Raw genomic sequence first — 71,242 nt, 5'->3', positions numbered from 1 at the left:
AACTACATAATCCACAGAAGTTCTGGAAAATCATTACGTCTCTTTCAGTGAGTAAAAGCTCACATGCTCTACCCACCTACGTTTTTAAGGATTCTGTTCCTGTTTATGATAAGAAGGAGATTATGAATTGCTTTAACAATCACTTTATATCTCCCAGCTCTTTGTTTGACTCTAAATCCAGTCTCTGTAAAATCCTGCACAAACTTTCCAGTGTACACTGGTCAGCCATTTAACTTTGTTCCTTTTTCTGTGCAGGAAGTCTGTAAAGCTCTTAAAGTGTTAGATCATAGAAAATCTTCAGGACCCAATTTACTAGATCCTTACTTCTTGAAGCTGGCAGCTGATTTTGTGGCAGAGCCTCTCACAACACTTTTCAACCTCAAACTGGATATGAATGAAATTCCCTCAGTATGGAAATCAGTTTTTGTTGTTCTTCTATTGAAAGGGTTGACCCAGCACTTTTAACTAATTATAGACCAATATCTAATCTATCTGTGCTGGCAAAAGTTCTTGAAGCTCTTTTGTGTGAGCAGTTAAATGAGTTTTTACACACCAATGCCATTTTATCTGAATATCAATCAGGCTTTAGGAAAAATCACAGTACCATCACAGCTGCAATGGAAGTGGTAAATGATTGCTGTTGCACTTGATGAGAACCAACACTGTGCATCCATTTTTATTGATTTGTTGAAAGCATTTGACACTGTTGATCATTGTATTTTAAAACTTAGACTCAGTAATAGGTCTCAGTGCATTAAATCTGATGGTCTATGTTCGGAATTTGTGACAGTACACAACGGAGTGCCACAGGGCTCCGTATTAGGCCCCCTTCTATTTATCATTTATATATGTAATCTTGGCTTAAATGTGCCAGATGCAAACTTGCATTTCTATGCTGATGACACAGTTATTTACAGCTGTGGTTCAACTCTTGTCCAAGCCATCGATTCCTTGCAGAAAGCCTTTTTTGCTGTCCAGCACTCATTACTTCATCCTAAACTTGTTTTCAATGCAGACAAAACAAAGTTGTTTTCTAACTCAAGGAAATGGGCCCAAACGATTCCTTCAGTAAACACTCTTGAGGGTAATAAAATAGAGTTGGTTAACACATATAAATATCTGGGTATGTTGATTGACTCGCTCACCTTCAAACCACATGTAGAGAATCTCGTGAAAAATCTGAAGTTAAAACTGAGATTTTATTTTCAAAGTAAGTTGTGTTTTTCTTTTAATACAAAGAAATGGCTTGTTGCTGCAACATTTTTACCTGTGCTAGATTATCGAGATATTCTACATATGAATGCTCAATGTCTTCGAACGGCTGATACTGTGTATCATGCTTCTCTGAGGTTTATCACTAATGATAAATTTCAGACTCACCACTGTGAGTTATACTCCCAGGTAGGATGGCCTGCTTTGGCCAGTCGGTGGAACTCTCATTTATACAGTTTGTATGTTCCCTGCTTGCAATTAAACATGCTGGTTGGTATTTTCTCTTCTTCCGCAAGGTTACTTGCTGCTTTCTATTCCATTTGCCCTAACTGAATTTGGCAGAAGAGCTTTTGTCCATTTAGCACCCTTGGCTTGAAACAAACTGCAGAACGACTGGAAAATGACTGAAGTGCTTTTAAATCTAAACTAAGAATCCCTGAGCCGGGTCCACAACATGCAACTGTTTCAATTAGATTGTCATTTTACCTGAATTTTTAAATTTTCTGTTTGAATTTTACTGAATTTTATCGTATTTTATTTTTATTTTCTTATTCTTTTTTGTGTGTTGCTGCTGCCTGTGTTTAATTGTGTGTTTCTTGTAACTGTGAGATACTTGCTGCTGCCTATTTTGGCCAGGTCTCCCTTGAAAAAGAGGTTTTTAATCTCAATGGGATCTTCCTTGTTAAATAAAGGTTTTAAAAAACTGACATTTACAGGTAAAAGAAGCATATTACACCATTACCCTAAAAATATTTTTATATAATGTTATTAAGAGTATATATTTCAGAGATAACATTAAATAGTCTAAATCAGTGGTCCCCAACCTTTTTTGCGCCACGGACCGGTTTATGCCCGACAATATTTTCACGGACCGGCCTTTAAGGTGTCGCGGATAAATACAACAAAATAAAACTAGTACCGGTACCGAAAAAAAGAAGATTTATTCATAACAAAATAACGCTGAAAAACGATAAAAACCCTGAAAACCATACATTTCACACCTGAGCCTCAACATTCGCGGCCCGGTACCAAGCAACTCACTAAAGAACGAGTGATGTACAGATTTATATGGCCCACAACGTTTTGTACTTTTGAATAAGTTTAACTCTTAATGTTTTTTTTACTGTTCACGTTTTGAATTTAGATGTTTGATTTTTCTCCATTTTGTATTTTTCAAATGCAATATTTTGGTAAAATGTTTAATAATGAATAATTCATAATAAAAAATTTATAATAATGAGGTTTTCATCCAGGCTGTGGAACTGGACAAGCTCTTTATCCTCTCAAGGATATTTGAGAAAGTGGGCAAGTGTGGACAGAATATCTTGGTCTGTCCAGGCTGGTGGATGTTCTCCACTATCAGTGGCGGTCCTAGCCTATTTGGCGCCCTAGCTCCCCCCCCCCCCACACACAAGACATATTAAGGATTGCCCATTAACATAAAACTGTTGTCGGAACCATACTGGATTTCACCAGAGAAACATACACATATGATGAGAGACAGAGTATAGTATGCAAACGGCTACCAAACAGCCATCGTAATTCGTCATACAATTAGAACAGGGCAAATCAACAATTGACAATGACTATAATATTAAAATCTGTAACATAGTGTTTGGAGTTTACTCTGTTACTGTTGCTATTTTTACCATTTCTTCTTGGAGCAACTGTAACCCACATCATTTCATTAGGGATTAATAAAGTATTCTGATTCTGATTGTTTCAGGATGACCTGCCATTATCCAATGACACATCTGCTTACCTGTATCTTTTGCTCGTTTCTCCTCCTCTTCTTTTCTCTTTTTTCTAAACTGAGCACCTGATGACTTTGACCTTTTCTTGTCCATCTTGGTTTTAATTTTGCACTCCAGTATGAACACCCATTCCCCATCCCTAACATAACCTAACAGACCTACACCTTCGTCCATAGATTCGCTTTGTCTAGGGTTTATTTCTGGGATTTCGTACAACCCAGGATTCAAATCATGAATACATAATGGACTTGGATTTACATCATTATGAATGAAATATGCTCTATTTGGAAGCAGCCGGCCCCCCTCCCCTTTCGACGGGTTGTGTGTGAGACTTGAAATCATCAAACTATAAAATATAAGTTTTAAATTGTTATTGGTCCCTTTACCCCGAGTCCTAAAGTGTATATTTATCTTCTTACTCTTCTTATATTTATTGTTAGTTTACTTGCACTGCTGTAACTGGAGCCTCGTCGTCTCGTCTCTCTATATACCGTACTGTATGTTGCGGAGATGACAATAAAGTTTACTTTGACTTCAGCAGCAAGCAGGCGCACCAAGGGCTCTCGCACTTGCATGTAGAAATTCTAAAAAACATCGGTGCAAATTATAAGTCTGTATCATAATGTCTGGTGTTTTCGTGTTTGTTGGTTTGTTTTTATTTAGTTTTATTTTGCGAGTCGGTTATCGGAGGCAGCCGACAGGTATCGACAGGCCAAGCGGAATGCGGCTCGGGCAGTGGCTGAAGCAAAAACTCGGGTGTGGGAGGAGTTCGGAGAGGCCATGGAAAAAGACTTTCGGACTGCCTCGAAGAGATTCTGGTAAACCGTCAGGCGTCTCAGGAGGGGAAAGCGGTGCTCTACCTGCACTGTGTATAGTGCTGGCGGAGCGCTGCTGACGTCGACTGAGAAAATTGTCAGGCGGTGGAAGGAATACTGAGGACCTCCTTAATCCCACTGACACGTCTTCCGGGAGGAAGCAGAGTCTGGGGATGAGGGAGTGACCCGCCAATTTCGGGGCGAGGTCACTGAGGCAGTTAAACAGCTCCTTGGTGGCAGAGCCCCTGGTGTTGATGAGGTCCGCCCGAGTTCCTGAAGGCTCTGGATGTTGTAGGGCTGTCCTGGTTGACACGCCTCTACAATGTTGCGTGGAGATCAGGGCAGTACCCTGGACTGGCAGACTGGGGTGGTGGTCCCCATCTTTAAGAGGGGAGACCGGAGGGTGTGTTCCAACTACAGGGGATCACTCCTCAGCCTCCCTGGGAAAGTCTATGCCAGAGTGCTGGAAAGGAGAGTTCGTCCGTTAGTCGAACCTCGGATACAGGAGGAACAATGCGGTTTTCGTCCTGGTCGCGGAACACTGGACCAGCTCTTTATCCTCTCAAGGATACTTGAGGGTGCATGGGAGTTTGCCCAACCAGTCTACATGTGTTTTGTGGACTTGGAGAAGGCATTCGACCGTGTCCCTCTCGGGTGTCCTGTGGGAGGTGTTCTTGGGAGTATGGGGTGTCTGGCCCATTGCTACGGGCCATTCGATCCCTGTACAACCGTTGCAAGAGTTTGGTTCGCATTGCCGGCAATAAGTCGGACTTGTTCCCGGTGGGTGATGGGCTCCGCCAGGGCTGCCCTTTGTCACCGGTTCTGTTCATAATTTTATGGACAGGATTTCTAGGCGCAGCCAAGTGGCGGAGGGCTTTTCGCCGGTGGCCTCAGAATCTCATCTCTGCTTTTTGCGGATGATGTGGTTCTGTTGGCTTCATCAGGTGAAGGCCTCCAGCTCGCACTGGAGCGGTTCGCAGCCGAGTGTGAAGCAGCGGGAATGAGGATCAGCACCTCCAAATCTGAGGCCATGGTTCTCAGCCGGAAAAGGGTGGAGTGCCCACTCCGGGTCGGGGATGAGTTCCTGCCCCAAGTGGAGGAGTTCAAGTATCTCGGGGTCTTGTTCGCGAGTGATGGGAGAAGGGGCCGGAGATCGACAGACGGATTGGTGCTGCGACTGCAGTGATGCGGACGCTGCACAGGTCCGTCGTGGTGAAGAGGGAGCCGAGTGTAAAAGCGAAGCTCTCAATTTACCGGTCGATCTCGTCCCTACCCTCACCTATGGCCACGAGCTGTGGGTAGTGACCGAAAAAGAACGAGATCGCGGATACAAGCGGCAGAAATGAGCTTCCTCCGAAGGGTGGCTGGCCTCTCCCTTAGAGATGGGGTGAGAAGTTCGGCCATCCGGGAGGGGCTCAGAGTAGAGCCGCTGCTCCTCCACATCGAAAGGAGCCAGTTGAGGTGGTTCGGGCATCTGACAAGGATGCCTCCTGGGCGCCTCCTGGGTGAGGTGTTCCGGGCATGTCCCACCGGGAGGAGGCCCCGGGGCAGACCCAGGACACGCTGGAGAGATTATATCTCTCGGCTGGCCTGGGAACGCCTTGGTATTCCCCCGGATAAGCTGGAGGAGGTGGCTGGGGAGAGGGAGGTCTGGGCTTCTCTGCTTAGGCTGCTGCCCCCGCGACCCGGCCTCGGATAAAGCGGATGAAGATGGATGGATGGTTATCAGATGCTGCTCCAGCCAGCCAGAGGATCCCCCGCCGCCGCGCCCTCTCCTCCCTGTGGGGAGGGCGGGGCGCCCTTACTCCCAGCAAATGGGCGATAGAAACCCGATCGGTGCCTATGCCATTCCCAATATGCGCTGGCTGATGTCGGGGCAGCATGAGTACGAGCAATTTTTTTTTAAATTTTTGCCGATGCCCGTGATGCCGCCCCCCACCACGATACCATCCCGGGAAACCGCCCGTGTTGCCCGTTTCAAAAACCGCTACTGTCCACTATGATGGCCTCAGGATTTCATCTTTACTTTTTGCAGATGATATGATACTGTTTGCTTAATCAGGTGGTGACTTCCAACTTGCATTGGAGTGGTTTGCGGCCAAGTGTGAGAATCAGCACCCCCAAGTCAGAGACCATAGTTCTCAGCCAGAAAAGGTGGAATGCCAACTCCATCTGCAACAAATTACAACCCGAATTGGAGGAATTTAAATGTCTTAGGGTCTTGTTCACGAGTTTGGGGAAAGTGGAGCATGAGATTCACTGACGGATTTGGGAAACATGTGCAGTGATACAGTCACTGTACAGTCTGAGCTAAGTTTTTAATTGGCAGGTCAATTCAGATTACAACTTAGATTTAGATTACAGCTATTCAACTGTGGCCACGAACTCTGGGTAGTGATCAAATAAGTAAGTTGTTGTCCCTCTCTTTTAACTCAAATATGGACTGAAGCTCTTTAATATGATGCTGTTGAGACATTCCACATGAACTTTGCTGTACATGAATTATGATATGTTATTTTTGCTATTCTTCTTTTGTGTCACTTGATATGTACACAGAAACACCTGTTAGTCTGACAATTCTTCAGTGAGTTATTACTGATGACAAATTTACTCAGAGTGTTCCCTGAGTTTGCCTGGACACAAAGCAATCTCAAATGAAAAGTATACTCCGCCTTCTTCCCTGATGGGTGGTGTGCAAGATTAAACAACACAGTAAGTCAATAAAAGGGAATGGCAAACAATAAAACCTAATGACTCATCTCAACAATTCAGAAAGCTGTCATGTGCTCATCTTTGCGAAACAATTTAGTCGTGGTTGTTTTGCTGTGTTCCTGTGTTTCTTCAACTCTATCCACTCCTCAGGTTTCTTTGTCCTGTCAGCTGCAGGGACAGTTTCATCTAAATGAGATGCACAAAACTGGAGATGTGATTCTGGGTGGACTGTTTCAAGTCCATTTCTTTTCAAGTGTTCCTGATCTGTCTTTTACCTCGCAGCCACAACAGCCGACTTGCCATAGGTAACAAAGACAGGGAAACAGAATGAAAAACACAGAATAAGAAAACCGTCAAACTTGGTGCCAGTATAAATATGTATTTTGTATCTCAAATAACTACACCATGCATCTTCTTTTTCATTTTTTCCCCCTTAATATATGTCTTTAATTGTTATTCAGTTTCCTTAATTGTTTATAATATTTCTGCTTTTGCAACATTTTCAAAAGGCACTTGTTTCCTTGTAATTTAAAACCTGTGTTGTATTATATATATTAGTAATTCAAATTTTCTTGTCTTAGTATGTATGTCCTAGGTTTTAAGTCGGCACAGACCATGGCTTTTGCTATTGATGAGATCAACAGAAACTCAAACCTGCTACCAAATGTGACTCTGGGATACACTCTTTATGATAACTGCCTTGAACTTGGAATTGGATTCCGTGGAGCATTGTCATTAGCCAGTGGTCAAGAGGATCAAATTGTAGTAGATGATACATGTGTTGGAAATCCTCCAGTCGTAGGGATTGTGGGTGATCCGACCTCTACAAATTCTATTGCAATCTCCAACGTCTTAGGCTTGTACAGAGTACCGATGGTAAGTTTTCTGCTTGACCATGTAACAGTTTTCTTGGATTACGTTGATTTAATTAAAAAATATAAACCCATTTTATGAAAAAAATGAAAGTAATAATGCAGTCATGATGACAAAGTTAAGATAGCTCTACAATATACAGTCTGTATATTTCACAGGTGAGTTATTTTGCCACATGTTCCTGCCTGAGTGACCGTCAAAAGTATCCATCCTTCTTTAGAACGATCCCAAGTGATTCTTTCCAGGTGAAAATTTTCATCAAAATTAAAATTGAAACACAAAAATATGTTTCAATATCTGTGTAAAAGAAAAACAAAGAAAGAAATAATAATATACTTAGTTTTGAGAATTATCCTCTATTTCGTTTATGTATTGTGTCAAAGAATAAAGCTAAATTGCAATTAATCTGTATTCACTTAGGTACGTGCAATGATCCAGATTCTAAAGCATTTCGGCTGGACTTGGGCAGGTCTGCTTGTCACTGATGATGATTATGGACTTCATGCAGCCAGATTCTTTCAGTCTGAGCTGAGTGTGTCGGGTGAAGGTTGCCTGGCCTACACTGAGGTTTTACCCTGGGACAAAGACACAGAAGAACTCCGGAGGATTGTTGATGTGATGAAAACCTCTACAGCTCGAGTTGTCATTGTCTTTGAACATCCCAGTCGCATGATACACCTTATGGATGAGGTTTCGCTTTAAAACACTTTAATGATTACTAGTTACAGAGGTCTTCATAATTATATTGTGTAAAACACATATTAAGTATCATTGTGAGTACAGAAATCAGTACAAAAATGTAATGATTCAGAATTAATTTTATAGATCAAAAACTGTTTCAGTAAAGAAGTTGGAGGTTCAATATTACTTCATAGATTTGGTCTAATTTAATTCACAGGTAGTAAGGCAAAATGTGACAGGCCTACAGTGGATAGCCAGCGAGGCCTGGACAGAATCTGCTGTGCTCCAAACACCTCAATATATGCCATACCTGGGTGGTACACTGGGTATCACCATTCGTCAAGGAGAAATACCAGGGCTCAGGGAATTCCTGTTGCAAATACGTCCTGATCTACATCACAACACTAGCTACGGAAATAGCTTGGTGAGACTTGAACACTTTTACTGTGTGTGTGTGTCACAACAGTTATATATTTTCATAATGTGTAACAAACATTTTTCAAAATATTTCAGGTGAATCAGTTTTGGGAATTTACATTTCAGTGCAGGTTTGCTCCAGCTCCAGCAGGCTGGCTGGAAGGTGGAGGTGCACTATGCACTGGACAGGAAGATCTGGGAAATGTGGACAATGAGTACTTGGACATTTCAAACCTGAGGCCTGAGTATAATGTGTACAAAGCCGTTTATGCACTGGCATATTCCCTTGATGACATGCTGCGGTGCAAGCCAGGAAGAGGGCCTTTCAGTGGGAACAGCTGTGCGTCTTTGCAGTCACTGGAGCCTTGGCAGGTGTGGTATCATTGTACACTCCACCTTTGAATACATTGTTTTTGCTTGCTTTCAGAATTTCTGAAAGGGGATTTGCCATACTCGTGAGCAAAAGTAGTTAAGGTATTTTAGTCATGGAGGTCATTAACTTCTATACAGGATTATTAGTCATGTGCCTTGGTTGATTGAGACTTAGATAAAAATGACTTTATATATGTAAGAACCATAGATATAATATTATATTTGATTACTGAATTGAAAAATTGCCACTGTTTGCACTGTAAAGTTACTGGAGCCATGGCAGATGTGATATCATTTTACACTCCATCTATGAATAAATCATTTGTTCTATAATTAGTTTTGGAGCAAAAAGTAATTTACTTATTATACATTCCTTTTAAACAGCTTGTTTATTACATGGAAAGAGTGAACTTCACCACTCCATTTGGCGATCAAGTGTCATTTGACGAGAATGGTGATGTGATACCAATTTATGATGTTATTAACGCGTTGTGGCTCCCTGATGGAAGTACTAAAATTCAGAAAGTGGGTGAGGTTAAAAGGACAGCTTTAAAAGGTGAAGAACTCATACTTGATGAAGGCAAAATCTTCTGGAACTTTGAATCCAAAAAGGTTAGACATGTTTTTATTTGACAAGTACCTTTTTTGACATTTACAGTATATAGAATTGTAGCAGGCAATAAATATTTATTTTTTTTATGTCCAATAGCCACCTCGATCAGTATGCAGTGAGAGCTGTCCTCCTGGTACCCACATGGTGAGAAGGAAGAGAGAGCCCGAATGCTGCTTTGACTGCATCCCTTGTTCTGAGGGAAAGATCACTAACAAGAGCAGTAGGTCTTTGTCTTTCTGTATGACATATTTGATTTAATTTCTGTGAAATATAGGATGCATTTCACCATCAACCCCTCTTTGTCAGACTCGTTGGAGTGCACCAGTTGTCCAGAGGACTTTTGGTCAAACCCACAGCGTGACCACTGTGTTCTTAAGAAGACAGAGTTTCTCTCCTACCATGACCCTTTGGGTATTTGTTTGACAGCAATCTCCTTACTGGGAACATTTATATGTGCTGTTGTTCTGGGGATCTTTATCTACCATCGCACAACACCTATAGTACGTGCCAACAATTCAGAACTTAGTTTCCAGCTATTGTTGTCACTTAAGTTGTGTTTCCTGTGTTCACTTTTGTTCATTGGACGACCCAGGATGTGGACATGCCAACTCAGGCATGCAGCATTTGGGATCAGCTTTGTGCTGTGTGTCTCATGCATCCTGGTAAAAACCATGGTTGTGCTGGCTGTGTTCAAAGCCTCCAAGCCAGGAGGGGGAGCCAGTCTGAAGTGGTTTGGTGCTATGCAGCAGAGAGGAACAGTTCTGTTTCTTACAGCTATTCAGGCAGCCATCTGTACTACCTGGCTTGTCTCTTCCTCTCCAACTCCACATAAGAACACCCAATACCACAATGACAAGATAGTGTATGAGTGTGCCGTTGGGTCCACTGTTTGTTTTGCAGTGTTATTGGGCTATATTGGCATGCTGGCTTTCCTCAGTTTTCTAATTGCATTCCTGGTGAGGAATCTCCCTGATAGTTTTAATGAGGCCAAGCTCATCACATTCAGCATGCTGATCTTCTGTGCTGTGTGGGTGGCCTTTGTTCCTGCTTATATCAGCTCACCAGGAAATCTTGCAGATGCAGTAGAGGTATTTGCCATTCTTGCTTCAAGTTTTGGACTCTTGATCACACTGTTTGGACCCAAATGTTACATAATCCTGTTGAGACCAGAGATGAACACAAAGAAAGCTGTTATGGGTCGTGGAATTGTTCCATAAAATTTTCAGTTCAATTAAAAAAATGTTGGGTTTCTTTTATTTGCACTCTATTGACCAAAAATTAAATAAACAATTAAAATGAACAAATGTTAAATATTAAAGACAGTTATTTAGTCATTTTTGTTGTTGTTCTTTTAAAATGCAGTTTACATACAAAACAACCAGACTTTTCAAAGATAAACATTGACTTTTTTACACTCCACTCTAAAATTTAACTTATTATGAAAACTAAATGTAATCTAAATTATTTTAATAAACTACGGTTTCATCTTGAATTCATTTAGCAGTTCTAATCTATATTCTTGTATATTTGGTCTGTCTTGAACTGATCGTGATCAAAACCATGCTGATCATTTCAAGAAAACAACTCAGGCAGGACTCAAATACTGGTCTCAACTTTCAAACTTCAGTGCAGTTTGTTTCCATTTCAAAATGTGCTACAATTAGAACTTAGCTGTAGTGACAATTCCAGGCTCCCAGACACACAAGGCTCTCCAAGTAATGCAAGATGGCAACTCTATGCTCTCCACTTAGGTGCTTTTCTTTTTCGTTTTTACACTTTTTCTTTTTCTTTAGTTTTTCTTACTGTAAAGCCAAATTTACCTACAGCCATCTGGAATTATGCAACATTGGATACAACAGCCAGATCCCCATTGCCAGTGATTATCAGAGGATGCACAACATCCCCCTGGAGACAGTGAGAAAATTCGGTGCTCTGTGGATTCTTATTGGGTCTGCCAAGAAATGCAGGTGGCGGAAGGAACGCAAGCAAAAGCAGGAGTGCCGGTCGGGCCTGCTAGCTCCGCTAAAGAAGCAGCCTTTCAAACTACTGCTCCTGAGCGCCTTTCCTGACCAACGCACGGTCAATTGTCAAAAAAATAGACGACCTGAACCTACTTCTCACTGCACAGCCACTTGTACGCAACTGTTGTGTCCTGGTTGTCACAGAGACATGGCTACGAGAGGGAATTCCCGTAGTTTCGATGCTATCAGGTCACACAATGCACCGACACAAGGCAGCGACAGAAAGACTACAGCGGGGAAAAGCAGAGGAGGAGGTTTGTGCATTTACACACATAACAACTGGTGCACAAACACTAAGATCATCACCACAGTCTGCTCCCTGGACATTGAGGCAATGTCTGTCATGTGCAAACCCTTCTACTTGCCCAGAGAACTGCCTGCAGTGCTAATAACAGCCAGTGTTGCCAACTCCTCAGTGAGGAAAATCGCTATTGGCTGTTGACTAAATGACATCATCGCCTAATTTGCATAATTGGTCATGCTAATGTAATTGTAACCTAAGTTGTTGGAGAGAGAAATAAGATCGTGGAAGAGTCATAAAGTGAGTAAATAAACGTACTAAATGCATTTAGAATTTATTTACAACTACAAATTAAATTTCTTTTAGCAATTATTGTTTTTTAATGTCACAATTCCAACCTTGCTCCTTTATCCGGGCCTGGACCGGCAAAAGTGACCCGAAATTGGCACTCTGGTGGAGTTACTTTGTGTGTGAGATAGTGTGTTTCAGGGGCGATTCTAGGATCCTAGCTTTGGGGGTGCTGAGCACCCAGAGAGCTGCCCAGCCAGGCAAGATAAACTTTACTCGTCACGATGAGACTTCTTCCCTGTCTCTCTCATTCCCAGCATCTTTAAATGTCTCCAGTTGTCCCGAGTTCTCTATGACTGTCTCCTTGGTGCATTTAAACCCCTGTTCCTCCCTGTCCTCGTCGTCTGTTGTCCTCGTCTCCGTTATCAGTCATCATAATTTTACCATCTCTGTGCAAGTCTGCAAATTTCTTTCTTAAATCATATGATTCTTAAATTCATCAAGTCTCTCTGTGCCTGGGTCCTCGTCTCAAAACATGACATTATTGTTTTGTACATTTTAACACAATTTAATCCCCACATTTGTGAAAGAAAAGCAAAACACTGTTTTGAAAAGTCTGTAACAAAACCATCAAATCAAAGATAAAGGTTATTTAAATGCTGCAAAAGAAGATTGGATTGGAATAAAAAAAATACATATCCTAACCTTAATTACTGGGGGAGAATAATGAATGATGCTCATAGTGAGTAAAAAGTAAACTGAGTGCATTTTTTGGACAGAGATTCACTTTTAACGTGTATGTATAATATAATACAGATACATAAAAAAACACTCCCAAAACAGAATAAATTATTACAAATAAAAATCTTTACTGAAGATACTAATTTTACTAATTTAATAATACTAATTTTGTGTTGTAATATTTATGGGGTTCATGCTTTCATAGTGGTGCTTGGGAGACTTGACATTTTTATCAGGTGGTACACACTGTAAAAAGTTTGAGAAACACTGATAAGTTAAGTGTGCTTTTGGAAAATATTTAAAGCTGCAGTACAGAATCTTTGAAACAAGCTTAAAACATTTTTAGAATATAAACAGAGCACTCTGCTTCTCTTTACAGCTCCTCACTCCACCAGGGCACCGTTTGGCACGTTCTGATTCAGTGCGCAAATGTGGTGCATGTACTGCGGCAGGCATACAGACAACTGGACGGTCCAAAGGTTGCCCTACCTATTACTGGCTGAGGTTTTAGTAGAGTTGTGGCTGAACCACATAAAAATATATCATTAATTTTAATCTCCCCAATCAATTATAATGTTATGTTGGAATGTTGTTAAAGAGGGTCAAAAATGTTTCAACCCAGTTTGTTTAGCAGATTCTGTATAGCAGCTTTAATATAGGGAGAACACGACTCCCAGATTGTATGAGTAAAATCGGGGTTTTTCTCTTTGTCAGTTTAACAGTTTCAGTTTTGCCTGTCACTATTCCCTGTCTGTTCTCTTACCTGGTTCTTCCTGACCTTTCTCCTCATGTTCCCCTCTTTCCTCTCTCCCTCTTTGGACTGACAATCATACACAAATAGATTGTATTCAATTAGATGAAAAATTACATTAATATGAAAAAATACTATTAAGATCATTAACAAAAAGTCCTCTCTCAGTTTACTTTCAACCAAAAGGAAAATAACCAAACCACATGAACATCTAATAAAAGATATAAATTTTGATTGACGGATCATAAACAGGCTATATACATTTCAATTGGAGCAACAGGACGGTCAAATATCGCTGATTTAACTACAGAGCAGGACGGATTGTAGGTAGGGTAGCAAACATCGCCGGAAAACAAGTTTTCAACACTTCAGGTTACCTGGGTGTAATGTTTTTCAGCTAAAAAGAAACATGGTATGACTCCTACCTAACTATATAAAAAGTAACTGAAGGTTAAATGCAGCTAATATGTCCTGTTTTAAGCCAGGCACTTACACCTCCGCTCAGCTGCGTCTCAGCCACCATAGCTCTGGCAGCAACGGAGCTAGAGGGGAGAGGCGAGCTGGAACAAACCATTTTGGGAGGGAGGGGGGGTTTCTATACTTTTGTTGTTAAAATGTTATGTCTCAACCAAGCATTGTGTGGTTTTTATATTTTTAGCAGTGTGTCACACAAACAGCAAATATTGTCAAAAAAAGTAAGAAATCTTTGGGGGTGCTTTGATTCAGCACCCCCACAAATGGGCTAAAATCGCCCCTGGTGTGTTTATAAGTAGTTTCACACCTTGTGATCCACAAAACAGCATAACAGTAAAAGAAGAACTGACTGCGTTACAGTCAGTGCGGGAGCAGCGGCTTTGCTCTGTTCCCCTCCCCCACCTGAGTACCTCTCTCTGCTCATCGTCCTGGCATACACACCACTCAGGAAAAGAACAAAGCCCACCATAAGAAGCATTAGCACATTTTCTGAGGAAGCTCTTGCTCAATTGCAGGACTCTTTTGCCCTCACAGAGTGAAGTGTCTTTGAACATGATGGCCTAGAGACTCACACATCCACAGTGCTGGGTTACGTCACGCACTGCATGGACACTAGTGATGGGATTTCCGGCTCTTTTTAGAGAACCGGCTCTTTTGGCTCGGCTCACTAAAAAGAGCCGGTTCTTTCGGCTCCGAACCGAATCTTCAGGTTGTTTTGTTGCTTTAATTAATTTATTATTAACAACAATATGAAATTATGCACAAAAGGAATTACTAATGTAAAAAAAAGTGGTTTTATTTATATATGTTTATATATAAATATATGCGGTGGCCCCTAGAAACAAAGCACGTACAAACTCCAAAACACATTGCTAACGTTAACTGAACTTCCAAAACAGAACTACCTACATCACTTAAATTACACAGGTGAAAGCATATGTGTATTGTTTGTGTATTTATACACAAGCACTCAGATATATTCAAATAATTAAAAAAAATATTCATTTACCTGTTACTACCACACACCAAATCCAGTCGTTGGTACTTCCTGGCTTGTTTAGCCAATAGGTAACAAAAACTCAACACTGCGCCCAGCATTCTGGAGCACTTCTGTTGTGTTTTGTATGTCCTTCGGAGTTTTTACGTGTTTTGGAGTTTTTACGTGCTTCGGAGTTGGTACGTGCTACGGAGTTTTTACCTGTTTTGGAGTTTTTACGTGCTTCAGGGTTTGTACGTGCTTCGGAGTTCGTACGTGTTTTGGAGTTTGTACGTGCTTTGTCTCTAGGGGCCACCGTAATTATACTTTTATTTATTCACTCCACATAAAATGTTTTAAATAAATCATATAATACAAAAACCAACTATTCACATTTCAACTTTTAACTATTGAAATTTTAAGCTTTTTCCTTCTAAACAAATTTAAAGTGAAACAACACAAAACACTGCAAACCACAACACAATTAAATATAAATTAAAATATGAAAACAAAAAGAAGATGCATATTCTCTGTCATATGGGCCTGCATGAATAAACTTTCTGAATCCTTTATCATCCGCAACTGAATATAGTTGTGGATGATTACTATACCTTTCTAATGTAACGTTGTTTTCCCTGGTTCTCTTTCTCTCCTGCTCTGTTCCTGTGCTACTGCGAGTGTAACTACCGCCCCTCTGCCCAACGCAAAGCACAAGGCTCGCGTGCGGAGTGAAGCGGAAAAAAAGTGCGAGAGAGAGGGTGAGAGAAAGAAAAAAAACCCATGGCTCCCAATAAAGAGCCAGCTCGCGTCGTTCACTTCAAAGAACCGGCTCTAAGAGCCGTTTCGTTCGCGACCGACACATCACTAATGGACACTGTCACCATGGACAAGGTCTACCCCAACTGTAAACCCTGGATGACAAGTAAGGTTCAGGCATTGTTAAAGGCACGCAACTCGCCATACAGCAGAGCAAGAGCAGACCTTAAAAAAGGCATCAGATACATGTTGAGTGAGAAAAGTGACTGAAAAGGAATTACTCAATGCATCATGGGAACCCCCCAGCAGTCTACACCTATTGCAGCATAACTAAGGGAGGAGATTCAGGGTCACCTGATCCAGCCTTAACTATATGCTTCAGAAAAAAGGAAAGTTTTAAGCCTAATCTTAAAAGTAGAGATAGTGTCTGTCTCCCGAATCCAAAGTGGAAGCTGGTTCCACAGAAGAGGGGCCTGACAACTGAAGGCTCTGCCTCCCATTCTATTTTTAAATACTCTAGGAACAACAAGTAAGCCTGCAGAGAGTATTCTGAAAAAATTTGGATGCAAAAGCCTGACAAAAACAGGTGGATAGAGTGTTGATTTCTTCTTGATTATATTTTGATTAGATCCCTTATTTGGTTAAAGAAGGAATAACTATCACCAAAAGCACATGCATTAAACTCTGTCACAGGATTGTCTTACATTACCACAAATGACTGAAAGATTTATTAGGCTGTGTTTTGAGTTTTGTTAAAAAAAGAATGACTTCATACAGGAAAAAAAATATATCACATATGCAGGACACCTTAAACTAGGTTTTTTTTTTAATTAAGCAGTAAGGCAGAACAAAATCAGGGCTGTATCAAGACACGAGGACTAAACCCCAATTCAACCAGACCCAGAACTGATCCGGAATTAAAACAGGACTACAACAGTTCAAAATCAGGACTACTTAGGACTTAGCCAAGACAGATAGACGATAGTAGCACTAAAAATCATCATAGACCTCCACTACACTTATTTTTTAATTCTACCAAAGTACACTATTTAGATTCAGAAAAGTTATATAATTATTTAGCCTTGTTGTGCAAACAAGCCTGCATAACTTAATAAATATAGAATTTGAAAAGTAATAAATAGTATCTAAAAAGTAACACTAGGTACTAGATACATGTTCTGATGAGTTTTGGCAAACAACCATTTGACTAACATGTCTGTCGCACCTGGCTCTTGTTCCATCTCTGTTCTGTCCTCCAGTGTTGCCAACTCCTCAGTAAGGAAAATCGCTATTGGTTGTCCTAAAAGTCGCTAGAAGTCGCTAAATGACGTCATCACCTAATTTGCATAATTGGTCATGCTAATATAATTGTAACCAATGTTGCTGGAGAGAGAAATAACATCGTGGAAGAGACATAAAGTGAGTAAAAACGTCCTAAATGCATTTAGAGTTTATTTAGAACTATAAATTAAATTTCTTTAGTAATTATTGTTTTTTTAATGTCACAATTCCAGCCCTGCTCCTTTACCGGGCTTGGACCGCAAAAGTGACCGAAATAAGCACTCTGGTGGAGTTTGTGTGTGTGTGTTTATAAGTAGTTTTAAACCTTGTGATCCACAAAACAGCATAAGAGTAAAAGAAGAACTGACTGCGATAAAGCACCCGCTGCTTGTTGAGAGTAAAAGCGATACGCGCTTTCACGTCTTTTTTTAGCGACTTCTTTTAGAAAAAAAGTCGCTAGGGGGTCTGAAAACTCGCTAAATATAGCGACAAAGTCGCTAAGTTGGCAACACTGCTGTCCTCATTCTCCTCTCCATCTCCCTCTCTGTTCCTCTCTCTCCCTCTTTGTGCTGACAATCAAGCCAAACACCAACATCATCAAATATACAGTTGAAACCAGATATTTACATACTCTAAATGTTTTTTTGTTTTTTTTTTTAGAAATAAACATTTATTTGTTAAAAAATTGTTATATTTAAGAGTAAAAAGTGAAATTGTCTGTACTTCTTAATTGCAAACGGCACCAAATTGTATTCAAAATTGAGCCACAATTATGGAGGTCCAAAATTCTTTTCCTGGTGTTTTGGTTGACATCTCTTGATTTTCCCATGTCAAAGAAACAGGCTCTGTGTTTTGGGGGTGCCTTATATGCATCCACAGGTGTGCCACCAATTTACTCACATGGACTCTACTAACCTATCAGAAGCTTCTTAAGCTCAGAATGGAATCATCTGGGGTTTTCTTATTAATTAACAATAAACTTTGTGTGTATGTACTCCTAAATTTGATGAAAGTGATTACAATAGACAGCTCTCTCTCTCTTTCTTCTGACATTTAACTAATTCAAAATATATTTCAATATTTATTTATCTAAAACAAAACAAGTTTACTCTAAATTGATGTTTAACAGTAAAAAAAATGTTTTTATGTTTTCTCCCTAAAGTGTATGTAAATATCTGGTTTCAACTGTGAATATACTGCTGTGTATTGAAATTCCTCTTGTTTTCCATACAAATATACCGAACAACATACAAAGCATAATATATAAAATATCATTTACCTGAGTTTTTTCTTTGAAAGAAGCCCCTTATGTCCATTGTTGTATATCAGTACATAACTGAAACCGATTTAGAGTGCTTTATTTAGCCGTGGAGGGTAACAACTGAAAATATGAAATAAACACAAATGTAAGCTAAGACTTTCTAAAAAAAAAGCAGGATTGTTGTTTCCATTTTCATTAGGCTATTTGTTGATTCACTCGAAGAGCAAGTAACGTAATATGTGTCAAGTGATCAGTTTGATATCAATCTTTTATGATACACCGTTATATTTACATTATTTGTACAGTATGAATGATTTGCTTTGGTACCTGGTCAAACGTAAACTCTCCTCTGTCTGCCTGGCTGCACTTCTCCAACAGCAAACTCGTAGGCAGCAGCTTCTCCCCCCTCACTCACATGAGTAAGTGCTGTGCTCAGTCGCCTAGTGCCTGAGCTAGGATCATACCAAAATTAGGGGGAATTTAGGACTCTGCGCTATGTGCTTCGAATATTGTGTATAGTTTTTGTTTTATACAGTTGTCAGTCAGGCAAATAAATTACACTCCAAGAGACCCCGGGCTTCTGCAAAAATGACCCGGGCTTCTGCCCAGAAAAGTACCCCCCCGCCGCTCCACCGGTGGTTGACTCCAACTCTCCCGAACACTATGTCGACAGAGACAGCGAGACCAAGACGAGACCAAGACCACGGAAAAGTAGTCTCGAGACCGGTCTCAAGACATCCAACTCTATCTGTTAGTTGAACCTCTGATTCAGGAGGAATAATGAGGTTTTCATCCAGGCTGTGAAACTGGACAAGCTCTTTATCCTCTCAAGGATGTTTGAGAAAGTGGGCAAGTGTGGACAGAATATCTTGGTCTGTCCAGACTGGTGGATGTTCTCCACTATGATGGCCTCAGGATTTCATCTTTACTTTTTGCAGATGATGTGGTACTGTTTGCTTAATCAGGTGGTGACTTCCAACTTGCATTGGAGTGGTTTGCGGCCAAGTGTGAGGATCAGCACCCCCAAGTCAGAGACCATAGTTCTCAGCTGGAAAAGGTGGAATGCCAACTCCATCTGGGACAAATTACTACCCCAAGTGAAGGAATTTAAATGTCTTAGGGTCTTGTTCACGAGTTTGGGGAAAGTGCAGCATGAGATTCACTGACGGATTTGGGAAACAAGTGCAGTGATACAGTCACTGTAAAGTCTGAGCTAAGTTTTTAATTTACAGGTCAATTTAAATTACAACTTAGATTTAGATTACTACTATTCAACTGTGGCCACGAACTCTGGGTAGTGATCAAATAAGTAATTTGTTGTCCCTATCTTTTAACTCAAACATGGACTGGAGTTTTTAATATGATGCTGTTGAGACATTCCACATGAACTTTGCTGTACATGAATTATGATATGTTATTTTTGCTATTCTTCTTTTGTGTCACTTGATATGTACACAGAAACACCTGTTAGTCTGACAATTCTTCAGTGAGTTATTACTTGTTGAAAGATTTTATTATGTTTATGTTTAGAAGTACATTTTGTTTAAGCTTTTCTAGATGTGTTTGCTCTTTTTTATTAGAGAAGTTACGTTGTGCAAGCTTTGTGTGCATTCCAGAGCTCTCTGACTTTCACACACACATCCTGGGAGCATGAGAGAGGTTGTACCTTCTCTTACTGATTTATGGTATAGGAGGACACCTACTCTGTATCTGTTTTAGTCTAAGAGCCTTTTCTTTAGATGTACCGTTAGACTCCTGGCACCAGCTTTGGGGAGTCTTCCTGGGGTCCCAGGAAGACCCCCACACACAGATACACATATACACACACACTCACACGCATACCAAGGTATATGTCGTATGTTAAGGAACCTATGCATATTCATGTAACCACAATAAAAGAGCAGTGTTACGGGAGAGCGGACGAGAGCAACTGGGGTCAAGCGAAGGAACGGCGCCTGTCCAGTTCTCTCCCGTGCACGTTAATTTGTAAAACCTGTCTGAGTGTCATTTATTCCAATCTGAGTTGCATTACAGGAAAACTCCTGACATTTTTTGGTCCTCCGAGCCGGATTAACATAACACTTTTGTGTGATCCTACGGGAAAACCTCATCGAGTCCTGACGTCGTGAGAAGCCCGCGCTGAAGTCTGTCGACAGCTCCTGTCTAGGGTACAGGATAAAAGACCAGAAACGTGACATTCGGGTTCTGGCCAGCGTTTTTAGAAGTGGTCCACGACGGTGGGGGTCGATGAGGCGGACCTGAGAGACCGGCAGTGAATCAGCAACCAGGTGAATATTGACACTCTGAGACACGTTGCGTAAAACCGTGTAAGCTCGCCCAGAGAGGCTGGTAGCATTTTAAAATAAAGATAGAGCTCGTCTGGGACTGGTAGCTCCCCCGTAGTGGGTAAAAAATTAAAATAAAGATAGAGCTCGTCTGGGACTGGTAGCTCCCCCGTAGTGGGTAAAGTGAGCGCGCGCATAAAGGTATTTATTGTTTTGTTTTTGTGATGATGGAATAAGTTGATTTTACAGCACAATAAGGAGGCTGAACTATTCCATTAATTTGTTTACTGTTGGTCACCCAAGTACTGGTGAAAAGAGAGAAACAGGTCGTGTTTTATCACATAAAGATGACACCGCTTTCAAGAATAGCTTGAAAGTAGAAGGCCGTGTCAACTACCTCTCTCGATTCTCGTGCCAGAGAAGGTGCCGCAGTTGTGTAGTTCTAAAAGGATTAAAATGGGTAACGAAGCTTCAAAACTCACGGCTGACGAGCAGTGGTTAGAGGAAAAAATGTCCAGGCGCCGGACAAATTAGTGCATGTAGATGGAGAAATAAAAAAAAAAAAACTAAATGCCCCACATGGGAGGGAAAATGTAGCCCCTCCGCATTGACTAAATTAAAAGAAACCCTCCAAGCAGAAATAAATACTGAAAAGAATCCAAAAAAGAAAACAAAACGTAATTGTCTCCCATTGTGAGAGCGGTGATTCTGCAGGTCACCAGCTAGTGTCAAAAAAAAAAAAAAGAAAAAAAAGAGAGAGAGTAAGAAGGAGAAAAATCTACATTGTAGATGAGAAATATACATAGGGAAAAAGGTTTTGAGTTTATCAGCCAAGAACAACTACAATCTCATTTTCTACTTTTAAGAAAGGAGAGTTCACAAAAAAATAGAGAGAGAGTTCTGTGTGTCGGTTAAGCAATGAGAACAATGATCAAAAGGTCTCAGTGTGTCACTTGCAGGTGAGGAGCAGACCCGGATCAATTTCCCATATGCAGCAGTCGGAAGGAAATTATAGTTTAACATCATTGGGAACATTCGGGCCAAGTTTTTGGCTAACTTATTTACAGCTCCATGTGTCCCTCATCCTCACAAGTGAGCTCTCACTCCTCCCTGAAGACAAAGAATGCAGTTCCAAGAGCAATAAAATGGCAAGAAGAGACAGTAGCAAGTCCTGAGCAAAGAGTCCCAGCAAGCAGCAGCAGTAGACTTGTAGTCAAGACCGCCTAATCCGAGACCAAGACAAGACCAAGACCAGAGGGTATCGAGACCAAGACAAAGACCAAGACCAGAGGGTATCGAGACCGAGACGAGACCAAGACCAAAACCAAGACCGAGACAAAAAAAGTCTTTAAACTGCAGCCAAATGCTGCTTCGTTTACAGGTGTCAGGCATATTTATGTGTTTTTGCTTTCGCACAGCCCTCCTCACCACTGTCTACTGTCTCACTCACTTACTGAGAGGACAGACGCACGCTCCACTTGACTGTCGCGTCTCTCACCCTCTCTGTTTTTCACATAATGATATTATCCTATATCCTCGCATGTGATTGGCAACAATATGGAGGGATTGGAGCATAACTGAGCCACTGTGTGAGAGCTGAGCAGCGAAAGGAAATTAAGTGAGGGTAGAAATGACTGAAAGATTATTAGGCTCTGTTTTGAGTTTTGTTCAAAAAGAATGACTTCATATAGGAAAAAAATAAATATCACATATGCAGGACACCTTAAACTAGTTTTTAATTAAGCAGCAAGGCAGAACAAAGTCGGGCCTGTATCAAGACACAGGGACTAAATCCCAATTCAACCAGACCCAGAACTGATCCGGAATTAAAACAGGACTACAACAGTTCAAAATCAGGACTACTTAGGACTTAACCAAGACAGAACCAGAATCAGAACTAGATGATAGTAGCACTGAAAATCATCATAGACCTGCACTACACTTATTTTTTTAATTCTACCAAAGTACGCTATTTAGATTCTGAAAAGTTTATATAATTATTTAGCCTTGTTGTGCAAACAAGCCTGCATAACTTAATAAATATAGAATTTGAAAAGTAACAAATGGTATCTAAAAAGAAACAGGTACTAGATACATGTTCTGATGAGTTTTGGCAAACAACCATTTGACTAACATGTGTGTCTCACCTGCTCTTGTTCGATCTCTGTTCTGTCCTCATTCTCCATCTCCTCTCTGCTCCTCTCTCTCCCTCTCTGTTCTCTCTCTCCCTCTTTGTGCTGACAATCAAGCCAAACACCAACATCATCAAATATACAGTTGAAACCAGATATTTACACACTCTTCAGATAAAAACACAAACACTTTTTTAATTGTAACATCAAATCAGACTAAATGTTTATTTTTTTAGATTGATAAATATAAAAAACATATTTGTTAACTTTAAGAGTAAAGAGAAAAACTATATGTATTTCTTGTCTGTGAAGGTTCTCAGTCATCCAGGTCATCGTAGTCAAAGGAGTTTGCAAAGAAAAGCGTCTGGACTTCTTTAAGTTGCTTGAAGACGTTTCACCTCTCATCCGAGAAGCTTCTTCAGTTCTAAGGTCAAATGGCCGAGAGTCCGGGACTCACTACACTATATGTATTTCTTAATTGCAAATGGCACCAAATTGTATTCAAAACTGAGCCACACTTATGGAGCTCCACAATTCTGTTCCTGGTGTTTTGGTTGACATCTCTTGATTTTCACATGTCACAGAAACAGGCTCTGTGTTTTGCCTTATATGCATCCACAGCTGTGCCACCAATTTACTCACATGGACTCTACTAACCTATCAGAAGCTTCTTAAGCTCAGAATGGAATCGTCTGGAGTTTTTCTTATTAATTAACAATAAACTTAGTGTATATGTTCTCCTAAATTTGATGAAAGGGATAAAAATAGACAGCTCTGTCTCTCTTTATTCTGTCATTAAACTAATTCAAAAGATATTTCAACATTTATTTATCTAAAACAAAAGTTTACTCTAAATTAATGTTTAACAGTAAAAATGTTTTTATGTTTTCTACCTAAAGTGTATATAAATATCTGGTTTCATCTGTGAATATACTGCTGTGTATTGAAATTTCTCTTGTTTTGCATAGATATACTGAACAACATACAAAGCATAATATATAAAATAACATCTACCTGAGTTTTTTCTTTGAAAGAAGCTTCTTATGTCCATTGTTGTGTTCATCAGTACACAATTGAAACCGATTTAGAGAGTTTGTTTAGCCGTGGAGGGTAACAACTGAAAATATGAAATGTAGGCTAAGACTCTCTAAAAAATCAGCATTGTTGTTCGGCTTTTTATTTATCCATTTGTTGATTCACTCGAAGAAGAGCAAGTAACATAACCAACTGATCAGTTTGATATCAATCTTTTGTGATACACCGTCATATTTACATTATTAGTTCAGTACGAATGATTTGCTTTGGTACCTGGTCAAACTTAAGCTCTCCTCTGTCTGCAGCAAACTCGCAGGCAGCAGCTTCTCCCCCCTCGCTCACATGCGTGCTGTGCTCAGTCGCCTAGTACCTGAGCTCGGATCATACCAAAATTAGGGGGAATTTACGACGGTGCCCCATGCTTCTGAAAAAATGACCCGGGCTTAAGCCCAGTAAGACACCCCCCCGCTCCGCTAATGGTTGACTCCAAATCTCCGGAACACTATGTCGATTTGAGAACGGAAGATCGAAACAGCGAGACCAAGACCGAGACAAGACAAAAGTCCGTCGAGACCAAGACAAGACCAAGACAAAAGTCCATCGAGACCAAGACCGAGACCAAGACAAAAGTCCGTCGAGACCAAGACGAGACCAAGACCACGTAAAAGTGGTCTCGAGACCAAGACCGGTCTCGAGACATCCAACTCTAAGCAGCAGTGTGGACAAACAGCATCAGAGAAGAAGAGTAAACCATCATCCTGACTGACTGGATGAATGACACTGTTTCCAACAAGCTGCAACTTCACTGTGCTTGTGAAAAGGACTTTTGAGGAGAACCGAGGAGACTGTTTGACATTTGCTGCTTTTGGAGAAAATGGCAAGAAGAGACAGTGGAACACAGGACAAAGCTGAAGAAGAACTGCCGGCTATTGGACTGTTGAAGTGGGAGAGGACGACAGAGTGAGAGCAGGTGAGAACACAGAGGAAAGCTGGTGTTTAATGTGGGAAATCACAATTTGGGTTAGCAAATCTGGGGAAAAGAAAACTGACTGTTTAAGTGGAAAGTTGTGAAGGAGTCTGAAACACTGCGAAAAGAAACATATACAAAATCACACACACAAGCAGAACATGCATTAACCCTACTAACACAAACAAAAGAGAGCTCATGAAGATTAGACACCATCTTGAGCATGTGAGTCTGTTTATCATCTTGTCCAAGTCACCTGGTGTGATGCAAAGACCAGTGGACTCATAGCACATTAGTTAAGAAAGGATCAAATAATAGCAGAGGAGTGTGTAGGAAAGGCAGCTTTAAGAACATGCCCTGCTGGAGATGCAGCTCCACAGACATTGATTAAACCTGCCTAATAACACAAACACACATGCAATGAAGATCAGCTTGTTATCTTTCATCAGTGTTAAAATAGTGTAAATTTAACAGAGATTTGTTATCAAATGCTGAATTTATCCAATGCTGACAGTTAACTCTCTGGGTTGCAGGACAACAGTTTAATTTTGGAAAAAAAAAAAAAAAAAAAAACAGGATTCTGGTTTGACCAACCAGTGATCAGACAATAAATTTAGTTGTTAATATAGTAAATTGGGAGATGCTTTCTGCCTGATTGATGCAGCACAAGTAATTTACTGTATGAGGGAAATTCTAAACTATGTTTTTATGATTTTTGTGTGATTAACAGTTCATCTACGGGTATTAAACCTATGCAAAGTGGGGTATCCATGTTCAGCTGAGGCTTTGATGGTCCATAAATGAAGCTCACTGAACTAAAGAATGTGGTTTGATGATGATTGACATGCTCCCCAAATAGAAGTTTTTCCTCCTAGCAAGGAAATACAGGTGCAGCAGTCAGAGTATTGCTGAAAGGAATCTCCTGAGAAAACTTCAGAGGCCCAGTGAGAAGCGAGAACCATTCCAGGCAGAGCTGACAGCCCAGGCAGTGGTTGAGGTCAAAGGTCGAGCTGTTTGGGGCCCATCATGAGATCAGATTCCACAGCCACAGCAAGGACCATGAAGCTGCGTTGGAATGAGAGCTGTGCCAAGGGGGCTTTCCAGAGGCCAACAGAGGAGATTGTAGACAACAGATGGGCACCTGAAGGATGAGGGGAGCGTGCCAAGCTCCAACGACAGCGCAGAGGGAGTCCAAGGATGACATCATGATTCTGTGAAAAGCACAGGAACCAGAAGCTATGGTGGTGATGACAGCAGTTTCCTGTGAACATCACCCAATGCTGTGTCACTATACTGTGCCTACGTTGGCACACTGACGACTGCTGGGATCATAACAGCAGTAAGATAACTGGATCCAGCACCCTTTCCACAGAGGGTTTTCCTGCAGAGGATGGACAATGGAGGAGTCATATGTATCCCCCACAGGACAAGGAGGCCTGAAGTGAGGTGATGGGGGTTGGTAGAGGCCATAAAACTCAAGTGTTGACGAGGCCTGCAGCTCTGAAGATAGCTGAGACCCATGTTGACAAACAACAAAACTCAACTGGTATGTTTGAATGTCTATTCTACATACATTTGGACTCTGGTCCTATGGACAGTGATGGAAACAACTGGAAGAGACATTTATGACACCCTGCAGAACTTAAACCACTCTGCAGAGAGACGTGCGATTTACATGTCTTGCAGAGGAGCACCACCAAGCTGGAGTGATTTTGAAAATGTTAATTTCTTTTTTGACCATTAACAATTTATTTGTTTGCTTGCAGGATGCAGTTTACCATTGAATGAGATCAATGAGAAATTGGGTAACTGCTAATACATTTGTCAAACTGTATACGTTTACAGATGCTGAGTATAAAAATGGTTGCATTAACACTACCAGACATGAGGTATTCATAACTAGGGACTTTTCTAGCATAACTGCCGAAGGGGAGAATGTTAGATTTGTATTGTTGATTGTTATTTATGTTTACAGATATCTACTTATATGCTTAGGGTTTTATAATTAGTTGCAGATAGAAGTTTGATCCTTAGTAGTCTGTGGAGACTCTGGCATTCACACACATACTTACAGTCATCGAACATGACTGATGCTCTGAACACACTTAGACAACTCAGAGATGCACAACAACAAGACTATGTTCTACTATTGTTATTGTGTCTTTTTACTTCATGCGTCATACCTTGTTTGAAGAACATGGTGTCAAAAATGGTAACTGCTTCAATTAATGCTTACATCACCCTACCACAGAATGAAGAAGATGATAATGAGATAGACATTTGGATATAACATATTCACAAAACCCACTAATTAATGATGTCCTGGCTAAAAATGTTTTACAAGTGGCCATAGACTGATACAGTGTTAGTGAGTTGCTATATATATATATATATATATATAGGAGAAAAGATCAAACAACAGGAGGGAATGTTGAAAGATTTTATTATGTTTATGTTTAGAAGTACATTTTGTTTAAGCTTTTCTAGATGTGTTTGCTCTTTTTTATTAGAGAAGTTACGTTGTGCAAGCTTTGTGTGCATTCCAGAGCTCTCTGACTTTCACACACACATCCTGGGAGCATGAGAGAGGTTGTACCTTCTCTTACTGATTTATGGTATAGGAGGACACCTACTCTGTATCTGTTTTAGTCTAAGAGCCTTTTCTTTAGATGTACCGTTAGACTCCTGGCACCAGCTTTGGGGAGTCTTCCTGGGGTCCCAGGAAGACCCCCACACACAGATACACATATACACACACACTCACACGCATACCAAGGTATATGTCGTATGTTAAGGAACCTATGCATATTCATGTAACCACAATAAAAGAGCAGTGTTACGGGAGAGCGGACGAGAGCAACTGGGGTCAAGCGAAGGAACGGCGCCTGTCCAGTTCTCTCCCGTGCACGTTAATTTGTAAAACCTGTCTGAGTGTCATTTATTCCAATCTGAGTTGCATTACAGGAAAACTCCTGACATTACTGATGACTAATTTACTCACAGAGTGTTCCCTGAGTTTGCCTGGATACAAAGCAATCTCAAATGAAAAATATACTCCGCCTTCTTCCCTAATGGGTGGTGTGCAAGATTAAACAACACAGTAAGTCAATAAAAGGGAATGGCAAACAATAAAACCTAATGACTGATCTCAACAATTCAGAAAGCTGTCATGTGCTCATCTTTGCAAAACATTTTTGTCTTGGTTGTTTTGCTGTGTTCCTGTGTTTCTTCAACTCTATCCACTCCTCAGTTTTCTTTGTCCTGTCAGCTGCAGGGACAGTTTCATCTAAATGAGATGCACAAAACTGGAGATGTGATTCTGGGTGGACTGTTTCAAGTCCATTTCTTTTCAAGTGTTCCTGATCTGTCTTTTACCTCGCAGCCACAACAGCCGACTTGCCATAGGTAACAAAGACAGGGAAACAAAATGAAAAACACAGAATAAGAAAACCGTCAAACTTGGTGCCAGTATAAATATGTATTTTATATCTGAAATAACTACACAATGCATCTTCTTTTTCATTTTATTTCCTTTGACATATGTCTTTAATTGTTATTCAGCTTCTCTGATTGTTTATAATATTTCTGCTTTTGCAACATTTTCAAAAGGCACTCGTGTACATATATATATATATATATATATATATATATATATATATATATATATATATATATATATATATATATATATATATATATATATATATATTAGTAATTAAATTCTTCTTGTCTTAGTATGTATGTCCTAGGTTTTAAGTCCGCACAGACCATGGCGTTTACTATTGATGAGATCAACAGAAACTCAAACCTGCTACCAAATGTGACTCTGGGATATACTCTTTATGATAGCTGCCTTGAACTTGGAATTGGATTCCGTGGAGCATTGTCATTAGCCAGTGGTCAAGAGGATCAAATTGTAGTAGATGATACATGTGTTGGAAATCCTCCAGTCGTAGGGATTGTGGGTGATCCGTCCTCTACAAATTGTATTGCAATCTCCAACGTTTTAGGCTTGTACAGAGTACCTATGGTAAGTTTTCTGCTTGACCATGTAACAGTTTTCTTGGATTACGTTAATTTAATTAAAAAAACTATAAACCCATTTTTTGAAAAAAAGAAAAGAAAAAGAAAGTAATAATGCAGTCATGATAACAAAGTTAAGATATCTCTACATGGATAGCTCCCGAATATACAGTCTGTATCTTTCACAGGTGAGTTATTTTGCCACATGTTCCTGCCTGAGTGACCGTCAAAAGTATCCATCCTTCTTTAGAACGATCCCAAGTGATGCTTTCCAGGTGAAAATTTGTCATCAAAAAAAGTCTGTTTCAATATCTGTGCAAAAGAAGAAAACACAAGAATATGAAAATATTAGAAATAATAATATAATTCGTTTTGAGAATTATCCTCTATTTCATTTATGTATTGTGTCAAAGAATAAAGCTAAATTGCAATTATATTTAAAGTTTTTACTTCTTTTTAATACACTTACACTTTAATCTGTATTCACTTAGGTACGTGCAATGATCCAGATTCTAAAGCATTTCGGCTGGACTTGGGCAGGTCTGCTTGTCACTGATGATGATTATGGGCTTCATGCAGCCAGATTCTTTCAGTCTGAGCTGAGTGTGTCTGGTGAATGTTGCCTGGCCTACACTGAGGTTTTACCCTGGGACAAAGACACAGAAGAACTCCGGAGGATTGTTGATGTGATTAAAACCTCTACAGCTCGAGTTGTCATTGTCTTTGAACATCCTAGTCGCATGATACACCTTATGGATGAGGTTTCGCTTTAAAACACTTTAATGATTACTAGTTACAGAGGTCTTCATAATTAAATTGTGTAAAACACGTATTACGTATCATTGTGAATACAGAAATCAGTACAAAAATGTAATGATTCAGAATTCATTTTAAAGATCAAAAACTTTTTCAGTAAAGAAGTTGGAGGTTCAATATTACTACATAGATTTGGTCTAATTTAATTCACAGGTAGTAAGGCAAAATGTGACAGGCCTACAGTGGATAGCCAGCGAGGCCTGGACAGAATCTGCTGTGCTCCAAACACCTCACTATATGCCATACCTGGGTGGTACACTGGGTATCACCATTCGTCAAGGAGAAATACCAGGGCTCAGGGAATTCCTGTTGCAAATACGTCCTGATCGACATCACAACACTAGCTACGGAAATAGCTTGGTGAGAGTTGAACACTTTTACTGTGTGTGTGTGTCACAACAGTTATATATTTTATAATGTGTAACAAACATTTTTCAAAATATTTCAGGTGAATCAGTTTTGGGAATTTACATTTCAGTGCAGGTTTGCTCCAGCTCCAGCAGGCTGGCTGGAAGGTGGAGGTGCACTATGCACTGGACAGGAAGATCTAGAAAATGTGGGCACTGAGTACTTGGACATTTCCAACCTGCGGCCTGAGTATAATGTGTACAAAGCCGTTTATGCACTGGCATATTCCCTTGATGACATGCTGCGGTGCAAGCCAGGAAGAGGGCCTTTCAGTGGGAACAGCTGTGCCTCTTTGCAGTCACTGGAGCCTTGGCAGGTGTGGTATCATTGTACACTCCACCTTTGAATACATTGTTTTTGCTTGCTTTCAGAATTTCTGAAAAGGGATTTGCCATACTTCTGAGCAAAAGTAGTTAAGGTATTTAAGTCATGGAGGTCATTAACTTCTATACAGGATTATTAGTAATGTGCCTTTGTTGATTGAGACTTAGATAAAATTGACTTTATATATGTACGTACCATAGATATAATATTATATTTGATTACTGAACTGAAAAATTGCCACTGTTTGCACTGTAAAGTTACTGGAGCCATGGCAGATGTGATATCATTTTATACTCCACCTATGAATAAATCATTCGTTCTATAATTAGTTTCGGAGCAAAAAGTAATTTACTTATTATACATTCCTTTTAAACAGCTTGTTTATTACATGGAAAGAGTGAACTTCACCACTCCATTTGGCGATCAAGTGTCATTTGACGAGAATGGTGATGTGGTACCAATTTATGATGTTATTAACGCGTTGTGGCTCCCTGATGGAAGTACTAAAATTCAGAAAGTGGGTGAGGTTAAAAGGACAGCTTTAAAAGGTGAAGAACTCATACTTGATGAAGGCAAAATCTTCTGGAACTTTGAATCCAAAAAGGTTAGACATGTTTTTATTTGACAAGTACCTTTTTTGACATTTCCAGTATATAGAATTGTAGCAGGCAATAAATATTTATTTTTTTATGTCCAATAGCCACCTCGATCAGTATGCAGTGAGAGTTGTCCTCCTGGTACCCACATGGTGAGAAGGAAGAGAGAACCCGAATGCTGTTTTGACTGCATCCCTTGTTCTGAGGGAAAGATCACTAACAAGAGCAGTAGGTCTTTGTCTTTGTGTATGACATATTTGATTTAATTTCTGTGAAAAATAGGATGCATTTCAACATCAACCCCTTTTTGTCAGACTCCTTGGAGTGTACCAGTTGTCCAGAGGATTTTTGGTCAAACCCACAGCGTGACCACTGTGTTCCTAAGAAGACAGAGTTTCTTTCCTATCATGACCCTTTGGGTATTTGTTTGACAACAACCTCCTTACTGGGAACATTTATATGTGTTGTTGTCCTGGGGATCTTTGTCTACCATCGCACAACACCTATAGTACGTGCCAACAATTCAGAACTTAGTTTCCAGCTATTGTTGTCACTTAAGTTGTGTTTCCTGTGTTCACTTTTGTTCATTGGACGACCCAGGATGTGGACATGCCAACTCAGGCACGCAGCATTTGGCATCAGCTTTGTGCTTTGTGTCTCATGCATCCTGGTAAAAACCATGGTTGTTCTGGCTGTGTTCAAAGCCTCCAAGCCAGGAGGGGGAACCAGTCTGAAATGGTTTGGTGCTATGCAGCAGAGAGGAACAGTTCTGTTTCTTACATCTATTCAAGCAGCCATCTGCACTACCTGGCTTGTCTCTTCCTCTCCAACTCCACATAAAAACACCCAATACCACAATGACAAGATAGTGTATGAGTGTGCCGTTGGGTCCACTGTTGGTTTTGCAGTGTTATTGGGCTATATTGGTGTGCTGGCTGTCCTCAGTTTTTTAATTGCATTCCTGGTGAGGAATCTCCCTGATAGTTTTAATGAGGCCAAGCTCATCACATTCAGCATGCTGATCTTCTGTGCTGTGTGGGTGGCCTTTATTCCTGCTTATATTAGCTCACCAGGAAATCTTGCAGATGCAGTAGAGGTATTTGCCATTCTTGCTTCAAGTTTTGGACTCTTGATCACACTGTTTGGACCCAAATGTTACATAATCCTGTTGAGACCAGAGATGAACACGAAGAAAGCTGTTATGGGTCGTGGCATTGTGTCATAAAATTTTCAGTTTATGTCAAAATTATTATTATTATTTTGCACAGTTTAGGCCAAAAATTAAATAAACAAATACAATTAACAAATGCTACATATTAAAGACAGTTATTTAGTCGGTTTTTTTTGTTGCTGTTCTTTTAAAATGCATTTTAAATACAAAACAACCAGACTTTTCAAAGCGAAGCATTGACTTTGTTTGAGGTCCTTAGGGACTAGTAAAGCGCTATACAAATACAGGCCACTTACCATTTAATTGTGTGTTTTTTATAACTGTGAGATACTTGCTGCTGCCTATCTTGGCCAGGTCTCCCTTGAAAAAGAGGTTTTTAATCTCAGTGGGATCTTCCTGGTTAAATAAAGGTTTTAAAAAAAAACGGACTTTTGCAGGTAAAAGAAGCATATGACATCATTACCTGAAAAAATATTTTTTATATAATATTGTTATGAGTATATATTTCAGAGATAACATTAAATGGTCTAAATAGCTTAGCTTAGCTTAGCTCGTGACTGACTTGCTAGGAGCATGGCCTAGCAAGTCAGGCGTGCTAACTGTGAATATAGCTAGCAGGTGATTCAACAAAGAGTGTACATCTGAAGATTACAGTAAATTTTGAACTGAATATAAAAGGAGGCATTATCTAAATGTTTTTAATTAAATGGACTAAATATATAAGCTACACAAACACCACTGTGAATTGTAACAGGAACTGATACAGGAAGTGATACTATACTACAGAGAGAGCCAACATCAATGGCAGAATTTCTAGGCATGGCCAAGTGGTGGAAAATCACCTCTTTGGTGGTTGCCGGCTTTCATCTCTACTATTTGCAGGTTGCACTTTGAAATTTGTTAGGATTTATTTTAGTGGCCTGGAAAGTAGGCCCAGGAACCAACTAACGTTTAAAGGGTAGAATAGCAGATAAGAACCTCAAATAACTGTATTTTAATACTCATACAAACATTATACCTTTACTTTTAAAAATGACCAAAAAACGGAGTGGCCCCTATAATTAACTTTAAATGCATAAACATATTTTACTTAAGCAATTTATCAGGGACAAGCAAAAAGCTCAATCAGATGATAACAACTGTATAATCAAATTATTTTAAAATTAAACATTTTTGAAAAAAGTAAAAATTCTAAAAACCTTTTGCTAATGGTACTTCCAGTTTTGATGAGGTTTTAGTCGAGGACAGAGGGAACACATCAGCTGTAGATGAATTCTTCTAGCCATACAGGATGAAATCCTTTTGAGGAGGTAGAAAGGTCCCAAGACTTCCTCCACGTTCCAGTCCTGCATGTCAGCAATGAGCAGAGCAAATCTAAAAAAATATTAAATCCTATTTGTGATCCACAGTTGGTTGGAAAAAGAAGATTAAATCCTACACTAAAGAGTACATACATACACACCAAAATTATTTCATTGTAATGATTATACTCTTAATCAATTTTATTGATTCTTGATTGGATCCCTTATTTGGGTGAAGCAGGAATTGCTATCAGCAAAACCACATGCATTAAACCAGGCACGTCCAAAGTCCGGCCTGCGGGCCAAATGTGTTCAAATTCCCAGTGGCCTGCAGCCTCTGTCATAACATCAGTAATATGCGGCTGTCAGCACTGTTGACCACAGTTTAGAATACACACGTACAATAACCCGCCACTTCCAAGATGAGTGGAAATCATTGTATTTTGTCACTGAAATACAAAACAACTGTGTCTGCGTAATCTGCCAAGAGACTGTGGCTGTTTTCAAGGAATTCAATATTAAGAGGCACTACCAGACGAAACATGCTATCTACGACAAGCTAACTGGGAAAGAATGTGGTGAAAAATTGAAGCAACTCGAAGCTGTTTTAACGGCACAGCAGCACTTTTTCACAAGAGTCACATGAAAATGCCACAAAGGCAAGCTGGTTGCCAAGCACTGCAAACCTTTTTCTGATAGTGAATTCATTAAAGACTGCGTGATGAAAATGGTGGAGAACATTTGTCCTGAGAAGAAGCAAGAGTTTGTCAATGTTTGCCTGGCTCGTAACCGGTGATGGGAATAACGGCGTAACAAGGAACGGTGTTACTTTTTTCAGTAACAAGTAATTAAGTGTGCCTATGCCAAGAGGCACACTTATTACTGTTCGTCAGATTTATCCTACTTATTATTATTCTCCATCTTCCGCCTAAATTTCGGCGCATAACTCGCCCCACAGTTTTGAGACAAGGTTCACATATGTTACCTCATTTTGTGCGGCTGGATCTGGAATGGTGTGCTATGACTTTTGGTGTTTATGACTTTTATAGTTTTTTAAATATTAATATTTTAGTGAAAATTTTCCCGCGCTTCTCTGCCGCACAGTTTTGAGACAAGGGTTACATATGTTATATCATTTTCTGCGGCTGGAGCTGGATTAGTATGGTATGACTTTTGGTGTTCATGACTTTTATAGTTTTTTAAATATTTAGATTTTAGTGGAAATTTAGGCCAATTCATCTTTTGGCGCCATAGAAACAGACTTCATTTGTGGTGTGTTGGCTCTCTCTAGTGGTATACCCGGAGTAGTACAGCCAAAAAGGTGTATGCTTGGGGGGAAACTCCATATCCCACAATTCATAGCACGCCTCTACAGAGTAAACAATGGCAGCCACCACTTCGTTTTATATGTCTTTTATTAGTATTTCTAGGTCACAAAATAAACTTTTAAGATATTTTCAGGCGAGAATGTAGGTGTGTAAACTTCAAATATCTGCTCGTTTTATCAAGACATTCCATAGTAGCGACAGTTCTCTTATGTGTTGCTGATAGCCGGCTAGCTAGCTAGCGCCGCTAGCGACCCTTCGTGAAAAAGCACCCAGGCTTGGCTTATAGTGACGCGGCTGAAACTCGTTTCAACACCCAATCGCTCGCCAACAGTCTGTGTTTTAGCTGGACTTTTTTTTCGTTTATATGGGCCCATGATGCTGGAAACCGAAGGCAGGAGCGTGAGGTGAACTGAATTTCAGGTAAGAAGTTATGAACTGCACTCTATTTGGGTCAGATATAAACCGAGTTTAGGTGTAGTTTATTTTCGTTGTGCTGACTTTTTACAATCGTACTGCGTGCTAGCTAGCACGACGGGAGTTTCTATACAGCTGTGTGCACGCTAAGTTACTGACGTTGGACTTTATTTTATTCATAAGGGTTAGTTCGTAGAGTTGCCGTACAAACGGAATCGTCCCACATTCAGTGAAAATATTACTTTTTAATTTTATTCTGTCATAACGGAGCCTCCCCTGTCATTCTCTCGCCTGTTGCAACTTCAATCATGAAACTGATCAATGATCGGCTTTTCGCTCTTGTTTATCGCGCTAAACAACAGCAGCACATTTAAGCTTGATCAGCTGTTGTTAGAATTCATTTGATTTTAATTTCTAGTATCAGCTGATGTTTGATGGAGCCACAGCTGAAAAAAGGGCTGGTCCAAACCAGGAGATGTCCTTACTGAATCATCAGAGCTGAACTGGTGATGGAGAAACAGGTTTACAGTTTAGGTGACATGAATGAGTTGAAGGGAAGTTATGAACTGTTTCTGAGAGACAAATAAAGACCAAGCTCCTTTTTTGTGTAGCTAACAGCTGGTAACTGCAGGGGCGGATCTAGCAAAGCTTTTGCCAGGGGGCCAGGTAGGGCATTAACAGAGAAAGGTGGACACAAAGATATACTTTTCTTTCTTACTCTCATATAAAATATTTAGCTTTTATTAAATAGTTATCTGAATCTTACAACCAAAGTTTGTATAATAATACACAAGATTGGCCGTAGACCATTGTTCATCATTCAGAACACTGTGTAAAAATAACAAAAAACAAAAAGTGAATGCAAAAGTGCATAAATATTTATTTTACGTGTTTGATGTGTGTGGCGTGGCGTGGTCTGCAGTGCCGCTGCAGGGGAGGTGGACCCACCTGAGCGGCATCTGCAATCACGCCTCTCGGGCGTAGTCTGTGCTCTCTCGGCTGTTTTTTGGGTGTGTGTCGGGCTGTGAGTTGAAAAGGTACAGCCGGCTGTGTGGGTAAACCAACCATGTGTGAAAAGTGGTCCATAACGTAATGCTTCAAAGCGTGTTCATGCAAATATTGTTGGATCTGCCGTGGTACAATGGGACTTCTGCTCATGAACCTGTGTGCACAGCGTCTGCAAATTGGCTCTGTACGAAGTAACTTCATCTTTACACAAAACTGTAAGCTGTCATCTGTGAAGCGTGAGCGGTGTTTGTTTTTACCATAGTTCATGGTGGAGAATGGCTGCTCTTCTGAGTTTTGCTCTCTGTAGCCGTATGAATGGCAAACTACACTGATTAGCAGCGGCATAGGCACACTTAAAATTTCTTCTGAAATTTTCGCTTTCTAGTCTAACTAATTACTATTCCTATCATTACAACGCCGTTACCGTTACTAACAAGAAAATGCGGTGCAGTCGCGTTACTATTTTTCAACGAACAGTCGGTTGAAGCTGTCTTCAGCTTACTGCACCTTATATCAGTTGCACGGATGTAGCTGTAAATAATCTGGGCGCTACAGCTTTAAGCAGCTGCGCACACTCCTGCAAACGGCAATCATTTTCTAGCAGATGATCACTTTTTGGCACAACATCTGGAGCTAAGGGGGCAAAACAATCGCATGAGTGCTGCTGTTTGACTGAGGAAGAATAAAGTAGTCGTGGTAAGTCAATCACATGGCCACTTTAATACTACAAAACAACAAGGTGATATATACCAGTTTTTAAATTGTGCTGATAGGCCATGTAAAATCGGAGTCATGATAAACAATATATATGTGGTGTTTTTCCTGAATAGTTTCGCCGTGTTTACTGTCTAAGGACAGTGCTAGCAAGCACTCTCTGCTTATGACCAAAAAAACTTAAAAAATAAAACAAAAAACAGCCTGTTCGTGTTGGTGGAAAAATGCACCATGTCGATCAATCAAAAAATAATATGGCACATGACATTTGGTCGTTTAGGAAGAGTGGGAAGTTTTAGGAGTGACGGCGAGAGAGCGAGAGAGAGAGAGACAGCAGAAAAAGAGAGAGCGAGTTTTGAGATGTGAGAGATTTGTGACGTTTAGCGTGTTTGGAGTGTGTAGTTAATGTGTTGTCTTGTGTAGTTAGTGTGTAGTGTTGTGGATAGTTTTGTGTTGTGTGTCAGAATAATGAGGCGTCTCCAGGTAAAAAACAGGAGTGATATACCTGCTACTGTCAGACCTGCAGGTATCAGGCTGTGATGTTCTCCTTTATAGTGGAGAGAAAAAATTTTTTTGGAGTGGCACAAATAATTGCCACTCCAAAAACAGTGGTCGCGGAACACTGGACCAGCTCTTTATCCTCTCGAGGATACTTGAGGGTGCATGGGAGTTTGCCCAACCAGTCTACATGTGTTTTGTGGACTTGGAGAAGGCATTCGACCGTGTCCCTCGGGGTGTCCTGTGGGAGGTGTTGCGGGAGTATGGGGTGTCTGGCCCATTGCTACGGGCCATTCGATCCCTATACAACCGTTGTAAGAGTTTGGTTCGCATTGCCGGCAATAAGTCGGACTCGTTTCCGGTGGGTGATGGGCTCCGCCAGGGCTGCCCTTTATCACCGATTCTGTTCATAATTTTTATGGACAGGATTTCTAGGCGCAGCCAAGTGGCGGAGGGCTTTCACTTCGGTGGCCTCAGAATCTCATCTCTGCTTTTTGCAGATGATGTGGTTCTGATGGCTTCATCGGTGAGGGCCTCCAGCTCGACTGGAACGGTTCGCAGCCGAGTGTGAAGCAGCGGGAATGAGGATCAGCACCTCCAAATCTGAGGCCATGGTTCTCAGCCGGAAAAGGGTGGAGTGCCCACTCCGGGTCGGGATGAGTTCCTGCCCCAAGTGGAGGAGTTTAAGTATCTCGGGGTCTTGTTCGCGAGTGATGGGAGAAGGGAGCGGAGATCGACAGACGGATTGGTGCTGCGGCTGCAGTGATGCGGACGCTGCACCGGTCCGTCGTGGTGAAGAGGGAGCTGAGTGTAAAAGCGAAGCTCTCAATTTACCGGTCGATCTACGTCCCGACCCTCACCTATGGCCACGAGCTGTGGGTAGTGACCGAAAGAACGAGATCGCGGATACAAGCGGCAGAAATGAGCTTCCTCCGAAGGGTGGCTGGCCTCTCCCTTAGAGATAGGGGTGAGAAGTTCGGCCATCCGGGAGGGGCTCAGAGTAGAGCCGCTGCTCCTCCACATCGAAAGGAGCCAGTTGAGGTGGTTCGGGCATCTGACAAGGATGCCCCTGGGCGCCTCCTGGGTGAGGTGTTCGGGCATGTCCCACCGGGAGGAGGCCCAGGGCAGACCCAGGACGCGCTGGAGAGATTATATCTCTCGGCTGGCCTGGGAACGCCTTGGTGTTCCCCCGGATGAGCTGGAGGAGGTGGCTGGGGAGAGGGAGGTCTGGGCTTCTCTGCTTAGGCTGCTGCCCCCGCGACCCGACCTCGGATAAAGCGGATGAGGATGGATGGATGGATGGATGGCACAAATAATTTGTGTGGCATCTTATTTAATGCCGAACACCTGATTGTTATATAAATAGTTTGAAATGTTTGTTTTTTTTGTTTTTTTTTAAAAAGGGTAAAAGGTAAATGGCTGCAAATAACTTTGTTTGCAAAACTTGTGCATATGGTTTTAAAATTGACAGTTTATATTTGCATTTAAAGTTATGAAATATGATTAATTAAACATGTTTGTGGTTGTTACAGTAAAAAATACAACTTTTTCTAATTTTATATTTTTTCTCTGATTTTAGATAAATTGTGTTATAACAGTATGTCAAAATGAAAACATAACTGTAAATTTAGTGGTGGGCAGATCGATCCAAATATTGATAGTATTGATGCCAAGTTGGCATCGGTATCGGATCGATACTAGCCTGGTGAGATCGATTCTTTACTTTGAGTTCTGCTTGTTTGCTATGCTGTGCTTTCAGCAAAAACGAAACAACCAGGTCGCTGGACTCACGGCTCCTGTGTCAGCGGAGAGCAGGCACACTTTGCTCCCTCTCCCCCACTCTTATGTTTCGGTGTTGCACTGACACGTCACGTGACTTAGACACTTTGGGGGTTGTTAAGTTGTTTACATTTTAATTATATATTGTTTTGTTGTTTTTGTTGTTGAGAATTTTAATTGTAATTTTTGTATTATAGTTTTACAGTATTTGTTTTAATTTGTTTACTGGTTTGCTTGCACTTAAGATTAAAAAAAAAAGAAAAAGATCGCCACCACGGCAGACCCGATGGCATTTTCATGCTTCGCAGCATCATTTATTCTTACAATAATCACAGGGTTGCTGTAACAGTACATTCAACGGCTTCAGCTCTCCCGCTGGCAGCCGTACACATCACCACTACCAAACCTGCAGCGGTATCGCAGAACACGCCCTGCCACATACCCCCCTCGCCCGCTTAACCTCACCCCGCGAGCAGGCGAGGGAACCGGGCCGAACCATCGGCGCCCCATGCCTCAGCCCAGCGACGGGGAAGTGTCCACTCTGGCGGTCGCCCGCGCCTCCAGCGGAAGCCTCGGAGCTGGCCTGATGGCCACCCATATGGCAAGCAGCGGCGGTGCAGTAGGTGTGGAAGTGAGCTGGGGCTCACAGGCAGCTGGCCGGCACGCAGGCTGCATGGTCCTGCGTGCCGGCCGCGGACAGCATGCCGCCCTCAGGCGTGGCAGGACCCCCGCGCACCTCGACCTCCGTCTCCAGCTTGGCAGGTCCCGCTGACGTGCCAGCCTCCGGCTCAACCCGAGCCGCGCGCTGTCCACCCTTACAGTGATCACACGGTTGCTGTAACAGCTACATTCAACGGCTGTACACATCAACACCAAAAACAACAACAGCACAAGCAGTACACAGGTTATAAGCCGGCGAGGGATCATTGTAGATGCCGTGAAGGTGAGTCCATCTCACCTGCAGCGGCATCGCAGACCACGAGCCGCCACAATAATAAAACTTTTTTTTTTTATTTATAAATAAATTATTTCTCCTAATTATGTCCTGGGTTTTAACTAATTAATAATACCAAAGGAAACATCACAAAAAACACTTAAGGTCATGAAAATTAATTGCGATTTAGCAATTCAATGAGGCATCCACCTTAGTTATTGAAAAGTATTGTATCGGTATTGGTATCGGCGATACTGGCCCGAATTTACTTGGTATCGGATCGATACCAAAATATGCAGTATCGCACACCACTATGTAAATTCAGACATGTGAGGTTGTGCTGAAAAGGATGATACCAAACAAGGCAAAGTAAATAGTATTTAAAGGTGAAATGTAGCGGAAACATCAAAAGTAGTCCAAAATGGCCAATTATACCCTGGAACTCAGAGGGTTAAACATTTTTTTTAAAGTAACGCAATAGTTGCTTTTCAAGTAATTAATTACTTTTAGAATCTTTTAACTCAGTTATTAGCTCACTTACTTTCTTGGAGAAGTAACTAGTAACTATAATTAATTACTTTTTCAAAGTAACTTGCCCAACACTGCTCGTAACACTGTGGTACGAAGAACTGAAGAAGTTTCATCTAATATTAAGAGACAGTTGGATGCAAAAGGAGTGGAGTTTGACTTTTTTTTCGATAGCTTGCGACAAAAGCACAGATGCATCTGACACCACTCAGTTACTGATTGTTTTTGGAAGAGTGGACAATAAAATGAACGTGGTGATAAAAAAAAGTGTTCAAAATGATGGTCAAAAAAACAAAACAAAACAACTAAAGAACGAGTGATGTACGGATTTATATGGCCCACAATGTTGTGCACTTTTGAGTAAGTTAACTCTTAATGTTTTTTTCCTGTTCACATGTTTTGAATTTAGATGTTTAATTTTTCTTCATTTTGTGTTTTTCGAATACATTATTTTGGTAAAAACATTTAATAATAAATAATTCATAATAAAAAACATTATAATAAAATTTGTGTGTGAAAAAAGGAAAGAAAATATAAAGTCATTCATGTGCATTGAATGTTAATGATTCAAAATATTTCAGGCTGAATGGTTGGCCCCCACACTTTCTCACCTTCCCAAATCTGGCCCTCTTTGCAAAAAGTTTGGACACCCCTGCATTAAACTCTGTCATAGGACTGTGTTAAATTGCACCCACAAAGGCTGGATTTTAGGCCTTTTGCTTCATGTGTGGATGAAAATAAGCTGAGGGATCATGACACTGGGAAAGTCTGTACCAGCATACTGGAGGGTCTATCTGTTAGCTGAACCTCTGATTCAGGAGGAACAATGAGGTTTTCATCCAGGCTGTGGAACTGTTGTACATTCCACGTTAACTTTGCTGTACATGAATAATGTTATATTACTTTTGTTATTCTTCTTTCGTGTCACTTGATATGTACACAGAAACACCTGTTACTCTGACAATTCTTCAGTGAGTTATTACTGATGACTAATTTACTCACAGAGTGTCCCTGAGTTTGCCTGGATACAAAGCAATCTCAAATGAAAAGTATACACCTCCTTCTTCCCTGATGGGTGGTGTGCAAGATTAAACAACACAGTAAGTCAATAAAAGGGAATGGCAAACAATAAAACCTAATGACTGATCTCAACAATTCAGAAAGCTGTCATGTGCTCATCTTTGAGAAACAATTTAGTCGTGGTTGTTTTGCTGTGTTCCTGTGTTTTTTCTATTCTATCAACTCTTCAGGTTTCTTTGTCCTGTCAGCTGCAGGGACAGTTTCATCTAAATGAGATGCACAAAACTGGAGATGTGATTCTGGGTGGACTGTTTCAAGTCCATTTCTTTTCAAGTGTTCCTGATCTGTCTTTTACCTCGCAGCCACAACAGCCGACTTGCCATAGGTAACAAAGACATGGAAAAAGCAAGAAAGAAATAGAATGAGAAAACTGTCAAACTTAGTGCCAGTATAAATATGTATTTTGTATCTGAAATAACTACACAATGGATCTTCTTTTTCATTGTTTTCTTAATATATGTCTTTAATTGTTATTCAGCTTCTCTGATTATTGATAATATTTCTACTTTTGCAACTTTTTCAAAAGGCACTCGTTTCCTTGTAATTTAAAACTTGTGTTGTATTATATATATTAATAATTAAAATTTTCTTGTCTTAGTGTGTATGTCCTAGGATTTAAGCTTGCACAGACCATGGCCTTTGCTATTGATGAGATCAACAGAAACTCAAACCTGCTACCAAATGTGACTCTGGGATATACTCTTTATGATAACTGCCTTCAACTTGGAATTGGATTCCGTGGAGCATTGTCATTAGCCAGTGGTCAAGAGGATCAAATTGTAGTAGATGATACATGTGTTGGAAATCCTCCAGTTGTAGGGATTGTGGGTGATTCGACCTCTACAAATTCTATTGCAATCTCCAACGTCTTAGGCTTGTACAGAGTACCTATGGTAAGTTTTCTGCTTGACCATGTAACAGTTTTCTTGGATTACGTTGATTTGATTAAAAATGTAAACCCATTTCAAGAAAAAAAACTAATACTAATAATGCAGTCATGATGACAAAGTTAAGATATCTCTACGTGGATAGCTCTACAATATACAGTCTGTATCTTTCACAGGTGAGTTATTTTGCCACATGTTCCTGCCTGAGTGACCGTCAAAAGTATCCATCCTTCTTTAGAACGATCCCAAGTGATTCTTTCCAGGTGAAAATTTGTCATCAAAATTAAAATGGAAACACAAAAGTCTGTTTCAATATCTCTGTAAAAGAAGAAAACAGACAGATATGAAAATATTGGAAATAATAATATACTTAGTTTTGAGAATTATCCTCTATTTCGTTTCTGTATTGTGTCAAAGAATAAAGCTAAAGTGCAATTATATTTAAAGATTTTTCTTACACTTTAATCTGTATTCACTTAGGTACGTGCAATGATCCAAATTCTAAAACATTTTGGCTGGACTTGGGCAGGTCTGCTTGTCAGTGATGATGATTATGGGCTTCATGCAGCCAGATTCTTTCAGTCTGAGCTGAGTGTGTTGGGTGAATGTTGCCTGGCCTACACAGAGGTTTTACCCTGGGACAAAGACACAGAAGAACTCCGGAGGATTGTTGATGTGATGAAAACCTCTACAGCTCGAGTTGTCATTGTCTTTGAACATCCTAGTCGCATGATACACCTTATAGATGAGGTTTCACTTTAAAACACTTTAATGATTACTAGTTACAGAGGTCTTCATAATTAAATTGTGTAAAACACATATTACATATCATTGTCAGTACAGAAATTAGTACAAAAATGTAATAATTCAGAATTCATTTTAAAAATCAAAACTTTTTCAGTAAAAAAGTTGGAGGTTCAATATTACTACATAGATTTGGTCTAATTTAATTCACAGGTAGTAAGGCAAAATGTGACAGGCCTACAGTGGATAGCCAGCGTGGCCTTGACAGAATCTGCTGTGCTCCAAAAACCTCACTATATGCCATACCTGGGTGGTATACTGGGTATCACCATTCGTCAAGGAGAAATACCAGGGCTCAGGGAATTCCTGTTGCAAATACATCCTGAGCTACATCACAACAGTAGCTACAGAAATAGCTTGGTGAGACTTGAACATTTTTACTGTGTGTATGTCACAACAATTATATATTGTCATAATGTGTAACAAACATTTTTCAAAATATTTCAGGTGAATCAGTTTTGGGAATTCACATTTCAGTGCAGGTTTGCTCCAGCTCCAGCAGGCTGGCTGGAAGGTGGAGGTGCACTATGCACTGGACAGGAAGATCTAGGAAATGTGGACAATGAGTACTTGGACATTTCCAACCTGCGAACTGAGTATAATGTGTACAAAGCCGTTTATGCACTGGCATATTCCCTTGATGACATGCTGCAGTGCAAGCCAGGAAGAGGGCCTTTCAGTGGGAACAGCTGTGCCTCTTTGCAGTCACTGGAGCCTTGGCAGGTGTGGTATCATTGTACACTCCACCTTTGAACACATTGTTTTTTGCATGCTTTCAGAATTTCTGAAAAGGGATTTGCCATACTTCTGAGCAAAAGTAGCTAAGGTATTTTAGTCATGGAGGTCATTAACTTCTATACAGGATTATTAGTAATGTGCCTTGGTTGATTGAGACTTAGATAAAAATGACTTTATATATGTAGGTACCATAGATATAATATTATATTTGATTACTGAACTGAAAAATTGCCACTGTTTGCACTGTAAAGTTACTGGAGCCATGGCAGATGTGATATCATTTTACACTCCACCTATGAATAAATCACTCGTTCTATAATTAGTTTCGGAGCAAAAAGTAATTTACTTATTATACATTCGTTTTAAACAGCTTGTTTATTACATGGAAAGAGTGAATTTCACCACTCCATTTGGCGATCAAGTGTCATTTGATGAGAATGGTGATATAGTACCAATTTATGATGTTGTTAACGCGTTGTGGCTCCCTGATGGAAGTACTAAAATTCAGAAAGTGGGTGAGGTTAAAAGGACAGCTTTAAAAGGTGAAGAACTCATACTTGATGAAGGCAAAATCTTCTGGAACTTTGAATCCAAACAGGTTAGATATTTTTTTATTTGACAAGTACCTTTTATTTGACATTTACAGTATATAGAATTGTAGCAGGCAATAAATATTTATTTTTTATGTCCAATAGCCACCTCGATCAGTATGCAGTGAGAGCTGTCCTCCTGGTACCCACATGGTGAGAAGGAAGAGAGAGCCCGAATGCTGTTTTGACTGCATCCCCTGTTCTGAGGGAAAGATCACTAACAAGAGCAGTAGGTCTTTGTCTTTCTGTATGACATATTTGATTTAATTTCTGTGAAATATAGTATGCATTTCAACATCAACCCCTTTTTGTCAGACTCGTTGGAGTGCACCAGTTGTCCAGAGGATTTTTGGTCAAACCCACAGCGTGACCACTGTGCTCCCAAGAAGACAGAGTTTCTTTCCTATCATGACCCTTTGGGTATTTGTTTGACAGCAACCTCCTTACTGGGAACATTTATATGTGTTGTTGTTCTGGGGATCTTTATCTGCCATCGCACAACACCTATAGTACGTGCCAACAATTCAGAACTTAGTTTCCAGCTATTGTTGTCACTTAAGTTGTGTTTCCTGTGTTCACTTTTGTTCATTGGACGGCCCAGGATTTGGACGTGTCAACTCAGGCATGCAGCATTTGGGATCAGCTTCGTGCTTTGTGTCTCATGCATCCTGGTAAAAACCATGGTTGTTCTGGCTGTGTTCAAAGCCTCCAAGCCAGGAGGGGGAGCCAGTCTGAAGTGGTTTGGTGTTATGCAGCAGAGAGGAACAGTTCTGTTTCTTACATCTATTCAGGCAGCCATCTGCACTACCTGGCTTGTTTCTTCCTCTCCAACTCCACATAAGAACACCCAATACCACAATGACAAGATAGTGTATGAGTGTGCAGTTGGGTCCACTGTTGGTTTTGCAGTGTTGTTGGGCTATATTGGTGTGTTGGCTGTCCTCAGTTTTTTAATTGCATTCCTGGTGAGGAATCTCCCTGATAGTTTTAATGAGGCCAAGCTCATCACATTCAGCATGCTGATCTTCTGTGCTGTGTGGGTGGCCTTTGTTCCTGCTTATGTCAGTTCACCAGGAAATCTTGCAGATGCAGTAGAGGTATTTGCCATTCTTGCTTCAAGTTTTGGACTCTTGATCACACTGTTTGGACCCAAATGTTACATAATCCTGTTGAGACCAGAGATGAACACAAAGAAAGCTGTTATGGGTCGTGGGATTGTGTCATAAAATTTTCAGTTCATGTCAAAAGGATTTTTTTTTTGCACAGTTTAGGCCAAAAATTAAATAAACAATTAAAATGAACAAATGTTAAATATTAAAGACAGTTTTTTAGTCGTTTTTGTTGTTGTTCTGTTAAAATGCAGTTTATATACAAAACACCAGACTTTTCAAAGAGAAGCATTGACTTTGTTACACTCCACTGTAAAATGTACCTATTACAGAAATTAAATGTAATTGAAACTCTTTTAATAAACTACGCTTTCAACTTGAATTCATTTAGCAGTTCTAATCTCTATTTTTGTATATTTGGTCTGTCTTGAACTGATCGTGAACAAAACCATGCTGATCATTTCAAGAAAACAACTCAGGCAGTACTCAAATACAGGTCTCAACTTTCAAACTTCAGTGCACATTATTTTCAGTTTAAAATGTGCGACAATCAAAACTTAACGATAGTGACAATTCCAGGCTCCCAGACACACAAGGCTCTCCAACAGTTTCCTAGAATTTCCAATTTCGCTGTGCAAGAAACTGCACAATGACAATAAAAGCTCTAAGTCTAGGTCTGAGAATCAGAATATTTTATTAATTCCTAAGGCAATTATGTCAGATGCAGTTGCTCCAATCAGTAACAGTAATAGACTAAACTATTTCAACAATACAATATGTTACAGATTTTACAAATTTAACCCTTTAAAACCGGTCAGAGTGGGCACACTCCGTTTTGCGTAACTATTTTTAAATCCCTGTAGAACTGCAACCACGTAAGCTAGCGCAATTTTTTTTTTTGCTTATGAAACCGGAGGAGTTGTACTTTCATCTTATGTCATTAGCTTGTCCTAGGTCATGGTCTCCTTCCACATGTAGCTTTGCAAAAAATGCATAAAAAGCACTTTCAGCAACAAAAACATAATATTTCAGAAACATGCTTTGCCAATCCGACCAGCTGTTCATAACACTTCCTATGTTGGAATATACGTCAGCGCGAACTATCGCATGTCCGCCATTACCTGCCCGAAACCGGAAGTGATGTCATTTTAGTGGAAAATTTAGTTTTTTACCTTCAGGGTCTTATAAACCTATACTGGTGTTTTTAAAAGTCATGTTTGACTTTATGCTTTTCTGTATAGTTTCTGGGAAGCTTAAAACTCAAATTGCACTGCTGGAAATAGTTTATTTCGATGCACATGCTGGGTTTTTTGGGGGGTTTTTTGGCAAATTTGCATTGTAATATTTATTTTCGTTTTTCCTGCAGTATATAAAAATTGGTGTATCTCAAAAGTAAAACTATGAAGACACTCAAAATAAATTTCCTGTTGTTGCAAACTATTTTGTGCAACTTTTTTGTTTTTACAGTTTTGAGGGATAAACCTCTTAAATTTTTCTAACTAGAAATATATGTAAAAAAACAAACAAAAACGATTTTCAATTTTTTTGTAGTTTATTGCACTTTTTTGCAATTTGTGTAGTTATTATGCACTTAATGCATACATATTATTAAAGTTTGGGCTATAATGGTTGTATTGATGTATAGCAACTTGAAATGTTCCCAAAAATGGCACTACAGCATGTAAAAATATAAAGATAAGCTTTGGCAGACTTGGTTCTATGGTAGGTCTTAAAGGGTTAAGAAATAGCACTAATATATACAAATCAATAAATTATAAATATCAAGAATTAACAGAGGTGGTTATAAATAAATATCAAGAATATTGAAAAGAATATTACAGAGTAGAAAAGAGCATGCACAAAAAGGGTGTAACTATTGCAGTGTTTACAGTGTATTAGATGGAGGAGTTGTACAGGGAGATGGCCACGGGCAGGAATGATTTCCTGTGTCGTTCATTAGCTATGGTCATAGTACCTATGGTGTCCTAGGCTCCATAAATGCTAAAGAGGTAATTATTATTTCTCAGTTGCAGTGAATTAAAAGAAGAAAAACAGTAGAAAACTAAACAGCAGAAAGAAGAAGAGAAATAACAATTTAACATAAACCAGTGACACACTCCGGGGCCTGATCAACCCTGGCAGGGCTCCTTGGATGAGGGTGTAGTGATAATGACCGAAACACCCGATGAATCGAAGGTCCACCACTGACTAAGTGTCCCAAATTTTAATGTGATAATTTAGATCAGATCTTTAATCCGTAAACCCAACCTAAGAAGAAAAACATGGCAGATTAGCTTGGGTAAAAGACCGAAAGTTGAGGCACACAACGATGTGTCCTGCTGGTAAAGTTTCTGGGCTGCTTTTCCTCATAACAGCCATCCCTCAAGATTCTCTCCATTTAAAGCAATGAATTATCAGGAACTGTAACATCTAGTACTCTTGCTGAATCAGCAGAGAGGTCTATTAATACATGTTGATTGAGAAAAGTGACTGAAAAGGAAGTACTCAATGGATCATGGAAACCCCCCAGCAGTCTACACCTATTGCAGAATAACTAAGGGAGGATTCAGGGTCACCTGATCCAGCCTTAACTATATGATTTAGAAAAAAGGAAAGTTTTAAGCCTAATCTTAAAAGTAGAGATAGTGTCTATCTCCCCAATCCAGAGTGGAAGCTGGTTCCACAGAAGAGGGGCCTGAAAACTGAAGGCTCTGCCTCCCATTCTATTTTTAAATACTCTAGGAACAACAAGTAAGCCTCCAGTGCGAGAGCAAAGTGCGCTAATGGAGTGATTTGGTACTATAAGGTCATTAAGATAAAATGGGGCCTGATAATTTAGGACCTTGGAGGTGAAGAGCTCCTGAGTCTCCTGACGGTTTTCCCAGAATCTCTTCGAGGCAGTCCGAAAGTCTTTTTTCATAGCCTCTCCGAACTACTCCCACACCCGGCCAGACCCCATGGACTAAGGCCCGACCACCAGACGCTCACCCTAGGGCACCCTCCCCGGGCGTGGCTGCAGGGCGGGGACCCGGTAAACCTATCTCGAGTAGGGTGAACAGTCCCCTCGATGGTCTTCTCATAGTGGTCTTCTGAATCGCTCTTTGTCTGGTCCCTCACCCAGGACCAATTTGCCATGGGAGACCCTACCAGGGGGCAAAAAGCCCCCAGACAACAAATTTGCTAGAACTAAACCAACACAAGTCCAGTTGAAGCATATAGTAAGCTGGGCAACAGCAGATGCTTTGTAAATATAATCAGGGAGTATTCTGAAAGAATTTGGATGCTCGAGCTTGACATTCAGACAAAAACAGCTGTTTTAATTAGTTTTGGAGGAAAAAGTAATTTACTTATTATACATTCCTTTTAAACAGCTTGTTTATTACATGGAAAGAGTGAACTTCACCACTCCATTTGGTGATCAAGTGTCATTTGACGAGAATGGTGATGTGGTACCAATTTATGATGTTATTAACGCGTTGTGGCTCCCTGATGGAAGTACTAAAATTCAGAAAGTGGGTGAGGTTAAAAGGACAGCTTTAAAAGGTGAAGAACTCATACTTGATGAAGACAAAATCTTCTGGAACTTTGAATCCAAACAGGTTAGATATGTTTTTATTTGACAAGTACCTTTTATGACATTTAGAGTATATACAATTGTAGCAGGCAATAAATATTTATTTTTTATGTCCAATAGCCACCTCGATCAGTATGCAGCGAGAGCTGTCCTCCTGGTACCCACATGGTGAGAAGGAAGAGAGAGCCCGAATGCTGTTTTGATTGCATCCCTTGTTCTGAGGGAAAGATCACTAACAAGAGCAGTAGGTCTTTGTCTTTCTGTATGACATATTTGATTTAATTTCTGTGAAATATAGGATGCATTTCACCATCAACTCCTTTTTTTCAGACTCCTTGGAGTGCACCAGTTGTCCAGAGGATTTTTGGTCAAACCCAGAGCGTGACCACTGTGCTCCCAAGAAGACAGAGTTTCTCTCCTATCATGACCCTTTGGGCATTTGTTTGACAACAACCTCCTTACTGGGAACATTTATATGTGCTGTTGTTCTGGGGATCTTTGTCTGCCATCGCACAACACCTATAGTACGTGCCAACAATTCAGAACTTAGTTTCCAGCTATTGTTGTCACTTAAGTTGTGTTTCCTGTGTTCACTTTTGTTCATTGGACGGCCCAGGATGTGGACATGCCAACTCAGGCATGCAGCATTTGGGATCAGCTTTGTGCTGTGTGTCTCATGCATCCTGGTAAAAACCATGGTTGTTCTGGCTGTGTTCAAAGCCTCCAAGCCAGGAGGGGGAACCAGTCTGAAGTGGTTTGGTGCTATGCAGCAGAGAGGAACAGTTCTGTTTCTTACAGCTATTCAGGCAGCCATCTGCACTACCTGGCTTGTCTCTTCCTCTCCAACTCCACATAAAAACACCCAATACCACAATGACAAGATAGTATATGAGTGTTCAGTTGGGTCCACTGTTGGTTTTGCAGTGTTATTGGGCTATATTGGCATGCTGGCTTTCCTCAGTTTTCTAATTGCATTCCTGGTGAGGAATCTCCCTGATAGTTTTAATGAGGCCAAGCTCATCACATTCAGCATGCTGATCTTCTGTGCTGTGTGGGTGGCCTTTGTTCCTGCTTATGTCAGTTCACCAGGAAATCTTGCAGATGCAGTGGAGGTATTTGCCATTCTTGCTTCAAGTTTTGGACTCTTGATCACACTGTTTGGACCCAAATGTTACATAATCCTGTTGAGACCAGAGATGAACACAAAGAAAGCTGTTATGGGTCGTGGGATTGTGTCATAAAATTTTCAGTTCATGTTAAAAGAATTTTTTTTTTCACAGTTTAGACCAAAAATTAAATGAACAAATGAAATTAACAAATGCTAAATATTAAATCTTTTTTGTTGCTGTTCTTTTAAATTCCAGTTTAAATACAAAACAACCAAACTTTTCAAAGAGAAGCATTGACTTTTTTACACTCCACTCTAAAAATTAACCTATTAAGGAAGTTAAATGTAATTGAAATTCTTTTAATAAACTAAGCTTTCAAGTTGGATTCATTTATCACTTTTACTCTATATTCTTGTATATGTGGTCTGTCTTGAACTGATGGTGATCAAAACCATACTGATCATTTCACGAAAACAACTAAGGTAGGAGTCAAATACAGGTCTCAACTTTCAAACTTCAGTTCAGTTTGTTTTCAGTTCAAAATGTGCAACAATCAGAACTAAAGAGTAGTGACAATGCCAGGCTCCCAGACACACAAAGCTCTCTAAAGATCTCTCCAAACAGACTCTAAAACGATTCTCATCCAGAGAGTTTATCTCCAAATCAGATTCAGAATCAGCATACTTTATTATTCCCTCAGGAAATTATGTGGGTTACAGTTTCCCCAAGACAGTAACAGTAACAGTTTAAACAATTTAAACAATATGACATGTTACAGATTTTTATAAATTTAAGAAATAGCACTAATATATACAAATCACTCAATTATAAATATCAAGAATTGACAGAGGTGATTTTAAATAAATATCAAGAATATTGACAAGAATATTACAAAGTCGAAAAGAGCATGAACAAAAAGGGTGTAACTATTGCAGTGTTTACGGTGTATTAGATGGAGCAGTTGTACAGGGAGATGGCTACGGGCAGGAATGATTTCCTGTGTCATTCAGTGGTCCTCTTTGGTAATCTCAGTCTCTCACTCAATGTGCTTCTTTGACTAGCCAGCATGACATGGAGTGGGTGAAAGGTATTATCCAGCATTTTCTTTACCTTGGAAAACATCCACCTCTCAGACACTAGGGCTGGGGGCAATATGGCCTAAAATCCATATTGCGATATATTATTTTCTTCTATGTACCGTATTTTCTGCAGAATAAGGTGCACTCAAAATCCTTTAATTTTTTTAAAAATCGACAGTGTGTCGTATAATCTGGTGTGCCTTATGTATGAATTCTGGTTGTGCTTACTGACGTCGAACTGATTTTATGTGGTACACGGCACTCAAAAAGCTGTCAAAAAATGTTTTAGTGCGACTTTGGTAAGCTACGAAGTTGCACCGCTTGATGGATTGTCTGAGCATTATGGCTACCGTAGTCAGGAGCCTAATCTGGGTCCAAAACTCCGTCAGCTTCATGTCCCAAAGTCAAACGAACACTGCAGCATCACTGAGAGTTAAAAACTGTCTGAATTCTTTAATCTTAAATAAAATGGTTAGCGTTGCTGCTTTACCAGGTGTAACAATTACGTTTAACATCTGGGCATTCATGAAAACAGAATTTTTTTAATTTAACGTAGTTTGAAGTTAGCAGGAAGTTATCTCGCTAGTTTCCACCTAAACATGATATACCATGTTCTGACTGAGAGATTTCTGAAAAAATTAAAACGTACAGCTCTGCTATCACTTCCAACATAAATGAATACAGAAAACTAAACAGCAGTGACTTTTTTAGGGTTACTGAAGTTGGGTTAGCTGGTATATAATGATGTGCTACGTGATCGATAGCAACACTGCAATGTTAGCATAATATAAAGATCTGAGCACAAAGACAAGCACGCAAGCTTTGTTCACAGATAAGTTCATATTACATACAGTACAGGGCCCAGGCTTACTAATGGTGACAATGGCAATGATCCAGCGAAGACTTATGCTAAGCAGTTCGCTTAAGACAAGGTACTAGCGAGTTATCAGTCTCAGGTGAGTGAACATCCTTTGGTGTGTAGAAACCACAAGGCAGGAACTTATGAAAAGTCCAGATAAATCCCAGTACATTGTACACACACACACACACACACACACACACACACACACACACAAACAGATAAGGAGAGAGACGAAGCAGAGGGAGCTAGAATCAACTTCAAAAGGTTTGGTGAAATTGGGTTTCTTTGATTCCATGTGGACGGGAATGTTCTTTGTGGAAAAACAAACCTTTTGACCTGGTTGATAGGCTGTTGCAGCAGTTCGATGAAGATTGGCTACACGTCTGGTTCTCAGGAGTTCAGATCGGGTTGCTTTGTATAGATAGCAACACCTGTGGATACTGTGCTGAGGGCACCATTAGTTCACCCTCAAGCAGAGGGGAAGAGAGTAGGTTGGTAGTCAAGGGATGCCTCAAACAGTGACAGATCTGTGGCTGAGAATGTCATCGAGTTATGGCCATATTCCACCTTATTCCCCTCCAGGTGGCTTGTGTTCTGGAGGCAATGCAGCAGAGTGCGAATTCTAGCTCCTGTTTCACACGCTCTGTTTCTCTGTGGATGGAAACTAAGATAAACTAACTTGAGCTCAAGTCCTGAAAAGATTTACTTCCATGAATATTCCAATGAATAATTTTCAAGAGCATGCAAGGCACTTAGAGCTGGTTGGGGTGTCCACCACTGGGATCCGGTTCCTTCCTCTATGCATCCTCTAAGAATTCAATTTCCAATGTTAGAGAGCCCGTGATGTAAGATGTAGGTAGGATGGTTTCATCTTCGGGTTGGTTATCTGTGGAGGAGAACTGTCTGGATAAAGCATCTGGTTTAACGTTCCATGATCCGATTCTGTAGATAATGGAGAATATAAAGCAAGGAAAGAAAAGGGCCCACAGGACTTGTCATCCATTCATCCTCTCGGAAGTTTGCTGGCAAGGAAGAGTTTTATGGTTCGTCCAATCACTGCCCTAAGGCCAGTTTCCACTCAGCCAGTTTCCATTCTTCCAGCACCATCTTGATGACCAGGATATGTCCTTCAATGCACACATTAAACAAATATGTAGGAATGCTTTTTTCCATATGTGCAACATCTCTAAAATTAGAAATATCCTGTCTCAGAGTGATGCTGAAAAACTAGTTCATGCATTTATTACTTCTAGGCTGGACTACTGTAATTCATTATTAATTAATTATTATCAGGATGTCCTAAAAACTCCCTGAAAAGTCTTCAGTTAATCCACAATGCTGCAGCAAGAGTATCTTAATGACCTTTTATTACCATATCACCCCATTAGAGCACTTTGCTCTCGCACTGCAGGCTTACTTGTTTTTCCTAGAGTATTTAAAAGTAGAATGGGAGGGAGAGCCTTCAGTTTTCAGGCCCTTCTTCTGTGGAACCAGCTTCCAGTTTGGATTCGGGAGACAGACACTATCTCTACTCTAAGATTAGGCTTAAAACTTTCCTTTTTTCTAAAGCATATAATTAGGGCTGGATCAGGTGTCCCTAAATCCTCCCTTAGTTATGCTACAATAGGTGTAGACTGCTGGGGGGGTTCCCATGATGCATTGAGTATTTCCTTTTCAGTCACTTTTCTCACTCAACATGTGTAGACCTCTCTACTGAATCACACTTGTTATTAATCTCTGGCTCTCTTCCACAGCATGTCTTTCATCCTGTCTTCCTTCTTCAGCCCCAACCGGTCCCAGAAGATGGCCGCCCCTCCCTCTGCTGGAGGTTTCTTCCTGTTAAAAGGGAGTTTTTCTTTCCCACTGTCACCAAAGTGCTTGCTCATAGGGGGTCATATGATTGTGGGTTTTTTTTCTCCATACGTATTATTGCAGGGTCTACGTTACAATATAAAGCGCCTTGAGGTGACTGTTGTTGTGATTTGGCTCTCCCACTAATTGGCTTCTTTTCAGACAATTAAGAAACAAATGTACTTCCTCTATTAAGAAAGCTAAAGCAGAATGTCTTTTTTTTTTTTTTTTGGAGGAAGCTCGGAGTCAATTTAATCACCAGCACAAGAAATGTACAATCAGAAATTTCCGACATAAATACAAGCAATAAAGAAATTTTTAAAAGGGGAAAAGAAAATTGTGGATCTTTTTTTCCACTTTACATATTTATTCACAATGATTTTCTTCATTTTCTTAAAACAAAGAGAAAAAAAAAAAACACACCTTCAGAATTAGTTTCTGAAGCATAGCACCAAAATAGACATATTCAGAATATGTTTATTTTTTCTGTCACCACAGAGAAACTACATAATCCACAGAAGTTCTGGAAAATCATTAAGTCTCTTTCAGTGAGTAAAAGCTCACATGCTCTACCCACCTACGTTTTTAAAGATTCTGTTCCTGTTTATGATAGAAAGGAGATTATGAATTGCTTTAACAAGCACTTTATATCTCCCGGCTCTTTGTTTGACTCTCTAAATCCACTCTCTGTAAAATCCTGCACAAACTTTCCAGTGTACACTGGTCAGCCATTTAACTTTGTTCCTTTTTCTGTGCAGGAAGTCTGTAAAGCTCTTAAAGTGTTAGATCATAGAAAATCTTCAGGACCCAATTTACTAGATCCTTACTTCTTGAAGCTGGCAGCTGATTTTGTGGCAGAGCCTCTCACAACACTTTTCAACCTCAAACTGGATATGAATGAAATTCCCTCAGTAAGGAAATCAGCTTTTCCACGGCCGCGACAGCGATAATGTCCAGCCAACGGCCTGGAAAGTGGCCGGACAGGACGAGGAGGTGCAGGCCGGACAGGACGGAGGACGTGCAGGCCGGACAGGACGAGGGAGCCGCAGATGGTGGCGCTGCAGGCGACGAAGGCTGGACAGGTCCCTCAGACCCTCCAGCGGAGACAGAAGGCTGAACAGGCCCCTCGGACCCTCCAGCGGAGACAGAAGGCTGAACGGGCCCCTCGGACCCTTCAGTGGAGAAAGACCATGGCTGGAGCGGTTCTCCAGAACCCCCAGCCGGAACAGACGGCTGGACAAGCCCCTGGGTCCCTACAGCAGAGACAGACAAAGGCTGGTGCGGTTCTCCAGAACCCCCCGCGGGAACAACAGACGAAGGCCGAATGGGCCCCTCGGACCCTCCAGCAGGAACAGGTGGCTGGACAGGCTCCTCGGGCCCTCCAGCGGAGACAGGCTGCTGAACGGGCCTTCGGACTCTTCAGTGGAAGATGTGCAGCACCTGAAACTACAGATACTGGATGCCTGTGCTGGCATTTCTCCTGCGGTGTTGCTATCAGTGTGTGAAGAGTGGGAGAAGAGGGTTGCATTGACAATCCAACACAATGGGCAGCACATTGAACACATTTTATAAGTGGTCAGAAACTTGTAAATTTTTCTTGTGACATTACCAATAAGTTTGATGTGTCACATGGCCCTCTTCCTATTGAAAAATCAAAAGTTGTATCCAAGATGGCCGACTTCTAAATGGCCACCATGGTCACCACCCATCTTGAGGAGTTTGCCCCCTCACATATACTAATGTGCCACAAACAGGACTTTAATATCACCAACCATTCCCATGTTATTACGGTGTATCCATATAATTGGCCCACCCTGTATAATACAAAAATTACAATAAAATTCTCAACAACAAAAACAGCTGGTGAAAATATAATATGTAATATAATAAAATATAATATGTAAATGTAACAGTGTTAGAAAATAGCTTAATGAATTTCCTCAAAATTGATGTGCTTTGTGAATAGTTGGAGCCACCTGGTGGACAAATACCGCAACTGCAACTTTTAAGGTTCCAAATTGCTGCACAGCGCATGCCTCAGCAAAGGAAAATACTCCCAAGCTGGTGGTAGGTGCTTGTGAGCGATGCTGTTGTCAATTTTGTATGTGTATTAACAAAAACATTCTTATAGTGATAATTGTCAACATGTATTTTGATTGTAAGCAGTACTAGCATGTATCCTGAAAGTTACAGGCATTTTGATGCATGGGTAGTAACCAGTGTTGGGTAAGTTACTTTAAATTAGTAACTTAGTTACATTACTAGTTACTTCCATCAAAAGTAACTCTGATGAGCAGATGAGCTGCATCCAGGGCTGGACTGGGACAAAAAAATCGACCCGGGCATTTTGACTACAGACCGGCCCGCCATTATAGGAAAAATCATAAAGCCTTTGAATGAAAACAAACACTGTTGTGACAGTGATGTACACTGTCTTGATGGTATATATGTATCAATCTATCAATCGTTTGTTGTAAGACTCAGATAATTATTTATTAAAAGCTAGACATTTTAAATGAGAATAAGAATGAAAAGTATTTCTTTGTGCCCCCCTTTCCCTGTTAATGCCCTACCTGGTCCCCTGGCATCACTTTGCTAGATCCGCCCCTGCACAGTTACCAGCTGTCAGCTACATAGAAAAGGATCCTGGTGTTATTTGTCTCTCAGAAACAGTTCATAACTTCAACTCAGTCATGTGACCTAAAAGGTAAACCTGTTTCTCCATCACCTGTTCAGCTCCGATGATTCAGTAAGGACATCTCCTGGTTTCATCTTCATGTTTCCCTCTCACCACATATCCAAACCGATATCATGACGAGCAGCTTTTCCAGCTGTGGCTCCAGCAAACATCAGCTGATACTAGAAATTAATATTAAATAAATTCTAACAACAGCTGATCAAGCTTAAACGTGCTGCTCTTGTTTAACGCGACATCCGCTGGTTTCCTCTTTCTGGCGCAAAGTGGGCGATAAACAAACAAGAGAGAAAAGCCGATCAGCTGATCATTGATCAGTTTCACAATTGAAGTAGAAACAAGAGAGGGAGGGGAGAGAATGAGAGAAGAAGAGGCAGCTGACAGCGTAAACACAGAATAACTCCAGCTTTGTGTGTTTTTCATTGTAGCTGAAGTACGGGGCAAACTGTGTTCCTTTTCACCTCAATACGAAACGCATAATGTTTTCTCTGAATACGAGTGTTACACCGGGAGGCGCGGTGAGGGAAACATTAGACTTCACACTGTCTTAACTGAAGTAATTGCTTTATTATCTCTTGCCAATATCATGCACATACAGACAGCAACTTCTCAAAAATGGCCCCCAATCCATTTCCTGCTCCCTTTAAATACTCTAAAGACCACGCCTTCTCAATTCAGACTGGCCTATAAAGGAGCTACAATTGAGGCAGGCCTCCTCTTTACTGGAAAAACAAGATGGCCACCACAGAGGTAACCTGCAAAACACATTGTTACATGAATGCTTCCCAACAACGAGACGATTCCGTTTTTTAGGGCACAGTTGGCAATTCTAATAATTAATCTTATGAACAAAATAAAGTTCAACATCAGTAACATAGCACCCACACAGCTGCATAGAAACTCCGTCATGCTAGCTAGCACGCAGTACGCAAAAGTCAGCATAACGAAAATAAACTCCACCTAAACTTGGTTTATATCTGACCCAGATAGACTGCAGGTCATAACTTCTTACCTGAAGTTCCGTTCACCTCACACTCGGACGGGCGGCCGCTTCGGGTCTCTCCTCTTGCCTCCACTTTCTCTTATCCACCTGCTGGCCTCCACCACTTGCTAATGTTACTGAATCTGTGGAAGCTCCGCGATAGCCACCACACGAAGTAACGAATAACGAGCCTATCTAAATCCCAGTAACGAGTAACGCGTTCCTGATTTTGGCATAATAACTAGTTACCGTGCTCGTTACCACAATAATAACGTAGTTACTGTAACGCGTTACTTAATAACGCGTTAGTCCCTACACTGGTAGTAATTCACGAGTAGCATTTTTAGTTAGCATGCTAAGTGAGTACTCGTTAGGTAGTCGGGTGCTTTTTGACTTGCACTCAGCTCTAATGTTTCTCTATGAGATTTTAATTGTTCTAATTCTTGTTAACAGAACTGAATGTTGCAGTTGCTTTTCACACTGTTGATGACGACTGTGTGCTGTTTTCTTTGTACCAGGTAGGTACTGTTAAGTACAAGTTTTAGTTGATGCTGTTGTATAGGCAAAAAAAAAAAGATGAACAATGATAATTGTGTTATTATAGAAAAGCTGTTTTTATATGTTATTGTTGTTGTTGGTTAGGAAAAAGGAGATATAATGTCTCTCATCTCTCAGTTACCACAAGGAGAAAAATAAATAAATAATACTGCCACTATATGATCACAGGTTTGGTTACAGCTAGAACTTTTAAAGAAAGACTTTGTTGATGTTGTGTTGTATAAATATATATTAGTCATTTGTTAAGTGTTATGTTTGGAAAAAAAGGAAAATACTCCCAAGCTGGTGAACTGAATGTTGCAGTTGTTTTCCACACTGTTGATGACGACTGTGTGCTGTTTTCTTTGTACCAGTTGCCAGAATAAAGAGGGAGCCCAGAGTAAGGGAAAGTCCAGCATCGCAGTGCCGTTCTTTCTACATGGGCATATCACACCACTTGCACCATAGACTCACAGAACAGCAACAGCTACATAAACAACTTAACACCCCCCTAAAGCGTCAAGTCACATCACGTGACAGCGCAACATAAATCAAATCAAACATCTAAACACGGTGGGGGGGTGCAAAGTGTGCCTGCTCTGCGTTGACACAGGAGCGGCGAGTCCAGTGACCTGGCTGTTTCGTCTTTGTCGAAAGCCCAGCATTGCAAACAACAGCCGAACTTAAAGAATCGATCTCACCAGGCTAGTATTGATCCGATACCGATGCCAACTTGGTATCGATAGAATCGATATTTGGATCGATCTGCTCACCACTACCTCCCAGGCTTCTAGAGTTCTGATTGCCCAACATTACGTTTTTAGCGTTTACATGTGGACGAAGATATTTTTTCAAAACTGCACGTGTGGACGGGATTTTTTTAAAAACTCAAACGGAAAATCTCGGTTTTCAAAAATACCCGTGTACGTGTGGATGTAGCCTGAGTGCAGAGTTGAAAGCTGGGGTGGGGCTTTGTGTTGGGGTCTGACAGACACAGGCCGTCCAGTCGGTTCTATGCAGCAGACAGTCCCACAGTGGTGCTTGACGGATCGAGAAAGAAACACTTCTCTAACAGACTGAAACTTTACAATCAGGGAATGAGAAACAGGAGGAAACACAGCTGGGGAAAATTGGAGCTGAGGAGACTGAGAGAAGTAAAACAGGCTGTGTCCCAATTAAGAGACCGCACGCGTGAAGTACACATTTTGAGTGCGATTACGTCACCGCCACGCGACGACGGCTGTCCCAATTCGAAGTGTACTTCAAATGCATACTCCAAATGCGCCGTCGATTTCCCCAAATATCAAGCGTGGTCCGGTGCACGCTTCGTGGTCCCATATATCCCACAATTCATAGCGCGGCGGTGGGTGTGGATAATTTTGCCACAAAATAAGGCAGACGGCAGAAGGGAGCGGCCGAAGAGTGAACTGTCAAAAGTAAGTACTGAATATGATGTCACTTATTTATGTGCGAATGTTTAATAATGAAGAACATTAAAACATTAATGTTGGCCACATGTCGGCAAAGTTATGTGACATTAGTGATGTTTGTACTTTCAGCGTTAACTTGGTTTTAAAGCCTCTACTTCAAAATATATATATAGTTGACCTTAATCTTACAGAGAATGTGATGATTTTATGGATAATTAAAGTCAGTCATATATCCACAAACACAACAAGCTGAAAGTCAGTGAATGCTGCTCGGTTTGCAGTCCTGAATATCACGGCACAAGCGGGATCCACTGCACTGTTAATGTTAGCTATGTTATATTGCTGCCTCTGTTCGGTGGTGTCGAGCTAAACGGACTTTAACGTGTGTTTGAACGAGCTGACGGTTCACTCGTTAAGCTGAAAGAAAGATGCTTTAATCACAGGAGTCACACATGTGTCCACTGTACCATCTGGGAACTCTTCTTGTTTAGCACTCGTAATAATACAAACACGAAATCCTCCTTCTCTTGTGCTGTTTTGTAGCAGTGTGTACACCTGAGACTGTCACCTGTCTGTCTGTCTGTCCTGCACTCTCTCTCTTTCTTTCTCTCTGATTGTGGAATAAAAGTATGAACATGTATTTATAAGTTACACTTGTGTTTGAATCCTGCAGCTTATCGCACATTTGATTTCCATGTGTGACAACTGCAAGTGTCCAGAGTGAGGACAGACTGAGGGACCCACTGCTGCACATCATATGTGAGGCTTTGCACCCCTGATGATCCACCAGGACAAACTCAGCAGTGTGTGAAGAAGAGGAGGAGGAAGAGCCAGCAGCAGCTGACAGATGGAGAGAATAGACAAACTGTTCCCTGTTTGTGAAGGACTGCTAGGAAAGTTTAAAATAACTAATTGTCTGTCCTGAATCAGCCTTATTAGGTAATGTTCAAATAATTTTATCATTCCAGTGTTTTCAGTGTGTGAGAAAGTACTCACACAGTACTTCAAGTTAAACACTATGAAAGGCAGCAACAAGTTTAATGTTCAGAAACCTAAAGTATGTATCAGCAGCAGAATGGACCTAAAAATAAATGTTTGTTTCAGTTCTATGAAGCTTTGAGTATTTTGGATTAGTAGTACTGCTGTATTTGTTCCATCATATTGCTGTAATTGTTTATATGCTTTATATATTCTGAGGTAAGTTGATCTATAGCGTTAAATCATTTTCTATAAGGATGTTTTGTGTTTATATACTTTCTGCCCAGTTTGACCCATTTAGCAGAAGTCAGCCTGTTTAAGGCTCTGATATCTATTCTGTATGACTTAAAGCAGTTATGACATGGTCTGATTTTCTCACCCAATAAAGGAATATTTAATATATCAGTCTACTCTTCATTTTATCAGAAACAGTTTTCACAGCTCGTACATTTTGTTTTTACACATATATGTAAGCATTGAGCCAAATGTAATGCCAACATATTAAACGAACAATATTTGTCTCTTATGTATAATACATCTGTATATACACTGTCAAAGGTACTTGTCTTTGAGTGAAGATTTAAGGTGATAGGAAATATAAATAACTGCAACTTGAATATTTGACCCAGAGTTCAAGCTCACTGCTGTAATATATCCTGTAATATGTATGTATGTATATATATATATATATATATGTATATATATATATATATATATTTATATCTCATAATAATCTGACAATACATATAATATTGGCCATATTATTTACATTACCAAAGTGAGATGATTTTAGTCTCATGAACATCCATCCATCCATCCATCTTCATCCGCTTTATCCGAGGCCGGGTCGCGGGGGCAGCAGCCTAAGCAGAGAAGCCCAGACCTCCCTCTCCCCAGCCACCTCCTCCAGCTTATCCGGGGAACACCAAGGCGTTCCCAGGCCAGCCGAGCGATATAATCTCTCCAGCGTGTCCTGGGTCTGCCCTGGGCCTCCTCCCGGTGGGACATGCCCGAACACCTCACCCAGGAGGCGCCCAGGAGGCATCCTTATCAGATGCCCGAACCACCTCAACTGGCTCCTTTCGATGTGGAGGAGCAGCGGCTCTACTCTGAGCCCCTCCCGGATGGCCGAACTTCTCACCCTATCTCTAAGGGAGAGGCCAGCCACCCTTCGGAGGAAGCTCATTTCTGCCGCTTGTATCCGCGATCTCGTTCTTTTCGGTCACTACCCACAGCTCGTGGCCATAGGTGAGGGTAGGGACGTAGATCGACCGGTAAATTGAGAGCTTCGCTTTTTACACTCGGCTCCCTCTTCACCACGACGGACCGGTGCAGCGTCCGCATCACTGCAGCCGCAGCACCAATCCGTCTGTCGATCTCCGGCTCCCTTCTCCCATCACTCGCGAACAAGACCCCGAGATATTTGAACTCCTCCACTTGGGGCAGGAACTCATCCCCGACCCGGAGTGGGCACTCCACCCTTTTCCGGCTGAGAACCATGGCCTCAGATTTGGAGGTGCTGATCCTCATTCCCGCTGCTTCACACTCGGCTGCGAACCGCTCCAGTGCGAGCTGGAGGCCTCCACCTGATGAAGCCAACAGAACCACATCATCCGCAAAAAGCAGAGATGAGATTCTGAGGCCACCGGGCGAAAGCCCTCCGCCACTTGGCTGCGCCTAGAAATCCTGTCCATAAAATTATGAACAGAACCGGTGACAAAGGGCAGCCCTGGCGGAGCCCATCACCCACCGGGAACGAGTCCGACTTATTGCCGGCAATGCGAACCAAACTCTTGCAACGGTTGTATAGGGATCGAATGGCCCGTAGCAATGGGCCAGACACCCCATACTCCCGCAACACCTCCCACAGGACACCCCGAGGGACACGGTCGAATGCCTTCTCCAAGTCCACAAAACACATGTAGACTGGTTGGGGAAACTCCCATGCACCCTCGAGTATCCTCGAGAGGATAAAGAGCTGGTCCAGTGTTCCGCGACCAGGACGAAAACCGCATTGTTCCTCCTGTATCTGAGGTTCGACTAGCGGACGAACTCTCCTTTCCAGCACCCTGGCATAGACTTTCCCAGGGAGGCTGAGGAGTGTGATCCCCCTGTAGTTGGAACACACCCTCCGGTCTCCCTTCTTAAAGATGGGGACCACCACCCCGGTCTGCCAATCCAGGGGTACTGCCCCTGATCTCCACGCAACATTGTAGAGGCGTGTCAACCAGGACAGCCCTACAACGTCCAGAGCCTTCAGGAACTCGGGGCGGACCTCATCAACACCAGGGGCTCTGCCACCAAGGAGTTGTTTAACTGCCTCAGTGACCTCGCCCCGGAAATTGGCGGGTAATTCCCTCATCCCCAGACTCTGCTTCCTCCTCGGAAAAGCGTGTCAATGGGATTAAGGAGGTCCTCAGTATTCCTTCCACCGCCTGACAATTTTCTCAGTCGACGTCAGCAGCGCTCCGCCAGCACTATACACAGTGCAGGTAGAGCACCGCTTTCCCCTCCTGAGACGTCTGACGGTTTGCCAGAATCTCTTGAGGCAGTCCGAAAGTCTTTTTCCATGGCCTCTCCGAACTCCTCCCACACCCGAAGTTTTTGCTTCAGCTACTGCCCGAGCCGCATTCCGCTTGGCCTGTCGATACCTGTCGGCTGCCTCCGAGTCCCACAGGCTAACCAAGCCCGATGGGACTCCTTCTTCAGCCTGGTGGCTCCCTTCACCTCTGGTGTCCACCATTTGGTTCAGGGATTACCACCACGGCAGGCACCAATCACCTTGCGGCCGCAGCTCAATGCAGCAGCTTCGGCGATGGAGACGCTGAACATGGTCCATTCGGACTCAATGTCCCCAGTCTCCCTCGGAATGCTGTTGAAGCTCTGCCGGAGGTGTGCGTTGAAGATCTCGCGGACTGGGGCCTCTGCTAGACGTTCCCAGCACACCCTCACCACGCGTTTAGGTGCACGGGTCTGTCCAGCGTCCTCCCCGCCACCTGATCCAACTCACCACCAGGTGGTGATCAGTTGACAGCTCAGCCCCTCTCTTTACCCGAGTGTCCAGAACATATGGTCGCAGGTCTGGTGATACGATTACAAAATCGATCATCGACCTGCGGCCTAGAGCATCCTGGTGCCACGTGCACTTATGGACACTCTTATGTTCGAACAAGGTGTTCGTTATGGCCAAACTGTGATTTGCACAGAAGTCCAATAACAAAACACCGCCGGATTCAGATCAGGAGGCCGTTCCTCCCAATCACGCCCCTCCAGGTCTCGCTGTTGTTACCCACGTGAGCATTGAAGTCTCCCAGCAGGACAACAGAGTCTCCAGATGGGGCACCTTCCAGCAGCCCCCAGGGACTCTAAGAAGGCTGGGTACTCTGAACTGCCACTCGGCGCATAAGCGCAGATGACAGTCAGGACCCGTTCCCGACCCTAAGGCGCAGGGAACAAACCCTCTCATCCACCGGGAAAAACCCCAACGCACCGGCAGCAAGCCAAGGGATATTAGAATACCCACCCCAGCCCGCCGCCTCTCACCAGGGGCAACTCCAGACTGAGACAGAGTCCAGCCCCTCTCCAGGAGACTGGTTCCAGAGCCCAAGCCATGCGTGAGGTGAGCCCGACTATATCTAGTCGGTATCTCTCAACCTCACGCACTAACTCAGGCTCCTTCCCCACCAGAGAGGTGACATTCCATGTCCCTATTGCCAGTCTTGGCAGCCGGGGATCAGTCCGCCAGTGCCTCCGCTCCTGGCCGCCGCCCAGCACACAATGCACCCGACCCCTATGGCGCCTCCTGCGGGTGGTGGGCCTGCGGGAGGATGGGCCCATGTCTCCTCTTCGGGCTGTGCCCGGCCGGGCCCCATGGACTAAGGCCCGGCCACCAGACGCTCGCCCTCGGGCACCCTCCCCGGGCCTGGCTCCAGGGCGAGGCCCCGGTAACCCTATCCCGGGCAGGGTAAACTGTTCCCTCGATATTCTCTTCATAAGGGTCTTTCTCATGAACAACTGAACTGTACTGAACAGTCATTTTAAGATTAGTTAGTAAATAACAATTAGCTAATGTCTCATGAACAACATTAGCTAATTGTTATTTACTAACTAATCTTAAAATGACTGTTCAGTACAGAAATGAAGCCCAACTATCATGTTTTACAGTCCCGTGGTCTCAGCCTCAGATACTCAACTAATCAAAGTGAGGTCATGACAAAAATGAATGACCAACAAAACATTTTTTCTCCTTCATTTCTGTCAAACAATGCTGTATGTAACGTTTCTCGCGGTGAGTATCATGGTTGCTAGGCAACCTGAACAGCGCGACGAAGGCTAGACCGTCCCATTTCACAAGCCTCTCACTTCCGCACTTCTCGTACTTATAGTACGCACCGTACGTAGTACGCGTAGTGCGCATACTTCGGTCTCTTAATTGGGACACAGCCACAGAATACAATAACCTGAGACACTGACCTTCAAAATAAAACAGGAACTCACACATACAAAGAAACACAGACTTTATACAGAGGGAACACACAGGCAGGGATGACTAACACTAAACTGAGGAAGAACCGAACCGAACGAGCTAGAAACCGCAACTAGAATAAACAATAATAGAAAACACAAAACGCTGGGTCAAATAACCCAGGACCATGACAATGTTAGTGTGTGTACAAAAAAAGTGTATCAATAGTCCTCTAGCTATCAGTGTTATGGATATCTCCATTTTGTAAAGAACAAATAAAAAACAAAAATAAAAAAACAAAATACAGAATGAACAGCCTTTTTGTATCCATTATCTGCATTTTTTGTAATTCAAAGTTAAATTGATCCTCACCTTGGCTAATATTTTGTCAATTCACTAGTCTTGTCCCTGATTTGTCATCATTTAACCAATATGTGGCAATCAGTAACGCTGATAAATATCCACATAACTTTGCGTTGATCACGGATTGCAATAAATGATAAAGGAGCATACTAAGTTAAATGAGGTTGTTAAAGATGGTTGAACCTCTACATTCACAATGTAAGGGTTTTAGCTGGAACAGTTTTTCAAAGCCATAAAGTTAAATTAACATTCTTATATATTTATGGAATAAAGTTGTGACTCTTAATGACTTAAACATCCTTAAGCGTTTGATTATTTTGCATGAAATGTGCATTTGTACTCATATATTTTATCTCTTGATACCTCCATTAAAGTAATTGGGAACTGTAGTATTTTAGGGGAAGCTTTTCAGTCCAAATATGAAAATAATACATGATCACTACAGAAGTAATAAAGAGATCATTTTAAAAGATGGCCAAATACTATATGAGGCACACCTACATACACATCCTAACTCCACATCTTCTATCTGCAAGGCATAATGATCACTCATACTGTCGTGTCACGTCTTGAGAGGACTGATTTGGGAGTATATGTGTCGTCATGTTCACCTGCTCACCAAAAGGCCCTGCCTCTATATAAAGTACCCTGATCTGCAGTTCATCTACTTCCAAGGAGGAGGATGGATGTCAGCAGCCAACTGATGTTATAGCTGGTGTATGAAAATACACGTTTTTAAATTGTACAGTTTGTTATATTAGGGGCTTTAGTCTAATCTGATATTTTCATTCTAGGAATTGTTTATGGATACTGATTGAACTCATGAGAATAAACCAAATTGAGTGTACTGTACATTTTTAAATGTCTAGAACAGCTGCATCTATGTCTTGGTTTTCCTGGCTCTTCATTGTGTGGTCCAGGTCATCCCAATCTTTGCTACTTGTGTGGCTTGTGGGAAGAGAACTGGGAATCCGGAATGGACTTTTGTGTGATCAGATGTTGACATGTTCTCGTTGGGGTACACCAAGTAGCCAGGGTCTGTTTCAAGATGGAGATGTAATTATTGGTGGACTTTTTCCTCTTCACTATCAGCCTCCAGCTATAGACCATGACTTCACTCAGCTGCCACGCTACAATCCATGTACTGGGTAAAACTCTAAGTTACAGAGAATATTTTGATTACTGTAGAATGAGAGCATATATAGACACAACATAGGAGTAATTACTGTGTTTTGCTGGTTGATTTGTACTTGTAGTTTTACAGAAATTATTCAAACAAAATTCACTAATTTATATTTTATCATTTTATCTCCCCCCTCTCAGTTTAGAATATGTTCCACTGCAGTACATATATGCTATGGTGTTTGCACTGGAGGAAATCAATCATAGTACAATGCTCCTACCAGGAATCAAGCTGGGCTATCATATTTTTGACAGCTGTGGGCGCCCACCATGGGCTCTCCAGTCAGCACTGTCACTCGTTGGTGGAGACAACACCAGCTGCAACTCTACAAACCCTCCAGATTATTCTAGTGGGAATGGAGAAGAAATTAAAGACAGGAGGGGTAACTCATTCATTGATCAGAAAACATACAAAAATATCTGTCAGCAATTTTGCTTTCTACTTTTTCTATTCCTGCTACAAGATGTTGTTTGACTAAATCAATAATTTCTGTTTTCAGGTGGTCAATCTGTCCCCATGATTATTGGTGGTGCTTCATCCATAACAAGCCAAATACTCTCCACAGTGCTGGGGCCACTCTCCATACCTTTCGTGAGTTTTGTTTTGAATGCACCATAAAAACTGTATATGAGCTTTGTTGTTTGTTTTTAGATAAGTGGAGCCATCTTTTACTTGAATTTATATCTTTTACTTAAAGAAATATTCATGCTTTTTTATGACAGTGGAGATTTTTTTTAAACAGAAACAAAAACTTTATTAGATGCAGGTTTTGTGTGTGTGTGTGTGTATGTGTCTTTCAGATCAGCTATCTATCCACCTGTCCTTGTCTGAGTGACAGGCTCCAGTATCCAAATTTCTTCAGAACAATCCCAAGTGATATTTACCAAGCACGTGCTGTTGCCCAGCTTGTTATACGCTTCAACTGGACTTGGGTTGGAGCAGTTGTAGCAAACAATAACTATGGCTACATGGCAGTAAAGGTATTTGCATCTTTTATTTCAGTCATTTAGACTACTCAGCCATATCTCTAAAATATACAGTAATAAGTACATTATATAACGACATTTACAGTGTGATAATGTAATAGGCTTCTTTCACCTGTATATGTCAGGTATTTCAGGAGGAGATTCAGGAAGCAGGTGTCTGTCTGGCATTTGTAGAGACTCTCCAAAGGGAAAATATCATTAGTGATGCCAGACGAGCAGCCCTCACAATTCAAGCCTCTACTGCAAGGGTGATTTTGATCTTCACCTGGTATACAGATGTGAGGGAATTGTTCCTGCAACTTGCGAAACTGAATGTGAGAAGCTGTAATGCCTATCGCATATAATGCATGCTGAAAAAAAGTTAGAGATTATATTCAAAAACAAAATAAACTTTAAAATAATTTTCTTTTTGCTTATTAGGTGACTGATAGACAGTTTTTGGCCAGTGAGGCTTGGAGCACTAGTGGGGATCTGGTCCAAAATTCAATTACAAGCAAAGTGGCAAAAGGTGTTCTTGGTGTTGCCACTAGAAGTTCAGCTATACCTGGATTTGAAAGTTATCTCAGACATTTACACCCAATTCACCATCCAGATGATGAGTTCTTAAGAGAATTCTGGGAAGTGGAGTTTGGGTGTAGTCACAGGACCAGGCATCTTCATTTATATTCCTCCTCAATGCTCAGTTCTCCTGTCTCCGCACTAAAGTCTAGCCATAAATCAAATATTTTAACTTCAAATCCTCCTGTTATGTCTGATCATAAAGCTTCACTATCACTTTGCAATGGGTCAGAGTCTCTGAAAAAAGTGCAGAATCTCTTTACAGATGCATCCCAGCTAAGGGTGACATATAATGTCTACCTTGCTGTTTATGCTGCAGCCCATGCCCTCCACGGCCTTCTCTGCCCCATTAAAGACAGTTCTGAAAACAACATCTCCACCTGCTCCTCTCCAAAACAAATCAAGGCCACTGAGGTAAAGTAATCATGAATATCATCCTTTCCTTAAAAAATTAAATAAATATCCATGTTGCATTCTTTAGACACTGAACAGGGTTTTGGTCCGACCCATGAGTACCCACAATGCTGTAATTACAACATTTTCATATGTTTCAGTATTGCACTTATCATTGAACTCTAATAACTCTAGTTTCACGATTGTTATAATTTTACAGCTTTTGCAGCACTTGCAAGAAGTGAACTTCACCACACCACAAAATGAAACATTTTACTTTCAAGGAGCCGATATTCCAGCAAAGTATGACCTTGTTAACTGGCAGAAAACACCTGATGGGACTCTAAAAATTGCTTTGATTGGTCATGTGGATGGGTTTGCTCTCCATCTTAATGAATCAGCTATTCAGTGGATCACAGGATCCAGTCGGGTATTTTATATGAAAATAATGTAAACTGTAATTTGTGCATTTCTTGCTCTTAACTGGAATACACATATTGTGCTTAAAAATAAGTGTTGGCTTATTATTTAGGTGCCTATTTCGGTGTGCAGTGAGATCTGCCCCCCAGGGACCAGAAAGGTCAGCAGGAAAGGAGAACCTCTCTGCTGCTTTGACTGTATTCCATGTGCTGCAGGAGAGATAAGCAATAAAACTGGTAATGGAATTACAATCTAAACCCCTCCTTGTAAATCGATTTGATTTAAAGTCATGTACTTCTGCTGTTCTTGTTTGATTTTCCGTTCTCTTCTTCTTTCCTTGTCCACTCTTTTTACTGTTAGGTTCCCTTGACTGTGAGCGTTGTCCCCTAGAGCTCTGGTCTAATGCTAAACGTACTGCCTGCATCCCTCGCCAACTTGACTTTCTTGCCTTTAATGAGACTTTGGGAATTACTCTTACTACAGCAGCTGTGACCGGTGTCACTGTGACAACAGTTGTCTTTGTGGTTTTCCTTCATTACCGTCACACACCTGTGGTGAGAAAGAAATGTTCACAAAATTATAATGTACATTTTAAAGAAAACATCGTGTGCAGTTGGCAAGTGCAGTTTTTTTGTTGTTAGGTTTTACTTGATATCTCATGTCAGTTTTTTCTTCAGGATTAAATAATTGACAAAATATTAAAACAACAGAATTATTCCACATGTAGCTGATATTATCTGTGTCACTGCTTTTATAAAGCTGCACTTTCTTAATTTTAGGTGAGGGCTAACAATTCAGAGCTGAGTTTCCTGCTTCTTGTGTCAATCAAGCTCTGCTTCCTGTGCTCGCTCGTGTTCATTGGTCGTCCATCAGTCTGGTCTTGTCAGTTCCAGCAGGCAGCTTTTGGGATCAGCTTTGTGCTTTGTGTTTCCTGCCTCAAAGTCAAGACCATTGTGGTTCTGGCAGCATTTCGCTCAGCTCGGCCTGGTGCTGAAGCCTTGATTAGATGGTTTGGTCCAGGCCAACAGAGAGGAAGTGTCTGCCTTCTTACATGCATACAGGTCATACAGATGTTCTGTTTTGAATTTTTAAGTCTTTGTATTTTTACATCTGTCTAAAAACATTTTATTTTTCATATAGATTATCATCTGTACCATATGGCTGTCCCTCATTCCCCCCGTGCCTCGACAAGATCTGGGTTTTCAAGGGTCAAAGGTCACTCTGGAGTGTGCCATGGTTTCTGTGGTGGGATTTTGTCTGATTTTGGGCTACATTGGCCTGCTGGCCTGCACCAGTCTCATATTAGCCTTTTTTGCTAGGAAACTTCCTGATAATTTCAATGAGGCCAAACTTATCACTTTCAGTATGCTGATTTTCTGTGCTGTTTGGGTGGCTTTTGTGCCTGCTTACCTTAGCTCTCCTGGTAAATACACTGTTGCTGTGGAAGTTTTTGCCATCCTGGCTTCTAGCTATGGTTTACTTTTCTGTATTTTTGCTCCGAAGTGTTTCATCATTCTTTTGAGGCCTGAGAGAAACACCAAGAAATATATGATGGCCAGGTAGCAAAAGTAAATTAACAAAATATGACAAATATTCTTTATCTCTCTGTTTATCTATATCATCACTTAATCTTTATGTATTTATCTTTGTTTGTTGTTAAATTAATAGAAAAACCTTGATTCACTTTATTCAGAATTAAGAATGATCGTGCAAAGTTTTAATATATTATTGCAAATGTGTATACCGTACGACTGTAGTTTCATAGAAAAACCTTTGACGAAAACAAAACACCACCCATATTAACTTATCGTGTCAATGTGAAAACGGTTTACAGTTTTAATATAATATTGCTGTATCTGACATTAATTAATAAATGCATTTTAAAATCATTTTTAAGGAACTACTTACATGCTTTTATATGGTATAAAAATTAAATAATTCAATGTTTGACCTTACAATATGAACTACCATGAGATGGCTCTTTTTTAAATTGTAACTCACTGTAATTCAATTTCTTGGTAAAGATCAAACACAATTCACGTTTTAAGAGATGCTAAAAAGTTAAAAAA

General features: G+C 41.0%; 4 protein-coding genes across 4 annotated transcripts; all 4 read left to right on the top strand.

Annotated features, from left to right (window-relative positions):
• The first annotated feature begins 6,658 nt into the window (after nt 1-6,658).
• LOC116336329 (extracellular calcium-sensing receptor-like) lies at nt 6,659-10,706 on the top strand. The gene is made up of 9 exons (XM_039598199.1): nt 6,659-6,798; nt 7,075-7,369; nt 7,525-7,611; nt 7,787-8,056; nt 8,265-8,471; nt 8,561-8,836; nt 9,221-9,448; nt 9,546-9,669; nt 9,756-10,706. The coding sequence occupies exons 1-9, from the start codon at nt 6,689-6,691 to the stop codon at nt 10,664-10,666; spliced, it is 2,508 nt and encodes an 835-aa protein (XP_039454133.1). The 5' UTR covers nt 6,659-6,688; the 3' UTR covers nt 10,667-10,706.
• Nucleotides 10,707-27,923: 17,217 nt separating this feature from the next.
• LOC120443513 (extracellular calcium-sensing receptor-like) lies at nt 27,924-32,050 on the top strand. The gene is made up of 9 exons (XM_039622346.1): nt 27,924-28,063; nt 28,394-28,688; nt 28,870-28,956; nt 29,173-29,442; nt 29,651-29,857; nt 29,946-30,221; nt 30,606-30,833; nt 30,930-31,053; nt 31,140-32,050. Exons 1-9 carry the CDS (start codon nt 27,954-27,956, stop codon nt 32,048-32,050), a joined length of 2,508 nt encoding a protein of 835 aa, XP_039478280.1. The 5' UTR covers nt 27,924-27,953.
• A 2,833-nt stretch (nt 32,051-34,883) lies between these two features.
• LOC116336418 (extracellular calcium-sensing receptor-like) lies at nt 34,884-45,903 on the top strand. Its single transcript, XM_039598231.1, has 11 exons — nt 34,884-35,045; nt 41,505-41,600; nt 41,751-41,905; nt 42,179-42,473; nt 42,644-42,730; nt 42,948-43,217; nt 43,425-43,631; nt 43,719-43,994; nt 44,380-44,607; nt 44,705-44,828; nt 44,915-45,903. The coding sequence occupies exons 3-11, from the start codon at nt 41,796-41,798 to the stop codon at nt 45,823-45,825; spliced, it is 2,508 nt and encodes an 835-aa protein (XP_039454165.1). The 5' UTR covers nt 34,884-35,045; nt 41,505-41,600; nt 41,751-41,795; the 3' UTR covers nt 45,826-45,903.
• A 9,470-nt stretch (nt 45,904-55,373) lies between these two features.
• Nucleotides 55,374-70,736, top strand: LOC116336410 (extracellular calcium-sensing receptor-like). Its single transcript, XM_031760284.2, has 13 exons — nt 55,374-55,538; nt 66,630-66,781; nt 66,957-67,198; nt 67,316-67,407; nt 67,617-67,796; nt 67,928-68,116; nt 68,223-68,442; nt 68,536-68,774; nt 68,974-69,183; nt 69,286-69,409; nt 69,534-69,727; nt 69,953-70,234; nt 70,314-70,736. The coding sequence occupies exons 1-13, from the start codon at nt 55,374-55,376 to the stop codon at nt 70,734-70,736; spliced, it is 2,712 nt and encodes a 903-aa protein (XP_031616144.2).
• Nucleotides 70,737-71,242: the final 506 nt, after the last annotated feature.

The sequence above is a fragment of the Oreochromis aureus genome, linkage group 14 (genome assembly GCF_013358895.1).
Source record: "Oreochromis aureus strain Israel breed Guangdong linkage group 14, ZZ_aureus, whole genome shotgun sequence".
In the NCBI taxonomy this organism is placed as follows: domain Eukaryota; kingdom Metazoa; phylum Chordata; class Actinopteri; order Cichliformes; family Cichlidae; genus Oreochromis; species Oreochromis aureus.
Note: the sequence above shows the minus strand (reverse complement) of the source record. Positions and strands in the feature narration are given on the sequence as shown.

Excerpts from the sequence above, each read along its gene's own strand:
- LOC116336329 (XM_039598199.1), top strand. The coding sequence starts at position 6,689 with ATGCACAAAACTGGAGATGTGATTCTGGGTGGACTGTTTCAAGTCCAT. Across the intron at positions 7,612-7,786 it reads TCCCAAGTGATTCTTTCCAG|GTACGTGCAATGATCCAGAT; the intron begins GTGAAAATTTTC and ends GTATTCACTTAG. Across the intron at positions 9,449-9,545 it reads GGAACTTTGAATCCAAAAAG|CCACCTCGATCAGTATGCAG; the intron begins GTTAGACATGTT and ends TATGTCCAATAG.
- LOC120443513 (XM_039622346.1), top strand. The coding sequence starts at position 27,954 with ATGCACAAAACTGGAGATGTGATTCTGGGTGGACTGTTTCAAGTCCAT. Across the intron at positions 29,858-29,945 it reads CTAGCTACGGAAATAGCTTG|GTGAATCAGTTTTGGGAATT; the intron begins GTGAGAGTTGAA and ends AAAATATTTCAG. Across the intron at positions 30,834-30,929 it reads GGAACTTTGAATCCAAAAAG|CCACCTCGATCAGTATGCAG; the intron begins GTTAGACATGTT and ends TATGTCCAATAG.
- LOC116336418 (XM_039598231.1), top strand. The coding sequence starts at position 41,796 with ATGCACAAAACTGGAGATGTGATTCTGGGTGGACTGTTTCAAGTCCAT. Across the intron at positions 43,218-43,424 it reads TGATACACCTTATAGATGAG|GTAGTAAGGCAAAATGTGAC; the intron begins GTTTCACTTTAA and ends TTTAATTCACAG. Across the intron at positions 44,829-44,914 it reads AAAGATCACTAACAAGAGCA|ACTCGTTGGAGTGCACCAGT; the intron begins GTAGGTCTTTGT and ends CCTTTTTGTCAG.
- LOC116336410 (XM_031760284.2), top strand. The coding sequence starts at position 55,374 with ATGGCTGGAGCGGTTCTCCAGAACCCCCAGCCGGAACAGACGGCTGGA. Across the intron at positions 68,117-68,222 it reads TGCAACTTGCGAAACTGAAT|GTGACTGATAGACAGTTTTT; the intron begins GTGAGAAGCTGT and ends TTTGCTTATTAG. Across the intron at positions 68,443-68,535 it reads AGTGGAGTTTGGGTGTAGTC|CAAATCCTCCTGTTATGTCT; the intron begins ACAGGACCAGGC and ends ATATTTTAACTT.